The sequence below is a fragment of the Centrocercus urophasianus genome, unplaced genomic scaffold (genome assembly GCF_019232065.1).
Source record: "Centrocercus urophasianus isolate 14NV4802_14NV808 unplaced genomic scaffold, USGS_Curo_1.0 seq_12, whole genome shotgun sequence".
Lineage (NCBI taxonomy): Eukaryota > Metazoa > Chordata > Aves > Galliformes > Phasianidae > Centrocercus > Centrocercus urophasianus.
This window is the reverse complement of record NW_024884364.1, coordinates 46,887,916-46,960,004: the sequence shown is the minus strand read 5'-3', so window position 1 is coordinate 46,960,004 and position 72,089 is coordinate 46,887,916. Positions and strand designations below refer to the sequence as shown.

General features: G+C 38.4%; 1 protein-coding gene across 1 annotated transcript; it reads left to right on the top strand.

Annotated features, from left to right (window-relative positions):
- Positions 1–31,676: 31,676 nt before the first annotated feature.
- EGFL6 (EGF like domain multiple 6) lies at positions 31,677–71,139 on the top strand. The gene is made up of 12 exons (XM_042809712.1): positions 31,677–31,744; positions 37,597–37,709; positions 39,838–39,930; positions 42,877–42,996; positions 46,729–46,848; positions 49,694–49,828; positions 51,528–51,650; positions 57,978–58,307; positions 65,818–65,898; positions 67,846–67,932; positions 69,587–69,852; positions 71,044–71,139. Exons 1-12 carry the CDS (start codon positions 31,677–31,679, stop codon positions 71,137–71,139), a joined length of 1,632 nt encoding a protein of 543 aa, XP_042665646.1.
- The last annotated feature ends 950 nt before the right edge of the window (positions 71,140–72,089 follow it).

Here is a 72,089-nt window from a genome sequence, read left to right as displayed (position 1 = left end):
TTCTCTTTCATTCTCATTTCATATTAAATTTCTGGCTGAAGATAAAGCTGAATATTTGGTTCAAGCAGCAAAGCCACCTGATGTCTACTTGCAGAAAACAAAAACAATTGACAAGTCAAGGACTAGATTTTTTTATGTATTCATTTAACATAGTTATTCAAAATAGTATTACATAATGTTTTATAAGAGTAATACCTCACTAATCTGAGAATGGCTTTGTCCTAAACAGACTGCTAACTATCACTGCCATTGTACTCTAAACACTTTTAAGAACTATTACACAACCCTTTCCTTCCTCATATCCTACCAATAATAACATTCTGTATCATTGACAGAAAATAAATCTAATTTTTTATATCTTATTTGATATTGCACCTATACTGCCAGTGGGCATCTGCATACAATCTACAGCTTTCAAGTGGCTCCCTCAGTTTAAGTACAAAGGCATATATACATGCACAGAAAAAAAAAAAGGCCTTGTGGATGTTTGTTCCTAGTTACGAAAGAATACATCATAAATACACATATAATGTAAGGAAAAATGATCCAAAATTCATTATAAGTTAATACATTCAGTATACGGAAGAACAGGAAACCGGAGCTTAAATTGACACGACTCTGACACTGCTCTGACAAATGCTGTTGCATTTCCCTGCACAGCAAATCCTTCAGCTGTAAAGTTGAGAATACACTCAGAAAGATTATTCAAGAGCCTTTTTTAAAAAAGGTAACATGAATACCAACATGAGAGGATGAGTTGGGTAGCTGCCATAGTTTAATAAATTAAATAGCTATCGCCACCTACTGGCTGTTTTGCAATATAAATATTTTAAAAATTGATTTCAAGCATAGGGAATCAAATACATGTTTTATCCATACAAAAATTATGTACACTACTAACAGAATAATTCACTGGTTCAATCTTTTTCAGTGAGGACATTATACTTACAGTTTTCACAGCTTTACAAGGTATGTCAACAAAGCAGTATTGTATATTCACAAATTTCATATTTGGATAAAATTTAACTATTAATAAATGTAACTATTGTTCAGTCTGTACCTGCTTCTTTTTATACATATACAGGATGTCAGATGTAGGAACCTATTTTTGATGTAAAGCGCAATGGCTTCTGATCACTGCATGGGTGTAGGTGTTGGAAATATTACCATATTTAAGCAAGGCTATGGCCATGAACTAAGTGAAGAATACAATAAATATATTGTATCGTTTGCACTGTTAACAATCAATGGAATTAACTGCACTCGATGCCTTTCTAATTCTCCAACATCTAAGCAGCACTGAAGAATGACATCATATTCTGAAGAAAATCATTCCATTTTAGGAGCATAGTTAACCACATTTGCAATAGAATTTTTTGAGATAAACAAAGCAAAATGAGCAAGATGTGTTTCAAGGAGTTTTGGTAAATGATAAGGAGAGGATGCTGTTAATTCTGGTCCAGACCATGCTGTGCTAGTGAAAACAAAAGAACAATGGAGAATGAAGAAAATCACATTCAGTCACAGCAGCACAAAATTTTTATCTCCTGCTTTGTCAGCTGATCTTTACTACAAAATCTAATGCACATTATTCTACCAATTCAACTCATAGAGCACACCTTCTAAGCAAATTATGTGAATTAGTTATTAAAAATTATTAATGTGGTTTGCCTAAATTTGTACTGAAACAGGTCAGAGTTCTTAGATAACTGGCTGTATAGGTAATGACAGCAGCCTTTGTCTTCTAAATGATGATGGTTTGCTTTGGGAAACAGGTTTCTTACCTCAATTTAACCAGAACCACAAGAAGATTTTTGCAAACACCCTCAATTAGAGTCAGTTACACAGCATGGATGTTCTCATTCAGTTGTGAAGTAATTTTGCCTTTTGGCTTACTATGCAACGAAATGAAATCACTCTACTCCAGAAAGAGATTATCCACAGGAGAGTTTAAGATGGAGTAATTTAGGTGTATTGACTTTATGTGTTCAACCCATTTCCTTACTTTTGTGGATTGTTCCTGTGCAGACCAGCCCGCTTAAGTTTCACATATGGATATGACAAGCACAGTGTAGTCAAGAAAATTTACTCATTCAGCAGAAACTCATATTAGATAAATGTCCTGTAAAACTTAGCAGCAACACTCAACATTTCAAGTGGGACACATACCAGTAAGTAATCTCAAACAAACAGCTATTCCCCTTTCAGAAACAGAAAGCTATCCTGCCCTTCCCTCCCATCACCAGGATTTATTTTGAAGATTCCTACTGAAAACAGAAATTGCTGTATTAAGAGTGCACTAAAGCCATTCTGCAGAGAATGCTTGGAAAACAAGCAGGTGATGTCAGCTTATTTTAGAAATCATCTATAAAAATGTAAAAGCTATCATGATTCCCTAAACAACATTTGGTATTCAACCCTCCCCTGTGAGAAACTACAGCATAGTGAAATACTGCAATACAAAATTACTGTGGCACCACATTTTGTCTCTTTATCAAATAAAGATTACTTTCAGGAACTCATTTGGCCATAGCTCTGGTACAGCATTTAGCTATGCAAAAAAACGCTATACATTTAGCTATGCAAACAAATGTAGCAGCATCCAAAATGCTACTTCCATGATACCAATATAACTATACTACAGGTTCACCACAATCTGGCTATAACATCTTTTTGTTTTATTCTTTTCTTGTGCCCTCCTGCCCTCTGATAACTTTTCAGGGCTATGAAAGTTACGTTCTATAAGCAAGTGAAGTTGAGGTTTTTTGGCAGCTTGAGGAGGTTTAACTCGATACACAGCATGTCAGAACACAGCACTGAATATATGAAGGATGTGGTCTTTTGTTTCAGTACAACCACACTGCTTAGAAAGGTGGGTGGGGGGTAACAGTCATTTATCTCTCTGAACAAATCCGAGAACAACCATGGGATGGCGGTCTCGATTCACACAAGTACAACTTAAACACCAACATGCAGGAAGACTCGCATAGACACAAAGTAAGCACATTCAGCCACATGCTCTTCATGCAAATGCACGGTTCATTTCTTCAAACGTATATTCACATTCTCTGTGCTCTTCAAATTCTAATTTGTATATTGCTTTCTATTTTCGCTTGTTAAGTTCTCCTTCGGGCACCAATTTAAAATACAGGTTAGAACAGGTGCAGTCATGCATATCTTATCAGATAGAGAAACTGAGCTGTAATATTAGCAGTAGGCTAAAGGAAGAGAACAGTTAGAATCTTGGTGATATCACTATGATTGCCCTATAGTTCCCAGTACATAAATCCAGTTGTGATGAGTTTAATAAATCATGAGCCAAACAATCTTCAAGTGTGTCACAGACAGCCCAGAGTCTCTATGCAAAGGTAAGAGGTCAGGCAAATATGAATCACATCAGCAAGATCACGAACAAATAGTAAACAAATAAAGCACAGTTAAAATATCCCAAGTTTCAGGTCTACATTCTAAAACCTTACCAAGTTTCTCAGATTATTATTATTTTTTTTTTTCCAGTTCATTCTGTGAAAGAACAGCAGGCATTAGAACAAGAAAATTAAATAACTGCAACTGCGTGGGGACAGGCCATCAGTCTTTACAGCACTACAGTAGGTCATACAAACTATGAAAAAAACTTCATGATATGCTGCCAAATCATTGACTTGAAGGAACATATCTCAGACTTGCTTGATCAGACCCTGTATCCTAGAGGATATGAAAATGTTTACATTGAGACACACAAAATTAGTTAAGGCTCTAGCAGATTTGAAGTCCAAAGACTTTGGTTATTCTGTATCTTTTCAGTCATTTGGAATTTCCCTCAACTTTCTCTGAAGATTAATGCAAGTCAAAACAAACACTTTCATTAACTTCTGAGACTACACTCAGCCTCAGAATTTCCCCAAAGGGGGATTTCCAACACATAGCACCAGCATAAAAGCTCAGTAAGTTGCAGAACATATTTCTCTAATGGCCACTGGATGCTCTAAACTGCTAACACTGCATTCAGAATTTCAGAACTGCACCTATGAGAAGAGTTCCTACAGAGCAGACACAGCTAATCTTATCAAAGAACTGGTTTTACTCATAGCATCCTGCAGTTAGAGAATAAAAAACATCAGAAAGGCTGATTTTCCCAATCATTCCTTCATGCTTCATTTTTACTAAGCCTCCAGTTTCTTCAACAAGCACTTTTTTTTTTTTTTTTTTCATTATTCACACAAGAAAGTTAAAATACAGGTAAGGAAGTGTGTGAATTTGCAGCTTGTTATCTACCGTATGCTAGAAGTAGCTGTCTGTGCTTTCTAGTGTAACTTACATGATACAGTGCTCTGTAAGAGTTCAAGCAGAGAGATGGTGTAGTGCCTGGCTGCCTGTTAACAACTCAATCTGATGTGCTTTGATATCCACGTGTGACGAAGTCCTAAAACTTGAGCAAAATCAAGAGAAGGGTACTACTGATCTGCTGAGGACAGGAAGGCTCTGTAAAGGAATTGGGATAAGCTAAATCAATGGGCCACATCCAGTTGTATAGCATTCAAGACGACAAAATACCAGGTTCTGCAATCTCAGGAAGCAGTTCAGATTTAGGGCAGAGTGGCTGGAAAGCTGCCTGGCAGAAAAGGGCCTGGGAGTGCTGGTCAACAGTTGGCTGAACATGAGCCAGCACCATGCCCAAATGGCTAATGGCATCCTGATTTGTACCAATGTATCTTCATAAGCAATAAAGTAGTATATGAATTGAACAAATTTTGAGTAAATAAGGAAAACTTCTGTATATTCAAGCACAGGATAATAAAAGCAAACAAATACAATCATTCCCTTTTTATTCCATGAGTTCAACCCACACCATAAAGATAATTTTCAACTAAGCTGGTAACATGTTCATGCCACAGAAAAAAAAAGTTTCATAGTAAGATAATAAAAGGTGCAATTTCCAGTCATTAGATTAAAAACCTGACTAAATTCCATTAATCCACGATGAAAGTTTTCAGTTGCTGTGGGAAAAAAAAAAAAAAAAAAAGCCTCTGCTCTAATCTGGTAACCTAACTATGAAATACACTGCTTTAATATGCCTAAGTCACGTTGCCTCTGGAGACTAGAAAATAAACATTATAATTGCTCTAAATATGAATTGCTCTTTTCTACTTGCCATGTTTAAATTCTAAAAGCTTAATCTTCACATTAAAAGACCCAGTCAAGACATTAAAAAATCCTGCCCCTGAGGCTAAAAAGCCATGCAAGAATCCGTGGAGTACAGTACAAATGATAGTGCGTGTGTATATATATATATATATACACACACACACACTTATATACATATATAGTATGTTTTAATGCTTTATCAGGTGGCCATAGCAGATGCCATAAAAAGCAGAGTAGAGTCAGATATATACAGTAGTATTCAAACAGGACACAGTTGTGATTTGTAGAAAACCCATAGTAGCCTGCTTTAAAATAGATGAATCATGCTAATACTCCAGATTTCAGAGTTCTCAAACAGCTTGATTCAAAGCCTACTGTATACTCACATCATTGTTTTACAGCGTTTATAATAACAGGATCTCGGCAGCACATTCAGAAATCGTGATTTTTGACCTACATAAGGACACGTAAGTACTGCTGACGCTCCTCTTCAAGCAAAGAACTGAAGCAGTGAAGCATCAGATCCATCTTGACTCTCAAACATGCTATTGGTGTCCCATGAAGGATTTTCATTAAAAAAAAAAACAAAACAAAACCAACAGAAAACCAAAAAACTGATGCGAAGTAGGATATTGATACATCAGCAGAAATGCTTCTTGTTTTTTCAAGCATTATCTTCATTCGAGAATTGTGTAAGAAAGATAAAGACCTAAGTGTACACAAAAATAAGTCATACAATCGATTTAAAAAGATTATTTTGTAATACTATTTTATAAGTGGTTTTAAGTTCATCCTCCTTAAGAATACTATCCATAAATATATTCCAAAGCATATTTGATTAGTGAGCAGGATCAAAGTGCATGGAGTGAAAGAGTTTTGCTATGCTTATGAATTAAAAATTCCTCACGAGGACTCAAACTGATTCAGGAATTGAGAGCAGAAGATGAACAGAGACCACCCAATAGCTCCTACCAGTCTCTCCAGTTACTTCTTTGCAGGTCTTTTAATTTGAGTGTAGTTGCTTCTTTAGGAAAGGCCACAGAAAAAACATGGAAGCCACTAGTGTCTTGATGGCTCATGTTAAGCAGGGACTCTGCCCTACGGCCACCTGACAAGATGAGGGCTAAGGGCACCAGAGAAGTCATGAGAAAGGACATCATGCAAGAAGACCTCAGCAGTTTGCACTGAAGCTCCCACAGTTTAGGGAGGAGTGCAGCACCAGGTTTGGCTTAGAACCATAGAATCATTAAAGTCGGAAGAAAACCTCTAAAGGTCATCAAGTACAACCACCAACCCATCACACCATGCCAACTATGTCCCTCAGTGTGGTTCTTTGAACACCCCCAGGGATGGTGACACTACCTCCTCTCTCTGGAGCTTGTAACAATTATTCTGAACACAACAGGATTTTGGTGTTGTGATTTTCGTGATAAATGATCCTAAATCCACCTATGATCCTTGTGATAGAATTTCCACAAGGCATTGATGAATTTCAGAATTTGAAGCAATAGTAGTCTCTTAGCCAGGATTGTATTAACCTGGGAGAAAAAATGAAATGGATTTCCCACGTCCATAGCATGAAGCTCTTCCCACACTTACCTACAACGCTTCCAGAAACACCTTGTCACAACACAAGACCCCTGCACCTACTGCAGAGGCAAAGGGCAAGCAGTGTAAACTACTCCAGCCACTGAGCTGGAAACATGGAGATCAAGAGAGCCTGAGCAACAGGAGTTTTACAGTGAAGGCACGCACAGACCAGGATCTTAGTGAGCCAAGGAGTATAAATACATCTTGTTCAGTGTCAGAAAAAGAGGATAGCTGTATTTGAAGTCATGGTGCCATAGAAGCACAGGAAAAAACAGAACAAATGCCCCTTCCCCTCTTGTATGAGATTGGTTATTCTTTACATCAAGGTGTTGGTCGACACAGTGCTGTTCTACTGTATTCATACAGCAGTGCAGTTGTTGGCAGTTCATTTCAGAAATATTCAGAACTAGATGAGCATCTCCTGAGGTCCTTTTCAGCCCATTTTCTTTGATTCTATGCTGGAGAATATGCACTTTCTGATCCCATTCTTTTTTAACTGACACTCAGAATTTACTTACCCACTTACTGTGCCTACTCAAGGCAACTGTGGGCTAGTGAGCTTGAGAACTCCTGAGAGCTCTCACATTTGTAAAGCCACATGCAGAGCTCTTCACTGGTGGAAAGTCACACGTTCACAGAGACACAAAGGAGTTAATGGTTTCTTTCCATTACATATAATGGGAGCACAGAGAGTTGAGATATAATAAAACTCTATTAACAGCATAGCAGAATGAAGGCTGGGAATTGTTTCAGTGTACTGCAGTGAGGACTGCAAGTTTTGCTATAGTGAAATCCAACAGAGTAAGTTCAGTCTATGCTTTGTGAGATGAGGAATGGAAAGCAAAGCAGGGGAGTCCTTACCCTGCTTACTTCTTCAGCTGATACATTTTTGAGTACTTCGATGTGTATTAGGTTATTCTCCTCTTGGCTGAATTTTTATCCAAGTCTTCTCTGTCCTGCAAGTTTTCTGTGTTAGCTTTTTCGCTTCTTACCATTTTCATGGTTTTCTCTCTCTCTCTCTCTATGGTTCATGCTCCACAATCATCATATGTTCGTGAGTGTTAGAGATTCTTGTCAATGACATGACCATTTCAGAATGTTATTGGAACACGGAGCACAGAGAATCATACATTTGACCCTCCCAAACTGCCTAATTGGGATCTCAAACCACTTTCTACTAATTAAAGAATAAAACCACCACAGATATCAGTAGGAGCAGAGCCAAAATCCATAGCTGAATAGCAAGAGCACAAACTGAACCTTTCACATATGATTCTGAAAATATGGAGATCTGTCATTTTAGCATTTCAGTCTTTGAGGTAACAATGACAGCAAGTATGAACAAAAAAAGATAATTATAAACAAGGTATTTACTATCCTATGCACATACTTTTCTCTTTCTTCACCTCCCAGACCTTTCATATTTCCCCTTCTTCTTCCAAATTTTCTTCACAACCTGTTCTGCTGTTAAAGCAGACTGAAAGAAGGTTGAAGGAGAAGCGAGAAGAGGCTTTATGCCCTTTGTTTCGTATTAATGTCAACTTATTATAAATAACATTTTTACAGGATGTTTGTGATACTTGCCATCTGGGAGGCATAAGTGGGGCAAACATGAGAAAAGGGGAAATATGCAAAGTTGTAAGATTTTTAAGATTTTGCTTCCAGATCAGGCCACTGGTCTGTTACAAATATTAACATAAATTCTTTAGAATCTAATGAACTATCTAAAAGGGAAAAAGTAAATTAAACAAGCAATGGAATGGAAGTGTTCTTTCACAAAGCACCAACACAAACGGATGTAGTAGAAATTAAACTGACAAAAGATGAGAGGCTTTTCTTTGGGGCCCTAAGGGAGTTTAATTAACTGATTTTCCTGAAATGGATTGAAGCATCACTCTGATTTTACTGTCACATATTTGGCTAAAAATCAGGAGTTTCAAAAGACTTCAATGGGGAAAAAAATGTAACATCTGATGATGAAGCAGGCAGACTCACATAAACCACAGGCTCCTTAATGTAAGAAATCCTGAGAACATTCTGAGAGTAGACAAGTGATGGACTGCAAAATAGAGTCTGAAGTAAGTACTGATGAAATGCACCAAAAAGAGATTATCAGAAAAACAGCAATTTCCTTTCCATGTTCTAAGAGCTACTATGTCTGAAAAACGAGCAATAAAGCTCAGAAAATAGGTTACTGGGTTTGCTCTGACCCGCCATGTCTGCTATAGGATTCAGGCCATCAGCTTATCAGCATTCTATGTAAGTGATTGAAATCATTACCAGCACATAGGCACTCTACTCATTTTCATTTATTGCTTTTCAGCCAAGGTCAAAAAAGAATTTCTGATGAAGGTGCAGCATTCCATATGATGTTATAATTCAGAAAGCAGGCTATAGGCATTCCTTCACTTATTGGATATTACTTTCTCACTGAAGTTCTTTTCAAAGCTGAATTTCGGTGTATTACCTTCAATAATATTCTACTTTTTATTACATGTCAGAGCCACCTTCTACGCTCAGAAAAAAATCCTTCATCTTAATAAATTTACCATATATAACCTAAAAGCATGAAGCATTGTCAAATGTACTGTTTTCTAAAAAAAACGTCAGAAATGGAACTGTATGCATTTCTCCTGTTATAATAAGCTTTCTATGGGAATGAGATTTATAAATACTGTACTGTAATTTATAGATCTGGTGAAGTACAAACTCTTTCCAAACCTAAATAAAATGTAAATTTATGCATTGAAGTTCTCAAAGAACATTAGGCTTGTGGTGATTAATTCAAAAACAAGGTATTTCAGAACTATGATGGAACTACTCTAGTTTTAAGGAATACATCTCAAAGAAGTATGGAAATTAATTTTTCTGTTATGAATCAGTTTCAACTAGATCTATAAACAAGAGATGATTCTCCTAATTATAATATTTAGGAATGGTCATCGGCTTGACTTTAGATGATCATTTTCATCCATTTCCATTCAACCTGTTTATGGGGCATTTCTGCTCTCTAGTAGTACATTCAAAGTACACGCCGCATTGGATGCACAAGACAACTACAAAAACAGAAAGCCCCCAACAGCAAAACTTCTGAAAGAATTAAGGTTGCCTCTGTTAGTGTAAGAGCCATATCAGGTAGTTCCCTGCTCCCTCGATTCTCTCTTACATTTCACTTTCCTGTACAGATGTCGCCACACCCTTCAACGTGCCAAACTCTAACTCTGTCATTTCCATAGCCATAATGTAACAGAGGTGGTAAAAGTAAGAGAGACAACAATAGGAACTAGATTTAATCTTATCTAATCAGGTGTGGGGTTTTTTCCTTAAGTCAGTGATAAGCATTGCTCACAAGAACTAATAAATATTCCTACTTTTAATAAATGTAACTCATTCTAATACACAATTTTCAAATAGCTCTATTATTACCACCACAGCTGGTAGAATTTCAGCCCTCTATTTGTAATCAAGTGTTCATGCTGCTTAAAATTTCTAGTTCTCAGACCAATAGAACATAGATACTATGTAAAAGAAGATCCCTGGAGACCTGCAAAATCAGAAAAACACTCAAGGGCAGAAGTAAATGTGCATTTCATACTATTTTCTGTATTCAGCAAAGTAATCACTTTAAGAGAAGAATAAAGAAGAAATACTTTCAGACAGAACCAATATATATTTAGTTTTTGTTTCAGAAAAGCAAAGTAGGTTATAGAAATAATACTCCTATTGGCCTCCTCCTTAAAAAGTGGGGAAAAAAAATAGAGAGAAGATCCAACTCACTCTTATATCACAGGTCACTACAAAGCAACAACTTCTAAGATTAAAAGGATGCACAATCTACTTACAACAAACAAGCCGTTAACTCAGCAGGTGTAAATCAGTGAAGCAGCTCTGACATAGGTGGGTGTTATAATGCATGATTTCTTTCAGGCTGATTCTTTTACACACCTGTAATTTTGTTAAACTGTGAAACTGCACAAAAGCTGAGGAATAAGCTGTGTGTGGTTCTGCTCGTAACTATTCTACATTTTGCAAATTTTGAATTACTGTTCATCACTGAGTGATATGGTAGAAATCACTGAATGGCTTGACTTCTCATCCTCACATTCTACTCAGGAGACAGGTTCTTGGTAACTTGCCCAGAGTTACACCATGCCTTTTCTCGGAGTAGAAACCAAAGACAACTTCTTGCCAATAATTCCCTTAAATAACGGTCAGTTTTTCATTTTCAAGACAATTAAACTGCAGTTTCAAAACCACTTAGCCTTGAGCATTCCTGGACACACTCCTCTGCACCTGGAGCTGGAAGGATGTTTGTTGTTAAAAAATACATTCTTTCCAGGCTTTAAATTTCAGGATGATGTGAATAGTGATAAAAGATCATGTCTGTGAGCAACTAACAACTGCTAACCTTGCATCTGCAAGAGTCGTACTTACAAACATGGATGTGAAGCTGAAAAATGTGCTACACATTCTCATATGTGAAATACTCGATACTCCATTTGCCACTCTCTCAGGAATCCAGCCATGGTTAGGCAACAGTGCAAAGGAAAGAACAGCATAATCACAGATTGCTGCATGAAAATGAAATTACTTGACACTTCTTTCTAGTTTAACTAGTAATGATCTTTCTAGTCACAGGCAGAATTGCCAGGTCCATTTTTATGTTTGCCTTCTCTGCTTTACAGCATCAGTTCTTCTCAGAATATTGACAATCAAGCATCATCAGGATCTCACGATGCCACTGGTGTCCACATTTGTGAACATGACTCTGAACAGATGGACTGCCAAAGTAGCTGACAAAAACAATTAGAGAAGCAGGAGGCACAACGGTTAGGATTCGATAGTTCCTAAATAATGATTTCTGTACCTGCAAGTACAGAATACAGAATAGCTATGAGCTATTCCAGAAGTGCCTAAAGACAAAAAAGAGCAATGTGGAAGAGGCTGGGAGAAGACATGCAATACAGTAAAAATGCGTGCACTTTTCAACTCAGAGCACGAATATCAAAGCCATAGTTTCATCATAAACTTATGCCAAAAATCAACTAAATGCACATAGGAGTCATTCTCTTGATTTAAATGAACTTTGGTAAGGAACAGGCTGCCCAGAGAAGTTGTGGAGTCTCCTCCTTGGAGATCTGCAAGAGTTGCATGGACCTGGGCCTGGGCCCCCCTGCTTTCGGTGTCTATGATGGGGCAGGATTAGGACAATACAAACTCAGAGGTCCCTGCCAACCGCAGCCATGCCATCATTCTGTGAACAATCCTTTAAAAAGTTCAACTCATCAACAGCTCTTCAGGTGTGGTGACAACCTGCAGATGCAAAATTCAAAAAGAAAAGAACCTTTTTCACCTTTGTTTTCACATGGAAGAGTCCCAAATGTGGTTGATCTCAAGGACCACCATAATAAGGATTAATAACAAAATCTCAACTATTTCGTGCTATTAATTAAAACTTTTTTTTTTTATCAAATTTTATGATGATATTTCTTTCCATAAATGTTTTAACTTTCCTAATCCTGACCTTAAAAAACAACGCTAAAATGGAGGTGTATGATAGAAAAACTAATACACCAACATATTGGCTCTTATGACTAGAGCTGCAGCAAAATTTCTGTCTCCTTACAATTTCACATAAAGTGGTATATGTTGTAAAGTGCAGTCCTTTCTAACAGTTGGTCAGATAACAGTAGCTTGAAATGGACACATTCAGCCTTATCTGATTACTTGAATGTCATATCTGAAATCAGACTGCTGCACTTAGACTGTAAACAGGCCTAAAACACAAGTTTCTTGATAATATTCATGTATGCACTAGCTCAGCAAGCCAATGAGGAAGGCTAATAGGAAGAAACTGTTTTGTCCAGAAGGGGTGTATGAGCAATTACAAATCTCACACCAGTAAGGTACCTTCAAAACTAAGATCTATTGTTCAGACAAGCAAGTTAAATATAGCCAGCCATTTCCTAAACTATGCAAAAGATTTTATCAAAGCTTGTTAGGTTTTTTTCTTTATTTTTTTTTTGAAATGCTGAGCTGAATCAAAGAAGCATTTCGCATATCGGGATGGTTCGCAGCTGAAGCATGCTGGCAAGTACAGTGCTGAAAATACATTCTCCATTTTTTAGAGGTACATTTTATGCTGACAGTGGGCAATAATAGCCAGACTTTTTCCAACACATTCTAAACGTCATATTTTCCTCTCTAAAAACGTTGAGTGTTACTGACATCTCTAAGCATTTGATTTGAAATTCAAAGACACGGTTTCTGTATGTAATTTTACACTCTCAGTAGAAATTTATCTTCCGCACCGACTAAGCTTCCAAGCAAACACGGTATTGACTCAGTGCCCAGGAAATATGACGGATTAAGCCACAGCTAAATGCCTTAAGTTAACACAAATCTAATAGGGCCAAACCTGCATCCTACAACATGTGGAGCCACTCCCAAGTAAAACCAAGTAAAAGGTAGCAAATCTTAGTCATTTATCTCCAGAAAAGCTACTACCAGTCTGCTGGCACAATGCAGTAGTACTGGGCTGCTTCTGTGCAAGCTCTTCCGCTCAGTGTAACTGCTGTGTATCATGTGTATAAATTCAATACTTTAAAGGAAGAAGGACCTGTCTGTTATGTTTCTTTTAACAGTGTATTAATTATGCAAGTCTCACTAACATTTCTGGTATACCAAACTAAGACACACACAGGAAAAGTTGCCAAAGTTTCCAAGAACTATAAGAAACATGATTTTATTTTCCAGAACAGAAAAGAAGAAACCTAGATAGTATGGAGACAGAAAAGCTTTGGAAGGAAGGGAAGAAGAAATGTCTAAAACCCTTTCACAAAGTTAGAGAACAGATTATTGCACAGATGAGCAGAGAGAAACACGTTTTGTTTTCCAAGAATAGTCCCACAACAGGAACAACAGTTTATGAGTTCATCTCAGGAGGATAGTCACAGAGCCAGGTCTGAAAACCTTGCGGCAAGGCCAAACTATTCCCTTGCACACATACATCTATTTCCCCCTGAGAAGGCAAACAGCAACATATCAGACTAAGATGTGATCCTTCTCTGTTCTCCAGTCTCACGGTAGTTATTACTGGGTCAACTATAACCAGAACACCCTTTGCTATTTTGTCAGTTTTCTACTTACGTGCCAGACTAGTGCTGAATTCATACTTTACAATGATAATATTTCATTTCCCCTAATTTAAAAGGCTAATGCGAATTAACCCCGATTTGGTGAAGCAAGCGCAGAGAAATACAAATGCAGACACCCTTCACCAGCATAGTATAATATTACAAGTAGTAAGCATTGTACTAATGCACTGAACTAATCTTCATGCATTTCTATATTCCCAACTCAATAATAGTATGAACACACTCCTTCCTGTCCTTGTGCTTAAGCATTACCTTGAGAGCTGTATTTTACCACAGAGACACAGAATTACAGACATTTGCTGTTTTACACCTAGGCTAATGTGTTTGTAATTACCATGAAACACGGTTTCCTTATAGCTGAGGAATACAGCATTCCCCTTTTCCCTCTGTTTAAAGACTTTGTTCACAAGATTTATTGAGAACTCTGGCAAACCCTGATTGCAGCAGAGTTACTCTTCAACAGGGGAGGGAAAGGAAAGAACATAGCCACATGTCCTATTTTACCTATAGGATGGCAGGTTGCTTCACAGTGGCATTCTCCTCAGGCAACTCAGCATGTATAAAACGATTCTGACTACAACTAACAAGTATAACAACTTGGCTCAGATTTGGTGTGAAATGTGTCACTCGATAATACACAGGCACTATGGTCAGACATCCACAATCTGTCCCAGCAAAGAGGAGAATACAGGATCTTTTTTTTTTTTTTTTTTTTTTTTTTTTTTTTTTTTAAATCATCCACAGCAATTTCAGCCATACTTTGGATATGCTGCTGCCATGTATCCTAAAGGAAAGGATATGACTTCAAACCTGAAATACCAACTTATTTGGTTTTGACTGGGGAATATGATTTAAAGAAAACTGACAGCTTTGCAGTCCTCATAACTATTATGTTCAACACATTTTATTGGCAAATATTAAAATAATCTATAAAATCTCTCTTCTCATTCACACAGAAAAAGGAATCTCAAGTTTTGGTGCAACCTCAATTTTTGACGTTTATGGACACAATTCACCATTCACTAACTTTAGTACACACTTACTATAACATACTTCAGATGTTAAAAAGGACAACATTTCTGTTCATAGAATTATTGTATTTTTTTAAATTATAATTTACATTCATAAGGCTACTTTTTTGTTGGAAGCTATCCTCTTAGGCTGTTTTGGAGATACTGTAAGAGCAAATCTTACAATGAATGTATTCTCTCTCCCTTTCTTGAATTGGAACCAACATTATTTTAGCTCTGAGAAAGGAAACAAGAAGAGAGTACACAGTCTATGTAGAATTTAGACAATGAAAGTTTTTAGTGTAACCATGCAATCATCAACTCTTGAACCAAAAAACCAGACTGTTCATTTCTTAAATTATGAACTTCACCACATGTATTATTCCTGCCCTAAGTACAACACAAGCACTATCCTTACATTTCTTTTTCCCCCACACAGAAATTTCTGTTTCCTCCACATAAGGAGGAATTTCCTCATGTGGTTTTACCAGCATTATAACAGAAAAAAATTGGCAGAGCTGGGTTCTAAAACCACAAGAATTCTGAGATTCTGTTCAAGAGCTTTAGCAAGCCTTTTTCTAAAACATACATGAGTCTGAATACCCTTTCATTCAGAGCATATATAAGATCCATTTTCATGATCTTAGGATTTTGATTTGAGAACATAACACAATAGCATACAATCAGCTCTTCTATGGCAGGTAACCCTAGTTTGTAGAAAAGGCTAAAAGGTCTCTGTACCTTGGGAATAGTGTGTTGACCTATAAAATTCAACAGCTTCCAGCCTTTGTTTACTTGGTACAGCCCTATAACTCTCTCAGAGATAATCCACACATAGATAAGCAATAATCTAAGAGCAGGTTTACAAAATTCTACTAGAAGGTGGAGCACATATTCAATATGCAATGTCCTGATGGAAAGATCATCTCATTTTGACAATTTTAATGTTATAATTTTGCTGTTATGAAATGTCTCCAATTTTACTAAAGCAACATTTACTATATAAACTCATTTTGAAAGTGATTGCTCTGTAGTTGTAATAATCCTCTTGGCAGATTTAATGGTAATTTTCAACACTGTTTATTCCTTTTACTGTTAACTTGAGCAGAACATTTTAAAAGAAATGCTTTCAGCTTAGTATCTCTCAAATTTCAAGAGAATTTATTTACAGATAATACTTTAACAAAAAACCTTAAAAAATGCATTTTGAGAGTGACGTGGAAGGTATTAGACAATAATTCCCCCTTTAGCAATAAAGGGAACATAGCCTTCCATCTCTTCTCATTCTCACTCACATCTTAGTGACAGTCTCCAGTGTCTCTCCAAAGTGAAATAATGAGAAAGACGTATCTACTTGGAGTCTATCAAAAACACAAAAGCAAAGTTAATAAATAGATGTCCACCATTTTGCTAGATAAACTAGCATGTTATGACAAAACTAGTATGACAAAATTAAAGCTGTAGTGATAGTTAATTAAGGCCTTATATTTTTCTATAGTGTAAGAATCTTCCATGCTGTTATTAGGGAAACCTTTTAAGTGTAAAACACAGTTTTCCTTGCATTTCTGGTAGTTTTCCCTGCATCTTTTAGTAACAAAGCTGAAAGTCTCAATTCAAAATAGACAAATGCAGATGTTCCTTTGGCTGGCTGCTTTAATATAAACGCCTTCAAGAAGGAAACTTGAAAACAAATCTCTATTGAGTTGAGACCTGAATCTCTATGCAGTTCAACATGGATGGGGAAAAAGGTCAGATATTCACAGAACAACTATAATGGCCCAACAGAGTGACACCGTGGACAAGAATTAGCAGATAAAGATAGAAAATGATTAATGCAAAACTTCTGACAGAGAAACATATGTGAAATTACTCTTCAAAAAAGTGCATTAAAAAATAGAAGCCTCGCACAAGCCTCAAGAGACTATGGCTAGCATTTAGGACATTTTGAAATCTTGCCCCATGAATGCAATCAAATTGGAAAGAGAATATGATTTACCTTCCCTGTTTCTCTGATTTAATGAGCTAACATCTAACTCTAGACTCTGGATTTCTTTATGGCCTAGGAATGAAGAGTGCCAAAGTGCTCTCTTTCTCTGAAGACTACAGATACAGCCAGGCTCTGTATTGGGCACATCATACACCAGCAGACCTTTCTGTAAGTCCACTTACACTTGTGAGATCATATCTGGAGTGCCGCATCCACCTCTGCACACCTCAGTGTGAGAAAGACTAATATATTGGAACAAGTTCAGCTGATCTGGCAGCTGGAGCACATCACACACATGATAAGACAGAGAACTAAGGTTTCTCAGCCTTCATAGGAGGAAATAAAATGAAAGCCTTCTTCATGACTTCCAATTAGCTGACTGGAAGATACAAAGAGTCAGACTTTTTTCTCAGAGGTACATTGGAATAAGACAACAGGCAACAGACAACTTGGATCATGGGAAGTTCCAATAAGATCTAAGGAATATATGTATATTTTTCAGTGACAGTAGTTAAATACTGGAACGTGTCCAGGGAAGTAGAGGGATATTCATCCTTGGAGAGGTTCAAGAACTGGCAGGAAACTGCACTCAATAACCTTATCAAATCAAAGATGGTTTGAGCAGGGGAGTGGAACAGGTAACCTACAGAGATCACTTCCAAACTAGCTTATTTTTATTCAGTCCATGTACCTGTCTAAATACTAACAATGTGCACATGCACACAATTTATATCCTAAGTCTGAAGATGGATGGAGTATGAATTAGTATTATTCTTCCAGAATAATAGCTGAGGATTTTTAACATGACTGCAAATAACAAGTCTCTGAAAATACAGAAAAGTGATGTTCAGCTGCTCCCTAGGATCCCCTTTTAATGTATCTTTTCCTTCCCTCCCTCAGAAGAGGTTACTGCAAATACTTGAAAATAATCATTTATTGTTCACGTAACTAATCAGTAGGGTGCTACAGGAAGACAAATCATTGATACATGTTGACTTGCCTCTCATAAAAAAAATGAGGCAAGGGAAATAATAACCCAGACCTTCCCACCAGTGGAAAAGTCTTCAGTATCTGAAGATTTTGAGTTCTTCCTTTACTGTGCATTTAAGACTCCACACCTGGCTGGATGGTATGGTTTGACTATGCGACTTGGCCTATCAGTTACTGGTAGAACTGACCCTCTTCAGTCTATTTGAACTGACATTCTGCTAGGCTATGGGGAAACCAAAAGATGAGTGATTTCTTTGTTCCAAGTTATTCACTCACATTGATTTTTATATGAGTTTAGTTTAAAGCATTTATGCACTGTTCTATATACTATGCCATCCTTAAGAGAAATAAATTCAAAAATTAAGTCAACTGCTTTTATGCCCTGTGGAGACTTTCCCTAAATTACCAGAACAAAGTTTTTCTGCTGCTCAAGTCACTAATGCATTACTGCTGCAGCAGGAAAAGACCAAAAGCCTTTGCAAATCATGCTGAGAAATTTCTGCTATGACAGATTAGAGGACAAAAGGCACAGTAACATTAAGACATCAAACGAATGCCACTTCCAAACTAATCACTGCATGCTTAAAGAATGCCACTAGTCAGTGTGAAACAGAGACAGAGATTGGTATCATGAGGACCAGAAAGTTTGGGTGAAGTTGTCCACTGAATGCAACAGACAGCTCCCAGCTGTCTTTGATGGGGCTATAAGCAGGACGTGCTGGTGAAAATCCACACATTATCTCATAAGCAAGTTAACACAGAACGCAGAGTACACGTAGTAGATTATGCTGCCATTCGTACACAGAATATCTACAAATATACAATATCTACAAATTTCTAATATTCAGTATTCAGTGAGAATAATCCCCAGGGTGGAATCCAGTCTGCACGTAAGCTATGTACCATCACGAAGAACTGCGCGTTTCCAAAACTATGCCTTCATCTATTTCTTATTTTCTGTAGAAAGACTTACCTTAGCTTGGTGCTGCCAGTTTCACATCAAATTCCAAGATTATGCTAGAAGCAAAATGCTATGGCTGAGTAGTTTATACTGAATTTAAAATTCAACGGTAGAATTTATGTTGCTGGTCTGACTATAGAAGCCTTCACATGCTGCAATTGCCCCAGAAAATGATAACTTCAAGTTGACTTCATTCCTTTCTGCCATCTAGTCCCCACACTGATCACCTGCATCTGCGTTACACTCAGCACAGCTGACACTCCTTAGTTACCAAACTTCCAAACTGAGCAATAAGAGCTCATCATCAGTTTAATTCAGTGGGTTTTGGTTTAATTCTAAACAAATAAAGTACATACAGTTATCAAACAAGAAGAATGGACAGAAGAACATAGGTTTTGTGGTTGGGATAGCTGGGATTTCTCCACTTTGTTCCCTGTCATTTTTTCCCCTCACATGGGTTTACTTTATTAATTAGCAGCACACCTGTAAATAAATTTCAGTTAAATAAGTAGAACCAGCACAAACATGCACACTAAAGTCCTTACAGATGCTGGCATTTATTCAGTATTATAATCCCCTTTCAGAAAAATGAATAGGACACAAAGTCTCCCATAAGCCAGATTTTCCTTATAAATAAGCAGCATATAATATTATCATTTAGCTTAACACCACATACTTTTTACTGACAATAGTATTGGAAATAGAAGACTGCTGTAAAATGTCAGAGAGTTTCTGAAGCCTCAGAATTATACAGGCAAGGAAGGGTTTACCAGCTTCTAGTCCAATTTCCATCATCATATCATATTCTAGTAAAAAATAATCCCTTTCTTCAGTTTGCTGATTTAAATTAATGATAAAGAACTTAAATTCCAATTCATCAAGCAAACAAGATGACTGATATTGCTTTCTGGAAACAAGCCGCTTTCCTTTTCAATCTCCTGTCATTCCCTATCATCAGAATGCTATCAGTGGATTTGTAACTAGACTGTTTCCCAGGGAGTGGTACTAGGCCTCGTCCTGCTCAACACCCTCATCAGTGACCTAAACGAAGATTAAAAAAGCACTCCCAGCAACCTAGCTACCAATACTATCAGGGAGACTGCCAAGGCTCCCACCATTTATGGCATAGGTAATAGACTCAGCTGCTGAACCAGATGTTTTCTATCAGTTCTTTCAGCATCTTGTTTGAGACAGTTGTGTTGCTCTGTAAATAGGGCCTTAATTAGAGGCTCTTTTATTAGGGCTGTTGGGATATTTTGAGTAAGGTCAGTTTGAAGGAGAAAGTGGGGTGTGAAGAGACAGGGTTTTTTTTTTTGTTTGTTTGTTGGTTTTTTTAATGTCTTGCTTTTCCATTTTTATATATTTCCTATAAGAAAGAAGGAGAGAAGGTTTTCAAAATGTGTGTTTATTCAGTAATGTAAAAGGAAGCACTGGGTGGTGCTGTAATCTCTTACAGCTAATAGAACTTTCCTGTCCTTCTTCTTTTCAGATGATCTTAGCTGTGGAATCAGACAAGCAAGCAAGCAAGCAAAAAAAAAGTCTATCTTACACAACTCAATATGTGACACTAGTGCTCTTTCGTGAACCAAGGCAGTATACAAGTGTTTGTAAGCTGATTATGGCTAAATGTAGATTATTAAGTCAGTAAAAATTCAAAGATACATTCAGTTTTCAAGCTTTGATTTTTGTGACTGAGTTTACTATTAAGTTTGTTTCACTTCAAACCATTCTTCTCAAACTTTTTCCTTACCCACAGTTTCATTTTGTAGGCAAATACTAGAATTTCTTCACTTTTTCATTTCAGAAAAAGAATAAAAAGTTACTGTTTCTTGATGTGACAATTGTCAAGAAACAATACTGTAGTGCTAGTATGTTAGTAAAACAAACTATTACCCATTTCATAAGATATACATATAGTATAGTAGAAATAAGTCATTTCAGCTTGCTGCTGCAAAACTGTGCTTCTCCTGATCCTATTCCACACCTGCATTGGAAGAGGCTGTCAAAGCTATACAGGAACACTATGTTCTGCAGCTTGGCTCTCTCACACACTACCAGCATGCAGCAAGATTTTTCTCTCTACTTGCCCCTCAATTATGTTTCCTATCCCATCCCTTTAAATATCATCCACTCTTGTAGTTGATAAATTTTCATGGTATATGATTTAAGCGTATTCTTCATTTTACTGTATCTCTGTAACATTGTACACTATCATGATAATTCCTGCAAGCACATGAATCCCCATTTCCTCTAGCAAAATAAGACCTACCTACTAAACAAAGAAACTCTTCGTTTCTGTATTAGTTCTATATTAGCCTTCTCTGAAAAGTCAAGATATCCTGACACCTATGCTACTCTGAATAAACAAAGGGTTTTCATCATGTTCCTCAAATCCCGTATTCTGAAATTCTATCATAAACATTTATAGGGCTCTTCTACTTACAAAAGTTTTCGATTAATGGAATAGCATAAACCCATAAGTAAGATTGTTTTAATTTTCCTCCATATAGTCAGACTGCTTAGACAGAAAGTGCAATACTGGTGCATAATGCCATAATGCAATGGAAAGCACTGCAGTGATAGTGGAATAACCAAGTCCTAGATAGCAAGTGAGGATACGCTTAATGGAGAAGCTATGACTGCAGAAACAAAGAAATAAATCTGCTTACCCTTGAAAGGCCTCAGGTAAGCAGAGATCTCCAGTGAGATAGTCCTCTCTGTGCTGCCAGCTCTTAGATGAGGTCTGGGAAGGGGTGGAGCCAGGATGCACCTGGTCTCTCCGTCACATTGCTCCCCTGAGCTGGCCCTGCCTTCCCAACAGGTGCTCAATCACTGGTTCAAGCCATGGCTCAGCATTTCTGCTACATGGTGTATGACCACAGCACTGAAAACAGCAAAAAGAACAATTTCATATGTAGAAAAATGGTGCGTGTGTGTGTAGATACACAGAACTAAGTACAAATATTTACTTTTCAAGTTGCATAGATGCCCTTAATAAATACTTCCATTCCCTGCATAATCTCAAACAATCCTGGAGGTTATAGCAATAATGCTAAACAATATTTAGATTACCCCAATGCTATAATCATCATAATATTAAAAATAAAATCATATTTTTACATTTTTGAAACTCCTGTATGCAGTAATAAAGTCTACAATTGTACTTAATCTTATTAATTATTTATTTAAGGATTAAAAATGAAGACACATAAGTTTTTTAATTCTTAAAGACAAAAATCTTATTTAAAAAAAAAAAAAACAACAAAAAAAACCAACAATATCTGCTATATCAGTGTAAGCAGTAAGAAGCTTCCATATAGATAAAATAGCAAAACTTCTAATACATATTTACATCAGAAAATTAACTGTTTGTTTTATAATGGATGAAAAAGTCGTTTTGCTTGACTTCATTTGGCTAAAGGAAACCCACTGTGGTAAGTCACAGAACTCAGAGCAGATCTATGGAAAGGACAGAAGAACGTGCGCATGTTAAAGAATGAGTGGAATTGTTTTGCAAGCACTGTTTCTGCAGATTTTCTTGCACTGTGTACTACTTCAATAAAATGAAGATTCCATGGCCTACATTTAAATAAAGATGTGAAAATCACAATGCGATACATAAAATACCCCTTAATATATAGTTTAATTTTTTCAGTGTTAAAATTGTGCATCATGTGACATTTGAATATGCTATAGGCAGATTCCCCAAATGCATAACATGTGAACACTACTGCCTACAGTAGAATACATTTTTACTCAGAATGATGAGGAGCCAAAATACAACATATGCCCGCAGCTGTTACAGCTATGCTTATTTTAGCATTGCCCCAACATACATTTATAAATTATGCATTTTGACTGCAACTGTGGGTTGAACCAACATCTCTGGACTGTGTAAAGTGGACATAAAGGTTCATATAGTTTCATATAGTTCTCTCTTGCTAGAGAAATGCAGTTTAACCCTAATAAGATGGCTTTGTGTGAGGAGAGTGAAAGCATGCTGTGATAATGGAGTGACCTTCACTGAAGTCAATGAAAAAGCTTCTGGGGTTGGGTACACAACTTTTATCACAGGGTGATGACTCCATCCATTTGCCAATGCCTGAATGCTTTGCTGGAAAAGGACTTCAACATAACTGTAAAGGTAATCTAGAAAGTATCTTACCAGATATGGCAATAATCAAGAATTAAGTTAAATGATTCTGATAATTCTTTTTGTTTTCTTTTGTATAAAGTTAGTAATAGTTTTATTGCAATCCTTTCAACTATTAAACATGCAGCAGTGCAGTTTTAGGATTTCTCTCCATGCTCTGGTTCATGTCTTGCAATGTATTCTATGAAAAATGGAGAGTATTCAGGAGATTGGTTATAATTGAAGGAGAAGTAAAAAATAAATCCCTTAGGAGTGTTATTTAATTACATTCTTCTACAAAATAGATTGAAACCTAGGGTATGGATTTTCCTTGTAAGAAATATTGGTGCTGCTCCAAAAGCAAATCTGAAATCACTGTGCCTGATCAAGAATGGTGATGCTTGAAAAGCACAGTGCCCCATAACACCCCACTGTGGCACTGGTTGTAACTGCTGATACAAGGGCTGTGAGTCTGGTTTTGTTGACAGCACTGCTGAGCCCTGCTGACAGCATCATGCAGATTTCTTCTATATCTAGCCCCCATTCTGTCATTCTGTCTGCATGTATACTTATCCACCTCCACCTGGGGGGGAGGGGGAGGGGGGGAAGTCAGGCAGTGTATGAATCCATTTGTATTGGATTATAGAAGGGCTGGACATTAAATGCTTGCAATGGAGAAGCACTTTAGATTTCAAAATGGAACAATTCCTTCTCAAGAAGAGGGAAATCTGTGGCAAGAACAGAAAAACTGAACACATAGTTGAGAACAGCAGATACCAGTGAGGGACACTATCATAAAACAAAATATACAGCTGTCTGTTCATTCTTACTATCAGCTAGGAGTGTCTACTGTTAATCTGCAATGTCTGCTTTCTTCCAGCCTTTGGAATGGGATCTCCATTTCCTCAAACACAATGGTATCACAGTCCCACTGTTTCTTGTCAAGGGACAAAAATGAAACCAGAGGGGAAGCATCTCAACAGATGAATAAATCAAGTTTTTTTTTCCCGCACTGAATAAAAACTCCAAAGCAGGCTAGTGCTGAAAATGTTTTTGTTTTGTTTTCATTGTGTTCAGGGATAATGATATCATTCTTATTCTGCCCAAAAGAAAGATAATCCTGAAGCTCAAAGTCGAAAGTTTTCTTTGTCCTAGCATTATCACTCATGATCTGGTAGTATTTTAATGAGACACATGACTTCTCCTTGTTAAATTTTGTGTTCACACTACTGTATTTTTTCACATATCAATAAGTTGATGTGGGTTTGGGTTCTCTTCTGCTTTCCCACAAGCGTTAGAGTTAAGCAGCTTTCTGAGATGAAGAGTTTGCCACAATGTATTCTCAGAGCAAACCATGTACAACTCCAGTCTCCCCTATGGGGAGGAGAACCAGTTACTCAAGATGCTTGAGCCTTGCACAGCTGTAATTCCACAAGTATCACAAGAATCACTGTGCTTCTGTGAAATTACTACTCATCAATACAATCTTATTAACTTCTTTTTCCACTGAGGAATTTTTCCTATAACATATATTCCTCAACAGTTCTTGGCCAATGACAAGGAGCAGAGCTTTTCCATCTTCCTGAACTCAGACCACACAAAATTGTAGATCAAATGAAAGAACAGCTATGAAACAGGCAGAATGACTGATTGCTTACAAACTTCACTTAGAATGATACTATCCATTCATAGGAATGAACTGCTTGGTGGTGGCGTGAACAACAAAAGCCTGAACTATTGTAAGTTAAAACAACAGCTATTCTTCTAACTGAAGCACCCAATGTGACTTGAAGCCTGAAGAGTATGTGAATGAGATATTTCAGAATATTGAGCCTCCAGACAAGCAAATAAGTCTCACGGAAAAGCACTGAAAGCTTTTTTGAGAGTTTATGGTGAGAAAATAACAATGCTATTCACAAAAAGGCTGGGAGGTCCTTTTGCTCTGACAGTTGCCATGCAAAGATTAAGCATGGAAACTTCTTAATGAGCACTGTAATTGTTTTCTGTTTAACAGAGTAATCAAAAGCAGATGTTTCCAAACCTCCACCTTGAATGAAGGGAGAAGAAGGATGGGTGAGAAATGCAGTAGGACATGAACGCTGTGGCTTCAGAATCCAATTCTATTTACATTAAGAAAAAGAGAAGCCACAAAATGCAGCAAAAATATTTTGTAGGAAAGAATTAAGGCACACACTTAGCTTTATATGCTACATATTAGCAACAGATAGATGTTAAACAGATGTTTGTTGTAAAAATATCCATACTATATCCCCAGATATATATTTAAGAAATAATTGGCTCACATACATAATTTAAAGTAGAGGGATACATGTCGGAGGAAAAAGTTCCAAGATAGACTGGTTAAGACCAAGGACATAGATGTTTACATACTACAACAGTGTGGAGCAATAAAAGGTCTCTATCTTACCAGTAGAAATAAATAGTTTCCAATTTCAAAAGCCTGGCATTTCAAGCACTGTGGAAAAAAAGAAAAGAAAGAAAAGAAAAGAAAAAAGATAGTAGATCAATGTAAGGTAAATAGCTTTGATTCTGCATTAAGTAATCACTGAACTCTCAGTTATACTTAGATCAGGCTGGGACCAAACCGAGTGATAACAGTATCAAGAGCATTGACACAACGAAGAATGAAAAGTGTGCACTAGTAAATATAAAGCAGCGTCAACAGAATGTTCATGTGAATAGTCATTAATGAAAAACTAAGTTTTATAAAATGTTTTGTTTATAGATTTTTTTTCATTCAACTTAGTTCTGCATTGCTTGTCTTTGTTGGATATTCCCTAAATCTTACTAAGATTTGTATATGGGGAGAAGTCAGAGCATTTATGACAAAGAGGTAAAGGGCACTGACAAATATTGAGGGAATTCAGAAAATTCATGTGAATAGTAAGAACACCTCCTCCAGAACTGTTACTTAACATTTCAGTATCTTATCCTACTGGACTCTAGAGTCCTGAATGATTTCTGTATGGCAATCAGTGCAGTAACAGCAATAAAATTCATGTAAGATTCTTCCTTTCCAAGTACAATTCTCATCAGGAAATGTTCGCATGCATTTTATTTTTTTCTATCTCATAATTTATAGACAATGCAGAAAATGTTGGTTATATTACAGTCAGCTTTAAAAGCATCAGAAAATGGCACCAGAAAGATCCCAAAGTATGTTGTAATTGAAATATTACAGTTGCAGTACTCAGAGGCTGAGAAAAATCTTTGCAGAAGCCCCTAGAAGCCCAGAAAATTAGGAGGTATAATTTCTTTTGTCTTGCTTAGTCTTACCAGAAGGAGAAAGCATGTATCAAACATTGTCTTCTGTTCTGCCTACAAGAAATAGGAACAAAGAACTGAGCACCAGTCTGAGAAATGCAGCAAAATCATCTCGCAGTCATCTTCTGACCAGATGTTTGGGATGGCTTCAGTGATATCAGCAAGGAAAAACAAAACAAAACAAACAAACAAACAAAAAAGGAAAAAATTACAAGCATTTTGTTTGCAGAAGTGGGATATTAATATTGTAAGTATAGTGATCAGAAGCATAAATCATGGTGATTGATCATTAACAATGAAAGCTATATCAAGGTTATGTAGACTGATAAAGGAAGCAACCAAAGCAAGACATCAAGTTACTTGTCACCCAGAAAAACCAACAGTGTACTCTTCATTTTCTGAAAGACAGAGTGGAAATAGACTAAAGGGTTCATTTACAGGCTTTCCAGAACTAAAATACAATTTCCACACACATGGAAATTCACAAAATGGTTCATTTAGGAAAAGAGATCAGTAAGGAGTTCTGGGGTTTGGGGGTTTTTTCTTCATTTGTTTTCTGTTTTTCAGAAATACAATGATAGATAACTTTCTGAGCATAAAAAAATGAAAGTCTAGAGAATAGGAAATAGTTTATAATAGGAGTCACAAAAAGATAAGGGTAGAGAGTCAGGTTAAAAAAACAACTGAGGAGTTCCATTGGAAAGATGTTCTTCAAAAACCAAGTTATTTGTTATATATATCAGTACTGTCCATAGTGCATAATGCAAAGACAGTGTGTCGAGGTCTGCATTTTCTTTAAAGCAAAACTGCACTTTTAAAGTAAATCTCCTGATTGAGTGTAATTAGAATACTTGGGTTCACACAAACCTTGTGAAATAGACTCCATGGGTTTTAGCTGAAATGTTAACATGTACTCCAAAAGCACACCTAATGCAACCAAACCAGTGAATAACTTTTGTACCAGGGAAAAGAAAACACTGACTAGACGTTTCCATGCACATTTTTATTTTTACTGTCTTCCCTTCCTTCTCTTGCAAAATATTTCTCAGCTTTCACTGAATTCTTCTTCGGGTTCTCTTGCATAAGCCATCAAATATGCATCTATGTATATCCTCCAGTTCAGCCACTTCTGCCAAATACCTTTCTAACCCCACTTGGAAATCCATACTGTGGTATGTACATCTAACATGTGAAACCTCTTACTTAAATGTTTAGAAAAGTATACTACTACCCAATTATGTCTTTTCAACAGTACATTGTTATTGTTGTATCAGGCCACCCACCATCTTGAATGCATGATCTTTAATTATTTAAATATAACAAAATGCAAAGCACTTCTTAAACACTAAGCTTTTATGTCAGCCACTATTTTGACCAGAAATAAAGATTCCCTCATAGAAACCAGAATTAACTAAATGCACTGATCCCTTCTTAGGGTTATCTGAGATTCATGGTGACTGTACCAATAGATTCAAATCCTCTGCTTCACAAAAGTCAGCAGGTGTTGCCCCATGAACTACTGTGCTGAATTTAACTATCATACAATCACAAGAAACATTATCAAATATCAGAATAGCACAAACACTCCGCTATTGAGGATATTTTATGATTTCACCCAGAAAAGAAGGTTGAAGTAGTTCCAACTAAATATTACTAGCGGCAGAGATTTGTTTATACTTGTGCTCTACCTATCTATCAGCTTTTCCTCAAACACACCATGTCAGTGAAGCAGCAGTACCAGGTCACATAAATCTCTGGTTTTTTTACTGTTTTCCTAAAGGCCTCAGATCTTAGTTAAACGAGTACAAGAATTTCAGCATTCACATATTAATTTTTATAATCCAGATAGCCTCCAGCAGTACTAATTATTTCTGAGACTTAAACAGGCAAAACAAAAAACCGATTCGCGAATCATTTCATAGCCATGATTCTAATCCATTTCAGAAATTCCATTCATGACTTTTGTGTTTGTAAAGACACGTGAACAAGAAATGAATGGTTTCCTCTTATTCTTCTGTCTATTCAGTTTATTCATTACACTGCACAAGAACTCTGCAATGATTTGATCTGAAGTTACTTGGCAAAACAAATGGAAATAGCAGTAACCTATAAAAATACATAATCAGAATGGCTATTATAGTTTTATATATATATATATATATATATATGTATACACATGTGATCTCTATAGCAAGCTCTGGATCTTCAGCTGAATAGAAGCTGAATGTGGAGGCTGTGCCAGGAGCAAGTGCAAGTGTAGTTGGAGACTTGACATCTTCTGTGGCAAAGATGCTTGTACATTTTTTAATCATTAAGGCAAAAAGAATTGAAATGTGAATAGTATCCATGGCCTATTTCACTCTGTTCCCTCTTTTCAGGAATGGATCATGACCTATGATGAGGACTTCTCATACAGCAAAATGCCACATGACAGTGAATCTTGGGAAAGCTCAGAATCTTGCAGACTGCAAAGGCTAAAGAATACAGACATAGAATCATAAAATCATAGAATCATTAAATGCCTCTAAGTTCATCTAGTCCAATCACCAACCCATCACACACCTAATAATCATGACCCTCAGGGCCACATCTACACATTTCTTGAACACCTCCAGAGACGGTGACTCCACCACCTCCCTGGGCAGCCCGTGCCAATTATATATGAATATCCCAGCAAATAAAAACATTCTTTATGAAATACATTGTTCTATTTTCTTCTGCAATTATTATTCTAAACACAGCTTCAGTTCATCGTTTTATTATCTATCCAAAGTCACTCTTTGTGAAAAAGAAAGATGTTAAGGAGATAATTATAGCTCTTAACAGAATACAAGTAATAATGTACATAACTGAACTTTCTTCTGAGCAGTAAAACTTGCCTTGAGTACCAACAATTCTTGAATGGCAAGTCCAGCATCAAACAACATATTCATATCCATTTGGAATAAATGTGCATAATGAAAACCATGTGTCTTTGAATACAGACGTAAGAATTGGAATGCTGATTTAACTAAAATACAGGAAGGCAAATCTAATGAAGAGAAGTCTGAAGGTACTACAGTGTTTCAGAAAGTCAGCAGAATAGCTGAAGAGTGGATTTTCTGCCCAGCAGCCAGAGGAAGAAATGCCTGGGCCATCCTTTACAGCATATGATCAGCATAGCATACATTATTGTTTGGTTGTTGGGTTTATTGTTTTTGTGTTGGATTGTTTGTTTTTTAATTACAAATATTTTGAATCCCTTCTTTTAGTAGTTCCAGCTTTCTACTGCTCCACTCTCTAAAATGATCTAAATTCCTTCAGGGAGGACATGTATACTTTCAGGAGTCTGAAGAAATCCATGGTAGATGACAGTTTGACACACACTCAAAACCAGTAGTGGATGGGCAATATGGGAAAATGTCATTTTGGATCATTCAAGCACTGGAACAAGTTGCCTAGAGATGTGATTGATACCTTGTCCCTGGAGACTTTCAAAGAGAGGCTGGATCAAGCCCTGGACAGACTAGCTGTGGTGTCCCTGTTCATTGCAGGGGAGTTGGACTAAATGATGACATTTGAAAGTCCCTTTTAAGTCTAAGGATTCTATGATTCTATGATTCTAGAAAGAGGTTCTAGATACTAAAATTCTGGCAAAGAGTTGTTATCCCCTTTCTTGATAATCCCATGGTAAGGATGATAGAAGAAAAAGGTGGCCAAAGACTTGTGCTTAAAAAACTAAATTACACAGAATCAGAATCACAGAATCACCCGGGTTGGAAGGGACCTCAAGGATCATGTAGTTCCAACCCCCCTGCCTAGCAGGGCCACCAAACACACACATTCAGATCAGGTTGCCCAGGATCCTGTCCAACCTGGCCTTAAACACATCCAAGGACGGGGCATCCACAACCTCCCTGGGCAGCCCGTTCCAGGGCCTAACCACTCTCCTTGTATAGAACTTCCCCCTAACATCCACCCTAAATCTTCCCTCCTTCAACTTCGATCCATTTCCCCTAGTCCTGCTGTTGTCAGCCCTTTTTTTGTCAGCTTACAAGTCATACAGTTATTAAAGTTGGAAAAGACCACTAAGATAATCTAGTCCGACCATCCACCCATCACCACCATGCCCTTTAAAACATGTCCCTTGGCACCACATCTACCCTTTAATACTCTCTTTCAGCATTCCAGGTAATCCCTGGGACAGAAGACAGCTGGCAGCACTGACTGTGTCAACCATCCCAGCTTCATCTGCAGAGGAGTGCATGTTGATATCCTCAGAACTGAATAGGATAACCCACGTGACTAGGCTAGAGGAGCTGTTTTGTTTCCCTGCATTTGTCACAATTTCCTGGGTGATACCTGATAAGTCACTCACTCCACAGCTTTACCTCTGCTGAGGTGTTGCTTTCAGAAGGAACAATTATCCAAACCTCAGGATTTGGAAAATTGTTTTTAGTACTTTTGGAAATTGGGACTGGCATCAATACTTCAGAATCATAGAATCTTTAAAGTTGGAAAAGATCTCTAATATCTAGTTCAACCACCAACCCATAACACCATGCCCACTAACCATGTCCCTCAGTGCCACATCTACTCATTTCTTGAAAACCCCATGGATGGTGAGACTACCACGTCTCTGGGCAGCTTGTGCCTCACCACTCTCTCAGGGAATAAAGTTTTCCTAATATCCAAATTGAACCTCCCCTGGTGTAACTTGAGGCCATTCCCTCTCATCCTAACACTGCTACTTGGGAGAAAAGGCTTACCCCCGGCTCACCACAGTCTCCTTTCATGGAGCCTTAGAGAGTGATAAGGGCTCCCCTGAGTCTCCTCTTATCCAGACTGAACAATCTCAGTTTCCTTAGCCACTCGCTATAAGACTTGTGCTGCAGACCCCTCACAACTCTGTCACCCTTCTGTAGACACACTCCAGGTCTTCAATGACACGATATTTTGACACAATATTCTTGACCGTCAGAAAGTGTTTAGCAAGTAGATTAGTGTGAACGCTGCTATCACAAAAAACATCTCCTCCTGCTGAATGCTTTTATAGTACAAGGAAAACATCGAGGGATACTATTAATATGGGGGGGGGGGGAAAAAAAAAAAATCTTTTTTCTCATCTAAACCCCACCCCCCTGCAAATACAAGGATTATCCTAGGGAACACACGGGTTGGAAGGATTTAACCGAAGGCACACGCCCGCAGCTCCGCGCCCGTCCCGGGGCCGCTCCCCGGCCTCCTCCTTCCCCCGGCTCCCCTCGTCCCGCCCGGGGGTCGCCGCCCGCCCCGTCCCGGGCCGTGTGGGCCGCGCCAAAGCGGAGGCGGGCCCGCCCCTCCACGCCAGGTTGATCGGCTCCGGCTCGCCGCCCGCCGCCTTCCCGCTAGCAGAGCCTTCGCCCGCCGCGTCTGCCGCCTCACCGGCCGCGGCCGGGCCATGGTGCCGGCGCCCGGGGGAACCCTGCTCGCCGCCTTCCTCGCCGCAGCGCTGGCCGCCGCGGGCAGGTGAGCGGGGACGGGTGACCGGCCGGCGCGGGGTGCGGGGGCGGAAGGGGCTCGGCGAGGAGCTGGCGACCCCGCGGAGGTCGGATCGGGAGCTCCGGGCACGGTGAAGGCACGGTGACATCAAAGCTGTGTCTCTTCCTTCGGGAGAAGCGATAGCGATAGTTTCAAGACACTCTTGAGGATAGAGACTATGACACCAAGTGTAGAAAGGTGTGAGCTGTTGAAGTCTTTGCTTTGCTTGTGTAAGTAGGTACTTGACAAGGCTGACAGGGCAGGTGTTTGTTGTATCCCGCGGTGACAGGTACGCGCCAGAACTAGAATAGCATTTCGGCATGGAGCTGCGACAGGGGAGGGGCAGCTGGGGGTCAGGGAAAGGGTCTGCACCACAGGGCGGTGGGCGGGGAACGGCCTGCCCAGGGCAGTGGGCACGGCTACCAGTGATGGAGTTAACGCTCTCAGACACAGGGTTTGATTTTGGTTAGTGCCGTGTGGAGCCACGGGTTGGACTCAGTGGTCCTTGTGGGTCCCTTCCAACTCGGGATTTGCTATGGTTCTGTGGTTCGGTGAGAAGGGGTATATAAAACTCTACTCCTGATGAAGCTGTTCCAAACTTTCACCTTGCAGTGTAGATAAACCAAACAAAAACCCACAAATACAACAGCGAATAAGCAGCCAGTAAGAGGAGGATTGACAGCAACTACAGCAGCAGTCTTCAGGATGCTGTGTGGCTTCTTTGCTTAGCATCGAGGTTTATAATCAAGCGGAAATGTGCTGTTCTAGCATCTTTGAGGCCAGCAAGTTGTCCACTCTTCAGGAATTCCAAACCTGCTTCTGTAGAAAGTACGTTTGCTCCTTACGGTGAAAACTCTCAAATGTTCACATTGATTATTTCTCGAGATGTTGTGTATTTGCATTTCAAACATACTGGAATATGTAGAACTGTAAAACAAATGCTGTGTCTTCTGTTGTAAGAAAACATAAGCTTTTCACACTAAGTTGGAAAATCCTACAGGAAACCCTGCGTAAGTTTGCTGCACAGCCTGTTTTGGCCACGGTGGTGCTGTGTGATCACAGAATCACGAAACTGAAAGAGTTGGAAGGGACTTCTGGAGATCATCAAGTCCAGCTCCCTGCTAAAGCTTGTTCCTTACTGTCTATCACGAAGGAAAAAGCATCAGATCTTGCGTATATCCAGAACAGGAAACTTTGCAACTTCTCTGGGCAGATACCTGCATCTTCTACTAAGACCATCATTCCCCTTTTTGTACTGGAAGGAAGGGGAAAGAGAGAGCATTTGAAACATCTTGATAGAAGTCTTGGATGACAGAAGATTCTAATATAAGTGAACAAAGAAATTATATTCACTCTGAATAGCTAGGAAGAAGGAACAGGAAATAGTAGAAATTAGAATCGGTTTGGAAAAAAATGAATTAATTATGCTTATTTCTGTTTCTTAGAAGAGTGCCTTTCACATCTGGAGTATTCACTTTCCTGCTTTGAGCACTGCCTTTAAGGAATGTGGTGATCACATGAAGACTTACAGGAACTTCTGTGAGCCTAAGCTGAGCGTTTGTTATTTTTTTTATACTTTGGGAGGGACTCCCAGAAATGTCATGTGGAGTGCCTGAAACTGCCCAAAGGGATTTCAAAGGTAGCCATTAAAAGATAATAGGGTGCATTTTAGTTTTACTTAAAAAAAGAAACTGTAGGGAAACTTTTTATTCTAGAAGGAAGTCACCCTTCAAAAAAAAAATAATAAAAACAAACAAAACAAGCAAACAAAATGTTCTGTCATCTGGCAGAATGTATGATGTGAACTCATAAGAGAGTTTTTAAGAATTTTTTACAAATTCCTAACTTGTAGGAGAACATCTTTTGGTCCTGAATAAACTTACTGGTCAAAATGTTAGGTTTGATGCTAATTGTTCGCTAGCAGCAATATTCAGAGTCTTTTAGAAGCAAAATTAAAGAAATGGGTAATATCCTGTCTTTAAAGTTAACTGGAAACTGCTAATAATATAACAGACTTTTTTTCCCATCAACAGTGGGCAACTATTGTGTGTGCAAGAGCTGGAAAAAAGTATCCTGTAGAGATCTTATGGAAATAGTACACTAAATCTATTCAGCAGATGTCTTGGAGAGAAAAAAAAAAAAAAAAAAGTAAAAGCTCATAAATGTTCCTCTCCACAGAAAATGTTAGTAAAAGACAAGATTAATAATGGCTGAAAACAAACAACTCTATTTTAGCTCAAACCACAACTGACTGTTATATCAGTGTTTTAAAGACTTGCTCTCTTTTCATCTGCAGCTGTTGCTGCCATATAATTTTGTTCAGATGGAATAGATCCCTCATTAATGCTGGTCAGGAAAACATGACAAGAAACTTTTTCCATTTTTGAGATTTTTACTTCCATTTACTTTAATTGTTATTATTATAATAGCTGCTAATGAGAATTAGAGTCCAACACAGCTATTAGCCCAGTTACTATCATAGAATAATAGAATGTTTTGGATTGGAAGGGACCTTTAAAATCACCTAATTCCAACCCCCTGCTATAGGCAGGGACACCTCCCACTAGACCAGGTTGCTCAAAGCCCCATCCAGCCTGGCCTTGAATTCTTCCAGGGAGAGGGCATTCACAACCTCTCTGGGCAACCTGTTCCAGTGTCTCACCACAATATTGAGGATATTAGTCCCAGTGTATCAACTAATCCAGATCAACTGACGTTAGAATCACAGAATCATGGAATGGCTGGTGTTAGAAGGGACCACCAAAGGTTATCTGGTACAACTCCCTGCAGTGCAGAAGGAGCTAGCTCTCTCTAGAGCTGGATCACGGTGCTCAGAGCCCCATCCAGCCTGACCTTGAATGTCTCCAGGGACCAGACATCCACCACCTCTCTGGGAAACCTGTTTCTTCACAACCCTATTTGCTAGTGAAGACTGAAGCAAAAAAGTTACTGAGTACCTCAGCCTTTTCCTTGTCTGCTGTTACTAGATCAGAGTTGCTGTTTGCATCCTGATCTGTGGAGCAAATAAACTTTCTGAACCACAGAATCATAGGTTGGAAAAAATCTCCAAGATCATGAAGTCCAACCCAACTCAGCCTCACAAACCATGTCCCTCAGTGCCGCATCTACATGTTTCTTGAGCACCTCCAGGCACACAATGCTCAATGCTTGGAAGGAAGCTGTCAGATCCTGTCTAAGCTTTTGGAATGTTCAACTGAAGCCAAGTTCTTCTTATCTCCTCTGAAGTTTTCATTCTTTGTAGCTTTTATCACCATGCACACCATATGTAACTCACATTTCTTGGACATGAATGTAAAGAAGTATACATAATATAACCTGATAAAGCAGCAGTTAAACTTTTCTATCGCTACTGGAATGTCATCTGATATACCTAAGATTCCCATCTCTCTTCTTAGAGCTGTGCTAGTGGCTCACAGTGATATTCTGCTAGACAAAATGGCCAGCTCCTTTTCTGTCACCTCAACTAGTGAGGCCCTAACTGTAAAAGTTCTTATAATCCATCTTGAATGTACTTTACTAGATGCCATCTTACTAGTGTCAGCAAAGTCACAGTCCCATAATACCAGTTTGCTGCAGTTTTGGCCTTCTGTATGGCCAAATTGTCCCAGTGCTGTACATTACTGAGTCTGAGGACAGAATACTTCAGCAGAGATGTGGAGACTGATTTTGCCAGATGATCTGTACAATTTGTCTTCACTCACATATTTAAACTGCAAGTTATTCAAGGCCAGGCATTGTTCTTACATCAAGTGGACAGTGCCAAGCACAGCTATCTCATTTAGACCTCTCAGTGCTCCTTATGAAATCATACAGAAATATCACTTAGGAAGGGATCGGACATCTCTGGTTTGTATTACTTCTCCCAGCGATGTCTGGAAAACTCAAAGTGATGTTCTCGCTACCAGGATCTATTTCTTTGATTTGTACAAAATGCTGAACTCCTGACAGCAATAGCTGAACTGATGAGTGATATTTTTTTATGGATGGGCTAACTTGGCAAAACTGTTTTTGCTCACAGATTTTTGAGATCTGGGTGATTCAGTTTACCTTTCCCACTGCCAAAGGCTGGCTTTAACTTGGTGCTTTTTGTGGAAGTCGGAGCAAGTCAAAGGCCTTGTCCAGAGCAGTATCTAATAAAGTTCAGCTGCATTTTTTTTATTTGCAGTATTATGGAAGATTTCCCAGTTTTAACAGAAGTTCATACTGAAGTTCTGTGGATATTATATACTTTGTAAAGGCGTTTTTATTTATCTGCTTCTGAACTGAATCATTAAATAAAAAGTTCCTGAGTGAGTCTGTCTTCCTGTGGAAATGAGCATCTTCTGGAAAGTAATAAGATTCAATTTCCTCCATGCTTCAGGCAGTTTAACCTTCCAGAGGAGTAAAAGCACTATCCACTTGAATTCAGAGGTGGCTTGGGAATGAAAGCAGAACACTTTTACTATTACAGATAAAGTTCAGGGGAGCTTTCTAGCCTGTAAGCAGAACATGATAGTTAACTTGCATACTCACAAATGATGTAAGCCAGCAGCGTTTGGACGAATAAAAAGAAAAAGGATTCTTTTACTGTCAGTATATCTAGAGGAGTTGTAGCTTTTACATACACCTTTTCTCCTGCCTCAAAATGGGTTATAGGTAGTCATGTAACCATGGGGCTAATCGTGAAGGCTGTGTGGCTTGAAGTGTGTGTATATGTTCACTATTTTTAATAGTTTGCATTAATGCTGTTTGCAGTAACTCTCCCAATAAGAGTGCAACTCTTACAGATAAGTGCAGGAAGATATGTGTGAAGTTCTGCTGTTAGGTGTTATCACCAGCAATACCATCACTGTGCATTAGATTAAAAAAAAAAATGCAAAAATTCCTGGATTGTTGATTTTTTGTTTACTGTGGGAGATGGTGTTGCTATATATTGCCCTCTCAGCACCCCCAAATCACTTGATGCAAAACCCTCACAGAGAAGGTATTTACTGTGTCAGAAACAGCACTTTGGACTCTGAAGAAAGTACATTTTGAGTTACTGCCTGGAAAAAGCAACAGAGATAGAGGATTTGGGTTAAAGAAGAGAATTTTATAAGGGGGACATGCATGTGGTATGGACAAGTTAAGCATCAGCGACCAGGGAGATAAGAAAACTGGGATCATCACACACCTTGCAGCATAGATTACACCTTAGGCTGCTGCATATTTCCATCAGACTTATAATTTTGACAAGCTAACATTGCAGCACTTGATCTGAAGAGCAATTTTGGGCCACACTGAAGTACTGAATGACTAAAATGGCTGTATGGGCAAGGAGTTGTGTGCAGCCAGAGCACACAGTGCTCTCTGCGTTTCTGTATTCAAGGAGCACATATGCATTGGCTGTGAGCCTGCAGGGCACTGAATTTACGGGGCTGACTGGATGTTTGGGAAGGTGCTTTTCTGTAGAATCAGTAGTTTGTCATCTGGAGCAAAACAGCATCATTGATCCTTCTGATGCAAGCTGGAATAGCCCCGCTGACTTCACTGAGATTAAAAAAGATTCATTCTAGCAGGGGACCTGGGCCTACTTTTTTGCCTTTGCCATGTTTCTCATTAGAAGAGATTTATGTTGTGCAGCTGATTTATTGCAGGTGAGGTGCTCCGTTTGCCCCTTTCTCCAACTGAGTGCAATTTCACCATCTTGTCAAGAAATGCTATTAAATGCTCCAAGGTTTGGTGAGATGAAAATGCCTGACAATGGATAAAACACTAGGGAAATGCACAAAGGACTGTAGGGCAGGATGGACTAAAGTGTATTTGCCTGCTGGAACTCATCTTTATCCTTCCTCATGCAGCTCAAGAGCTCGTGGGCAGCTGGTGACCGTGAGCCAGCCAGGAGTGTGTCGCTATGGTTCTAGGCTGGATTGCTGTTATGGCTGGAAAAAGAACAACAAGGGCCATTGTGAAGGTAATATGAGCACTTTATGCTTGTTTCTTCTCCATGGCTGTGTACTTAGTATTAATAAAGGGGTTTCATGTAGGGCTTCCAGAAGTCAGAGGAGGAAAGCTTGTGTGGGATTGAATGTGTTGATTATTTGGCAGAGTGAAAAAAATGTGTTTGAGATTTTCTCTCCTTAAAAAAGCAGAGCTTTAGGTAAATGGCACCAGGCAGTAACATATAGATTCAAAAATTCTTAAGTCCAGAAGGGACCATCTGTTCTAACCTCCTGCATACTCAGACTGAGAGATTGGAAACATTCAATGCCTCTGCTATTACAGCTGTCAAATAAATGCTAAACATGCAACATCTTCTGGTGCTACATATGGATGCGTGAAATCAATTGATTCCCTTTTTTCTTCAGAAGTACACAGCCTCTGAGAACCAGGAAGCTTAACTTTCTGGAAATATAAATGTTACCTAAGCAGTAGGTGCATCTGATTTGATCTTGGGTAGGCAACCAGTGTTCTGATCCGTGGATTGTTGGCTTAATGGAGAGGCAATGAGTAGACTTTTCTAACCTGTTACAAGTCCCAAGAGGAAGTTAATGTGGACTCTCCTAGCTCTACTTAAGCAAAACACAAAAAAATCTTAAAATACGTGTTGGAGGAATCTCAGATGTTGCATCTTTGCACCAGTTTGACGTTATATATCTAGTGATTTTGAACATAGGCTTAGAATTAGTCACTGCTAAAAATCAACATCCTGATGTTTTAAAGGGAAAGGTGTCCCGAAGTCTCTTCTCTGTATAGTATGTCAGTTGATAAAAAAATGTGACAGATGCACTTATTAATGTTACCGTATTGTTTAATAGCAGCTTAGGTTTGGTGCAATTGAATCAATGGAGGGACAACTCGCAAATGTAACTTTGAGGAGCCAGTGGAGTAAGCTGTTCTGTTTTAAAGCAATAAGTTACTTTCGTACTAGAATCCAGATTTCGTAAGTTTTTAAGGTGATTCTTTGTCAGATTTCTTTGAAAAGCTGTAGTGTACTCCTGCACTGTAAATCAAAACATAATGTTGTTCTCTGATTCAGAGCCAAATATTCAACTGATCCACATTTGTTTTCCAGGGACGATGTCAAAATATGTCTATCCTTCAGACATAGTGCTTCAGTACTTGTGAATGAACCTTTAAATGTAGGGAAGGTGCTTGAATTAAGCAAGATGAATTTTGTGGGTTTGAATTATGAATTGTGAATTTTATCTATACAGCAACTTACATTGTGATTTTACTGTTTCCTATATTTCAGCTAGCAGAGTAATTACAGAAAGTGGCAGGATGCACAACCTGGTGCATACTTGTTTGCTGATTTTTGCTAGAGCTCGTGCTGATTTAAATACATTGGATTGCTTTTCCTAAAGAACACTCATTTTGATCATTACATTGACTTTAGAAAGTCTAGCCTTAAGCCTTACAAAAACCAGCATTTAATTTCTGGCTGATCATGAGGCTGAGAAAATTTTTGCTCTTTAACACATCCAGAGTAAGCCCAGCCCTCTCATACAAACTTGATGAAATTGTGAATATTGGTATGTGTGGTAAGGACAGGTGTTTGATCATTTGACAGATGTGCTCTGGATATTCCTCTGTGGGATAGACATGTTCTCAGATGTAAGTGAGGAGATCCCAGAGCCACTCTAGCATCAATTGACTGATTTTCTGGCTGCAGGAGACTGCTCCTGCCTCTTGCCTGCTCCAGCAGCCAAATGGAGCAAATGGAGCTCCTGGCTAGCTGCTTCCCACAGGTGACTTCCCAAAATAGGAAATGGGAAAAGAGCAGAGTATGTACAAAGTATGAAAATGTGCATCAGAAGTATGGCAGAAAGGAGCATTGGAGAGGGTGCTAAAAGGAGCCCCTTCTTTTCCAGGTATTTACGAACTGAGAAAATTCACTCAGGCAAGCTGTGCCAGCATCCCTGTTCTCCAACTGAAATAAAGCATTGATCGGAAGCTATGATGTCCAAACTAGAGGGAGAGGTCTGGAGGATGCTGAATTTCCATTATAAATGTCTGGACAATTAAGCAGAGGAGGAGTTCTCAAGTAGAATATTTCTAATTTTTTCTTTTTCTCTCCTTTCTCTGCCTGATCCCCTCAGCTATCTGTGGACATGGCTGCAAGTATGGCGAATGCATGGGACCAAACAAATGCAAATGTTTCCCTGGATTTACAGGAAAAACCTGTAATCAAGGTTTGTGCACATGGGGATTTTACTCCGGAAAACAGACTGATAATTTTCTGTCCTCTTTTTTTTTTTTTTAAAATACGGATTGTCACTTTCTGAACTTTTAAAATGAGACCTTTTCTTATTTATATAGCAGAGTTTAGACTAGTTTGAGGCTCTTACCTCAAGAGGGGTGCTGGAGATGCAAGCTCTAAGCCTCCTTCAGCAAACAGGAGTTTGAACCTTCAGGCTGGTAATAAGGGCAAACTGTCTCAGAGGACTAAGGCATCGAGAGATGATACAGAAAACAAGAAGAACTGAAAGTCAAATCCAGAAGCCATGCTATTTTCTTAACTAACTTCCTCAGAAAAAACGTGCAATTATATGCTAGATGTGTTATTTCTCAGTCAAATTTCAGATGCCATATTGGTGACAACTCTGCTGCTTTGTTGTTACTGTTGGAATATTTGAAACCCGTGATTGTGATCAGATGAAAAGAGTGAGTCACTGTGGATGGAGAGGCCATTCTACTGCGCTGCTGATGAGTGAAGCATGGCATAAAGACCAGAAACAGATGGGGTCTATGCATGCTGCCTTCCTAAGCACCTGCAGGTGCTTAAAATCTAACCTAAATTACCCTCTTTTAATTTTAAGGTATTCCCCTTGTCCTGTCACTATCAGAACATGTAAAAAGTCAGCCCCCTTCCTGTTTATAAGCTCTCCTCAAGTACTGGAAGGCCACAGTGAGGTCTCCCCAGAGCCTTCTCTTCTCCAGGCTGAACAAGCCCATCTCACTCAACCTTTCTTCATAGGAGAGGTGCTCCAGCTTTCTGAGCATCTTCATGGCCCTCTTCTGGGCTTGTTCCAAAAGCTTTTCATCTTTTCTGTTTTGGGGGCCCCAGATGTAGACAGAGTTCTGCAGATGGGTTCTCACAATGGCAGAGCAGAGGGGTACGATCCCCTCCTGCTCCCTGCTGCCACCTCTCTTTTGTTGCAGTCCAGGACAGTGTTGGCCTTCCAGGCTGCAAGAGCGCACTGCTGGCTCATGTCCTGCTTTTCACCTATCAGTACCCCCAAGTCCTTCTCTGCAAGGCTACTCTCACTGAGTTCTTGTCCCAGTCTGTATTTCTGTGGGGGTTGCCACAACCCAGCTACAACACCTTGCACTTGGTCATCTTAAACTTCATTAGATTACTGTGTGCATATTTCTCAGGCGTGTTCAGGTCCCTCTGGATGGCTTCCCCTCCCTTCTATTGCATCAACTGCACTTGCAGTACTACTTCACTTGCAGTAGGTTCAGAGACTGAAACTTTGTGGAAGTAATGTATACACCTACACGTGCAAATTGCCTGTTATTTCCCTGGACTGTCCTATCTTCATGGCCAGGAAATTTTTAGGAAAGTGGAGGCTAGAAATGCCTCAGAGCTGTTTCACTTGTTGCAAACCTCAGAGGTGTTTGTGTCCCAGTAGCCAGGAATACTCAGAGACACTCAGTGTACAGGCAAATGTAGCCTTGGTCTGTCCTTACAGTGCAGTGTCCCATTGAACAAGTTCATTATGAACTAACTTAAATAAGAGATAGGGACCTCTATTAGTCTGCCTCTGAGTCTGAGCTAAAATTACCTTATCTCAGTTTCTCTTTTAGGGCTGTGCACACTACCTCTACTTTACTGTGCACTGTGCAACACAGGTGCAGCTAAGCACTTTTGAAAATGTGTGGTTGAAGTGGAATAACTTCTATTCCCTTCTGGTTTTTTTGTTATGAGGTCTTGGTTTGTTAGTGGAACTAAAGTAACATCAGAAGTCCAATGTGATTTCCAAGCTGATAGATTGTTGTTTTTCAAACAGACCCTATGTTTAAAAAACAGTACACTGCTCTTTTTCTCCCCTGATCTAAGCTGTAACAAATAGTTCTGTGCATATATAGGTATCACAAAGTTTATGAGTGGTCTGGAGTTCATTTTCTCTGATCTGTAGGGTGCATATATGTGAGAACAGCTGCTTCTCCTATTAGATCTGGAGCTGCACAGTCTCAGTGCTTGGAGAATAGCATCTCTATTGAAGTTACACGGTTGGTCATTTGTGCTGTTAAGTGCCTGCTGAATAAGCTGTATATGCTGATGTGTTCTGCTATAAGTTCTGTCTGGTTGCAAACCATGTGTCAAAATATTAGAGACAAATGTGTCAGTTCACAGAAATCACAAGTACAGATGTTGTTCCTTTGTTCTAGGACCAGTGGCACTGACAGCACGTAAATTGAACTTGGTGGGATTCTGGTTTTCTCCCTGTGAAAGATAACAATGGGAGTTTGAAATCAACTTAGCTTCTTGCAGAATCTTTTAAATTGCAGATTGTGAAAAGCTGTCGGGATGCTTTTGTTCTCTGGATTTTGAGAAACTGAGATTTCTTGTACTTTTATTCTTAACATAATGTGATTCTTTTTATGTACTGAGTTTCGTCTTGACTATACATCCCTGCCCCGAAAACCTTGGTGCCGACACATGCACTCAGGGGAAAAAAAAGGAAATCTTTGTTTCTTTGTTTCACTTTATCTGAAGCTGATTTGCAGTTCTTAGTCTAATGTTTTAGCTCTTCTAGTACAGAGGTCATCTGGAGAGCAAAAATCTCCAGCTAGAATCAGAGAAGCCTGGCAGAATAACTCCCAGAAAACATAGCAACTGCCTTTCTCCTGACCGTTTCACCTCTTTCTAATGGGCTGCCAGATGTGGCCAGAGTTGCATTAGTTTTTCAGGTGTAGAAGTTTATGCGCAGAAGTCTATATGTGATAGTTTTCCAAGCATTCTTCCAGGCAGATGGTTTGCTACATTCTCATTTTGCAAGGGGCTGGCTCATTCTCAATCTAGGCTCTTTTACTGTGGGGAATTAAAGGCATTAAGCAATATTATAAGCCTATACACATTAATATAAACTTATACATACTCAACACTCACTTGATTTCAATGTCTTCTGCAGATCTGAATGAATGTGGACTGAAACCACGTCCCTGTGAACACAGATGCATGAATACACATGGCAGCTACAAGTGCTATTGTCTGAACGGGTACATGCTCATGCCAGATGGCACATGTGCAAGTAAGTAACAGAGCAGACAGGATAGGCACACCAAGATCACCTAATCACATTGGACTCCAGCAAAATTTCATTTTGTGATAAAAGGATTTTGCTCATTTAGGATGGGATTTTTGCCTCAGCAATTTTGATAATGTAAGCAGCTGACAGAGGCTTTCAGTTTGACCAAGTAAATTAGGTCGTAACTGTATTTCTGGGATCCAGAGGAATTTTTGTCCTTTTAGAAGTAAAAATATTTGATAGTGCTAGCTCAAATGAAAGTCATTACATAAGCTTGGTTCACAGCCTTGCTGTTTCATCTATTGAATGAATGAATGAAGCAATCCAAACAGTGCATCAATACTGAGTATAGTTTACTGTGCTGAACTTCATGCTGTTACTCTTTGTTTTAAATTTCTGCATGCCCTGAATAATTTATTTTCTATGAGTGCTGATATGCTTCCCACAGTTGCTGCTGGCTTCTTGCTAACATTTGTCTGCTGTGCTAAGTCTTATCTGAACTGAATTTCTGCCTATTGTCTTTGTGGCTGAACAAGTATTCTGCATTGTCAGCTAGCCTAATTTTCAGACTTCTTATTTTTCAGTGATACTGTTTTGTTTCTGAACAATACTTTCTTTTTCCACCTTAGCAAAACCACTCCATACAGGTAGTTTTGCTTTGAATTTCACAAAACTCAAGGTAGCACAGGGGCCTTTTTAGAGTCTGTTGGACTGAAGCAGATACATCAGTGAGACAAGAAAGCAAGTTGATCTCAGCAACTGAATAACCTGTTTTAGAGATCTGTCCTCAACCAATGAACCTTACTGCATCAGGTGTTGCACAGTCATTCCTGTGGATAAGAGAGACAACCCTAAACTCTGAAAAGATTTAATCTCCAAACTTTGTAGACAGCTATTCACCAGACAGAGTGTCCGTCTGGTGAATTTGCTGTCAATCTTGAGATAATTAGAAAAATATGCAGCCTTGGTGAAAGCAGGACTGCAGGGTCCTGCAGGTCTGGGGCAGACAGAAAAGTAAGATCTCCTGGTTTCTGTCTTTGTTATGGCAGGAAGACTGAAACTGCAGCAGAATGTGTCTGGGGCCAGAGCTTTTGGAGGCTTCCCCTTCCCTGCAGTGATTGGTGCATCTTACCAGCAGACAGCTGCTGTGGATTCTTTGAGATCTCTAAGAAATGGATATATATATTTCTTCTGTTTCTTCCAAGATAATCTGTGTATTTGCTGGCATCATATAGTGAGCTGTTTTCAGCAAGGTCACTGTATTATGGACAGCTGAACTTCAGAAGCTGGAAGTACTGTCAAAAGCAACCTATCCTTTGAGCCCACTTCCCTTTGAACCCAGAGGGTACTTGATCTTATTTTGTGCCATCCATTTCTCAGTTTCACTACTCTGAGCATGAATGCTCTGTACAGCTGCTTGACTGAACCAAGTCAGAAAACTAGATCCAGATTGTAACTAGACATTTTTGCTGAATTAGTTTTAAGTCTTAGTTCTGGATGGGTTTCATGATTTAGGAAGCCATGTTTGTACCAAATTTGTACAGAAATCAGAGATACGCTGTCTCTTACTTAAGCCAGTACAAAACACTGAATTTCTCACCAACGGTGTCCAGTTCAGAGTATATATGAAAAAACTGCCTGAACAGCTGTGAGCCCAGAAGCTTGTATTTCATTTTGGCACATAAACATTATTTTCCAAACAGAACAGTGGAACCTGACAAATACTGATACAGAACGAAACTAAATTTCAGGGGAAAAAAGTGATTTTTCAGTGGACAAGAAGTCTTCATGACTTAAGGAGACAAACATAATTGAGGAGACAAAGACCTGTGTGTTCATCCATCCTGAGCTTCTTTAATTTAATCCATCTTCCACTTCCAAAGAGATTTTGTATTTTTTTTAAAGCAGAAACTATGAATATGAAATGAAATAATAAACTGTTTATTCAACTAGAAGTTATTCTTGCTTAACTCTACTTGACTCCCATCTCACTTGATGTGAACTTAAGATTTTACTCTTATGAAATGCTGGTTTAACTCACTACTCAACTAGCTAACTTACTTTTTATTATTATATTATTAATAATTTTTATTATGATTTTATTTACTATAATTTTATTCAGGCAAACATTTTGAGCAAATGTTGTTCCTTTTAAATCAAAGTCTCCATGATGTTAATCTCCTTAACAGAAGTACACTTAGTCTGAGCATTCAGGCTGATGGGGGAACCATACCAAGTACTGTGGAACCAGATGTAGAAGGGTATCAGAAGTGTTTGGGTTTTGACTACAGGGAGCCACTTCCTCATGCAGAGAGTAGGTTAGTGCCTAACACAAAATCATCTGAATTCTACAGGAATTACTGTGCTAAATCATAGCAGTAATTTGTCTAAGCTAATACTCTTGTCTTAACTTGGCAAACAATAGGACCTTCAAACAAAAGAGGAAGAAATCAGAATGACCAATTAAAGAAGGATACTTAGTAAGTTTCTTTATTGTCACTTAGGAGGTAGATAACTGTGACAAAAGTATATCCATGTTTTTTAATCTTACCTACTGCTACTATCTTCATCAATACTAAAATAAAACCCTTTTTCAAATATTGTCAATTTTATCTCTTACGCACAGAGCCTAAGCAAACCAGCTTAAGAAAAATAATTTAGCATCAATTTAGTGTATGCATTCTATTAATACTATATGGCAGTAGCTATAGGTTCACCTGCACACATCAGTGGCTTTTCTATGCACTTCATTGCACACATTTTGAACCTTCTTGTGCTTCCACCAATGAACAAGTTGCATTTTAAAATAAAATTATCTTTTTCCACTTAAGTGATGCGCCAGTCTGGCAGTTGGTTTTGTCTCAGATTACTTCGCAACTACTCCAGATCTCCCAGTTAGAAAGAACCTATATAAAGCTGTGTTTCCCTGAATGCAGTAAAAGTGATGTAGTAGAAAAAAATACCTTAGCATACACCTCCAACTCTTCTAGTAAACACTTCCAAATGCTGCTTGTCTTCCTGGCATCGTAGTACTAATGCATGCAGGATATTTTCAGGATTTTAGACTTAACTTCTTATATACCTACTACATTTAGTCTGCTTTTCTAGCCTCTCATAACGCGCTCTCAGACGAGATCTAAACACATTTTTCTGTTTAAAGGCTGATCAAAATAATTTCCAGTAATTCACACTTCTAGCCAATCCTGGACAAACAAGACTTATGTACTGACTAGTGCCTCTTTAGATTCAAGTATCTGTTCTGTAAAGGATCAAAATAAATTGCACTTTCAAAGTCCATCAGGCTAAGTAATTTTTAAGTAATTTTAGGAATCAAGGTCTGTATAAAAGCATGTTAAATGTTAAGAAATGAAAACATTTCTCTACTGTACTGCATGATAAAAAGCTGAAGTGATGGAAAATTTAAAAAGCCTTTTTTCTAGTTTGAGCAGTTTTGTCTGTATTTAAAAGATAATAGCAAATCAGAACGGATAATGGAGAAAAAATGAGGAATTTGAGCAGACAGGAAAACAACAAAATGAAGGGGAGAGGGGACAAAAGATCTATCTCATGAATTGTATTATTAATATGTTAATGTATAGACAATTTGACTAATAATGAATGAGATTTTGTTGTCCTAATTATTTTTCTACACTCATTCAGATCTAAATTAATAATGAAGTATGTGTTACCAGCCTAGATTTTTGCTCTTTTTGTTATTTTAAAAACTGTTTTCAGGCTCTAGGACCTGTGCCATTGCGAATTGCCAGTATGGTTGTGAGGAAGTCAAAGAGGAGGTACACTGTCTTTGTCCATCAGCTGGCCTCCGTTTGGGACCAAGTGGGAGGACATGCATTGGTATGGTTAGAGAGCTCACTCTCAGCTTCTTTTCTATAGGATCCCCAAAAACTCGAGTTTGGAGAATGAGTAATAAGTATTTATCCCTCCTCACTAGCTTTTCTAATGCTTCTTGTTATTTACAGTGATGCAAAATGTGCATGCTTTTTAAATAATAATTCTTATAATATAATTCTTTGGACTAGTTCCTTCCACAATAAAGAATCAAGTGTTTTGACATATACTGTAGTCATTAAGAGATTTTCTGTTTCTCTGAAATTGCTACATACAATATAGGATGTATATGTCCCAGTGACATAATGCGTTATAGGATTTGGGAGTCACGTTTGGTTGTTTTTTCCTGTATTGTGATGACCCACAATAGGAACTTCTGTATTTTTCTACAGAAAACTCGACATCATTTTACGTAGGGATTTCCTGTGATAAGGTAGCATTGCTTCGTAACACTTGGTACTGTTTAGTGACAACAGTTTTACACTGCTATCTGAAAAGGCAGGACTACAGTTTTGCAATCCGGTGCTGAAATGGTACCCATTTTAATATTGAAACTAAGCTAGCATCAAAACATCAGTGGGCATGAAATGAACCCTCCAAAGCACAGACCAGCCCAAGATGGAGAAGAAGAGGCAGTGAAGTGCATGTCAGGGAGCAGCAGTAGCAGGCTTGTTCCCTGAAGGGGATAAGCTGAGAGCCACAGGTGACCGCACCACTAGCAGTGTTATGTCTGCACTGACCAGTGTCCTCTCCCACAGCATTTGATCACAGTGGCTGACCAGTGCTTATAACAGGGCAAGTGACAAGGTCAGGTGATAAATCAGGTCCAGTGTCTGTCCAAGGGGTCTGGTCAACAGGAGGAATACAAGATGGGAAATAAAGCTTTAATGTACATCCAAGGAGTCCATCCAGGATCTGCAGCAAAACTACCAACAGAGTAGTCCTGAGGTCCATGCAGGGACAGGACTGGAAATGGACGTGATTGCAGCACATTTGGGCAGGAATTCAAGGCCCAGGAGCTGAAATGGGTCCTCAGTCCATGGTTGGGTGGAAATCTATGATGAGGTTGGTTCAAGTGTGCGAGACCTCTCAGTATGTGCAGGAGCAGCACAGAAGCATTTCCAAAGCTGGAATATTGCTGTTGTTGGTCATCACAAACAAACCTGAAAGGCTATGGAAGCATTTATTTTTCAGATTGTATGCTCTCTGCTAAATTGTTTTAAATTTAATAGAAAATTGAAAATTGTAGCTGGGAAATGTTTCATTTTCTAGAGTTGCCCAAAATATAAACAAGTTTTTGCAATGAGTTCTAGTCAGTACCATGTCTTTAACAATGTACCTGATTTCACATTGCAGTATGGTATTTCTCTAACAATGTATTGGTAATCTCCAATGGTATCTCTTACTGTATTGGTAATATATAATTGGTAAAAAATATATAAAATTGGTAAAAATATTTTAAATGTTGAGGAGTTTGACGTGTCAGATATAGAAATGAATTTCAGCTCTAATGGCCAAAACAATATTATGCTTAACATTTCAAACAAATTAATGCATCATCCAAGAGGCAGTGCTGCATACAAGGACAGTTACTATATGAATTATTCTCCTTAATGTACAGCTATAGTATCAAGTCAAGTATGAATGTCATATAGCGTGAGGCTGTTTTTTCATTTTTAGGAATTACAGAGTAAGCCCATATGGATATTTTGCTTAATTTCTAAACTGTGAACACTCCAACATGAGAACATTATTTCTCTCTTTTAAGTGAAATGAATTTGTAATTGGAAATATTCAGCTTTGAAGAATCAGCAAGGCTCTCTGACTAACAGCAAGCAAGTTAATTTTTGTTTGAATTGTTTAAGAGCTACTTGAAGGTGAACACTGTTGAAATATGTTATTAAATAGAATCAAGAAGTGGTTCTCTTCCTGAATTATTCAGGCAGTTATTTTTATTTTCTTGTATTGAGTCTATTTGCATTTACCTTGCTTACCCAAATGGATTTGGAAGATCACTGGTACATATTGATAGAATGTAAAACACACAAAAAGGTGTATCCAGTGGTTAGAAATAGCATGCCCCTTCTGGCTATACAACTTGTGTTTGCTCACTCTTTTCTATCACGTGTCCTCTATCTCTAAAATGAGAGAGCGACTTCCTGCTGTATAGCATACTGGATGTGAAAAAGATTCTAAGATACTCTTAATACTTGAGTATTAGTTACAGAAATGTTATAAATAGGTAAATGTTTGAAGATCCATGGCTATTTGTCTTAGCTGAATCCTCCTAAGAAGCTGCATTATTCATGAATTAAATTGATAACATTTAATTACAGTGACTATTTAACAGTGTTCATTTCCTCCCATACCAAGTTGCCTTATTAGTCCAGAACATCTGCCACTGTTACCTCCTGCTGGGCAGACACTTGCAGTCTGCAGTCTCTGCCATGACTTGGCCCAGCAAGGGACGGTGCGAAGATTCAGCTGAAAGAGCTGCTGCCCCCACTCCTTGCTGCTCTGTTTCCTGTTTCTGAGGCCCTCTCTTAAACTATTCCCTGATGTTTCAGGAGTCCCTCCCTCTCCTATTTTGTGACCTTATGGGAAATCGTTGACCTCAGTGGAGAGCCCGTACAGTCAGTATGGCTTTTGCTTGTCAAGTCTCAAAATCTTCCATTAAGTTAGTGGACGTTTTACTGTTTCATTCATATTTAGACATGCAAAAGCCATTCCCAAGTGTATTCATTATAGGACTTATTTATTGAATGCTGTGTGATAGCCAAGACCAAACATGATCCCGCTTGACCGTTTTAATTTCTTTTGGATCTGACCAGCATCCCTATTCCTGCTCTAGATATTGATGAATGCTCCACTGGCAGAGCTGTCTGCTCTTTCAATCGCAGATGTGTCAACACATTTGGAAGCTACTACTGCAAGTGCCAGCTTGGTTATGAACTGAAATACATCAGTGGCCATTATGACTGTGTAGGTAAGACTTAGCCCATGTAATTTATTTCTCCATTTTTATCTTTTTTTCATTCCCACATAATGCAACTTTCCATCATTGTCTGAAGTACATTGGCCTTGTCTAGAGATGCTACCTTAGAAATGTCACTAAGAATATTTTTTATGACTTTTGGAGCTTTTGTTCTCGGTTTTCTCTGTGGCCTTATTAAAAACTTGATCACTGGTACTTGGAAATTACATTGCCTCCTTGTACCAAGTCATCTTTAAACTTTTGCAAATGATGTACAAAAGGGTGTTGTACGTTAACAACAGTTGATGAACTCCAAGAAAGCGCTAGTTTTGGTATAACTGTAGTCAAAGAGCTTGTTCTTTTGACTTTCAACCTTTGATGACTAAACAGTCTCACAATCTTTTTCTATTTTATTTTCTGTGTGTAGTTAATGAGCAGTGTGAATCAAGACAGTTCACAACAGTAGAAATAGTTGTTTGGATGGATAGTACAGAACCTAAAAAAAAAATAAAAATGTATAAAATAGTAGGTCTTAATTACTTTTCAGGTCTTTTTTGCATGTCGGCGTTTCTCACAAACAGAAATAGAGGAAAAGTTGTTATCTTGATCTACCCAATTAAACAAACATCAAAAGACATTTATTTCTGTTTCAGACCATTAGCTAATGGTGAAAGAATGGCAAAGGGTAAGGTTCTGCACTGGGCACTGCAGTTCACTAACTGAGAGCCAGCAAGAGTTAGCACAACAACACATCCAAAAGCAAATTCGTGTTTTCTGATTTATTTTTTTTTGCTTGAGATTGGCACTTTAGGGTGGGAGGGAGATCTCAAAGCAGGTTTTGGATACTGGGTATTGGAATTAGAGCTTTGTATTGTAAGTAGCTCCAGTGTTAAAGAGGAAAAAGTGCTTAATTTTTTATACAGTATGTGTGTATGGGGGAAAGATTGAGAGGTCTCAGTTGTCAGGATTTTATCACTTTATCTGGAAACCTGGATCTTGCTCTCAGAAATTCTGTTTTTTTGAGTCAGTCTTCCTGCTACTTGTGTCCTACTTGACCTGCCTGGAATCTATCAGCTGCTAAAAATGAAACAATCTGGGTAAAATGCTAATGGTTCAAATATTTGTACAATCACTTGACTCCCTCATGTGGGAGAAGTCAGAAACGTGTTTGTGATGTAGCAAAATAGTGATAAAGGAGAACGAAATCTGTTACTCTTTGTGTTTGTACCTTTTGTTGTCAGCTAAACATAGAATTTTCTACTGAAAGTCTAATTGTACCTTTTTCATGCAGCATCATTTGTATGCCTCGAACATTAGAGGTAGAGAGAAGATCTCAAGATCCTGTCCTTTGTTAGTTTCAGTTTCATTTCTAGAGTGAATAAAAGAGTGGGGAAGACTTGGTGAATTATTTTCATTGACATTAAACATTTTGCAATGCCTTTTGTTAGCAGAATACAGTGCACAACCTACAGTTTGAATCCTGTTCTCATTCAGAAGACAGTAGCACTCTTCTGGGATGCTTGGCATAAGCCTATAGCTGTATGGCTAGAGCTGAAACTAAGCATATTCTCTTAACGTTAGTCCTTCTGCCTCCAATGGCCTCTGGACCATCTTAGCACTATTAACTCTAGTGCTTACAGTACAGCTACAAGCAGGTTATCATGAAGCATGATTATCAGCCCAGTTCTAAGGCATTTCTGTCTTTCCCTAGATGTAAATGAATGTGTGACAACCACACACAGGTGTAACCTCCATGCAGAGTGCCTCAACACAGAGGGATCCTTCAAATGCAAATGTAATCAGGGCTACCAAGGAAATGGCTTTGATTGTGCTGGTGAGTACCTCAGGAACAGTACTATCTTCCTTTTCTGCAGTAATTTTTGGTTACGAGGACTTTTCTAGGAAAGACCAAGCTGAAAAGTACTATAATATCCACCAAAGCCAATCTCCACACAAAATCATTTATTTATTATATGTCATTGTGTAGTTAGTTCAAGTATTATTAGCTCAAATGAACTTTGCCTGTGAACTTTGCCTTCCCCATAGTATCACTTGAAATGTCAAGCAGATTTATTTATTTATTTATTTATTTATTTATTTATTATATAATTATCATGAAGAAACAGGGAAAATAGCTTTAAACAATTACTGTTTTTTTTAATTTTTTACAACTAGCCTCTTGGAGGGCTACTAAATTTCTTCCAGAAAAGATTCAAGGCAACTTAGAAAAAAATGAGAGAAAGGAGGAAAGCCATGACTCCTCTGCTAAATTATTTCCACTTATAATTTCCCCTTTGTCTATTGAATATTGAAGACTTTCTTTAAAAATATCATTGTCTGTTTCTAACTGCATGTGACCCTTCAAGAAGAAAGATGGAAAAGGCTGCCCTTTATGTTTAAATAAATCTCTTTACTTACTTACTCTACTTATTTTTACTAGAGTTAGCAGAGATTTTACTCACAGTGTTATTTATTAGAGATGTTTTCCTCAGGAGATATTCAAATTTTTTTAATAAAAGATGTGCAAATAATTTTAAAGCTCTTTTCTATAGAAAATGAAGTCTACACGATATATTTTCTTTCCTCTTTTTTCTTTTCTTTCCTCTTTTTTTTTTTTCCCCCCAAGTAATCCATGATCAGATATGTATTATTATTATCCATGAACTCTGATGTCCTATGAGTCTCTCTATTACTCATGTTCCTACTCTCATCATAATGGTAGTTGAAACCTCCAGTATTGCATCAGTGTTGACACTTGCAGCATTTGGAATACACTTTATCTGCATGAGAGTTTATCAATCCTAATCCTTTCTGCATTTAATTTTAAATACACTCACTGTGTATTGGCATTGGTTTGAAATCAATGGTTCCAACTCCAATGAAAAGTGAAGGGAGCAATAAGCCCAGGGAAGGGGGTTCTATCTGTTATTAGTATCTGAAGTTATTTTAGCACTGTAACTTATTAACTGTATTTTAGCACTGTAACTTATTATTATAACTTAGTTACTTTATCACTGTAAAATTGAAGCATGTTAACATATGTTAAACACAAAGCAAGCAGTTGCCTTAGTAGGGCTAAAACTGTATTTGGGAAAATAAGAAAAACACGAAGTTTAACTCCTAAGTTAATTTTCTGTTAAATTTCTACTTCCAGTGAAAAATGTTGACTTTTGATGAGGAGAACTAAATACACAAAAACTTGGCTGATAATGCAAGTCTTGATTTGGACCTCAGCAATGTTGTTTGGAAGGATTGCCATTCTCAAATTCCAGTTATGTGCCAGTTTGCTTGCTAGACTGCATCCCTTGTGATTTACCACTGCAAGTGACTAGGAAAGAAAGACACAATGAGTCTTGAGAGCTGGGTGAACATCAGGACAAATTGATAATACACATCTTAACGTGGTTCTGTTAAAACAAAGTACATCGTCAATAAGTGTTGATCAAATATATCTCTGGGCAAATATATCTTTGCATTATTCTGGTTTTCCTTTTTAATGAGAAGCTGAAATTTTCAAAGGAAAATTTCATTTTGCCCTAGTTATTCTTTCCTCAAGCAGAAACAATGCAAGAGGAATGCTTGCTTAAATGTGAACAAAGGAAATATTTTGCTTATGGAAAGGCTATCACACAGTTTTTAATGTCTGGCCCTATTTAAAAAAATTGCTGAAGATGGACAGTTTCTTGTTTTCCACTAGCATTTCTATTAAATTGTTCACTCTCTGCAAACTTTCTCATGTCCTATTTCTAATTATTGTATTCCATTTGTCATTTAGAAGAGGAAGAAGCTGTGAACTTAGAACATGCTAAACAGAAAATAAATGTAATGCAGGAGAGGATAGAGGAATAAGACACAGTAATGAGAGCCATTGGCAGAAGGTCAAAAAGCAGGGACCAACTACAAAGAAGAATACAGTAATAGAAAGAAAAAAAATCAGAGGTATATACACGTGAAAAGCAGCAGTGCTAAAAAGAGACTGGATTCTCACGTGGTACTTCCCACACAAATACTGCCTTTCTTTGAGGGAGAAAGCTGACTTTGAATGTTTCAATGGTTGATTTATACTCAAATTGTCAAAAAAAAAAAAAAGCAATGTAACAAAGGGGGGCCAGATGAGTTTTATTTGGGCAAATGTTTATTCAAACAGTGGCAGAAACACCAATTAGATATAGCAGTATACACTGAAATGCAAAGTTTTCTCCATGTTATAAGACATTTGTGGAAAATCTTTGGCTTCTCTGAAGTCAGAGGAGATTTTGCTATTGGATTTGATAGACTGAGAACACTGTCCTCAGAATGTGGGGGATTGAGGCTGTGGCAGTGACTGCAGCTTCTGCAGCCAATTCCAGCTCCCAGCAGATGTGCCTGGGGTTCTGCTGCAGATAAAAGAAGGGCTTCTCAAATATGCCCTCAGTACTGTATATAATTACTCCCATAGGGTTACAATCCCATTTCCACAAGGAACCATCAATTCTTCATAGCAATTGTCTGAAGTATATAATGAACTGGTTACCATGGCAGCAGCATATAACAAATGAAAAACATTTTAATATATAGCTTAGTTTTCAGACTATGAAATGAGAGGAGCTAAGCACATTGTTCATAATGAAACTTCTGTGACAGTATCTCCTCCTGCTACCAAATAACATAATAAGTGAGATGATGTGAGATTCATCTTTGTACAGAAGTTGGGGGTTTATGCAATTTATATATCAATATGCCAACTTAGCAGAAAGATGCTGAGACATAAGCTGCAGTCAATGCTGCTTGTTTGAATATGACCAGAGGTTGTTCCTTTTATCCATCCAGTGTGAAATGTTGGACACTATTTCTGAACTATCTCTAGCACACATTTCATTCAACAATTTATAGAAGTGTAAGTTTTCCAATGCTCCCTAAAACGGTCCCAGCCATTTCCACATTTGGCCTCTATCTTGCTGCAATCTGTTGCTTTGCTCAGGTTCATATGTTTCCTGATTTCCTATTGTGAATTGAAAAACCACATTTCCCTCACCATATGGTTCAATGTGTATTCCAGCTTTTATTTAAGATTAGGGTCCCAGAAGGTTCCATAAGCAATTAAGATTCCTGGGGAAACACGAACCTATCTTTAGTTCACTTTACTTACAGGAAGCTACAGAATAACAGGAAAATGCAGAACTATCTTAAAGCCTCCATCCTTCAGGCATTGCTCTTAAAATGTTGACAGTGGCACTCTTTTTAATGCCCTGCTGCAGACAGAGGTTTCTGTTCTTCATTATGCTTTGCTTTGCTGGATATCTAAATGGCAATACAAAACCACGACAACTCTCTTTGTAAACCATTTGTAAATGGTTGTCTGTATTGCTCATCCCCTCTCCCACTTTTACATACAGAAGCTACAGCTACAAAAAAACTTGAAAGTCAGTCTCAAGGCTTATCACTTACTAGGTTTTCAAATCTGTTGCTAGGTGCAAGGTGAAAGCATTGCAGTGTCTGTGTGGGCAGAGTAAACCATCTCCTGTTGCAGCCCTCCTGCACTCAGAGCCCTATTCAACATCAGTTGCAGTCACAAGGTGTGTGTGAGGAAAACAGATTACTGCCTGACCCTCTCCTGTACCATCCCCAGAGCATTTCCCTTCACACAATACAGCACAGAGGCAGGAGGTTGGCATCTGTTCTCCATATTTTTTCCAGCTCAGCTTTCACTACTTAGTCATTAGACATACCACCTATCTGTGGTCTCGTAGTCCTCCGCAGCAATAGATGTTGGAAGATTTATTTCTAGCCCTCAGCCACCATTTGCCTTTGTTTTTCCACCTCTTACTGTAATTCCTTCTGATTCAAAGAAATGAAATACCTTTGGAAACTGAGATATTTTTCATACAGTCTGTATTTATAGACTGTATAGGAGCAGGAGGTCTTGGTCTGCATGCTTCCCATCAGAAGGTGCATAAAGAGGAGCTGGGATGAAATGCATTACATTTCTTTTCAGTTTCTAAATTCTCTGTGCAGTCACAGAGATGCATAAATGTGCAAATGTCTGAGAAATACCTGTCTATTTATGTAAATATAGTGGCACAAAGGATCTTGAGATACTTGTGCCTCAGCTGTGTTATCTCAGCAACCTGCAAGTGCTGCGGTTTCTGCAGGACAGACAGAGTTTTATGTGTCCTATCCTTAGACTGTTCTGTTCTTACTGCAATTTATGGGTAGACATAAAAAGCCTTAAATCCACACCTCAGGCTGTTCTTTAGCTGAATACAGATTATGATACCCACAATATATCCTGAACTGTGCTTGGTGTCTGGTCCCTCATTGTCCAGGATATAAAATATGAACATGAAGATTTTCTTATTTCCAGCAAACTGGAGTCTGCAAGCATGAGGGGATTATACGCTTTTGTCCCTATATTTTGTCACACCTCTCAGTTGATTTTCTACACTGCTTAGTTTTGCACGTACAAGAAGATTGGTTTTCTGACATCACAGAGATTATTATGTTAAGCTGTAAGAATTTTTCATTTCACTGGGAAGACTTCAAAGTAGGAACTAAAAGCAGGTGTTCAGGTTGCCAAGCAGTTGGGCTGGCGTGAAAACTTCCATAGCATGTTTATCAACAGCCTGCAGCTTCTTGTTACTGATTGTCAAGAGGAAATTTGTTTGGAATGAGTTCTTCCTGATAATTTTCACTGCTGCATTCTGAGGTTAGACTCAGAAAACCACAGCAGTTAAATCGCATATAACCTTGAGAATGTCATCCTCCAGAGTTAAGGCTCGCTTTGTGGAGTGTCATTAACTTGCAAGTATCTGGCAAGCAAGGCTATGAGTTTTATTCAAAGGACAAGAAAAACAAAATTTTCAGTTTTCGTTTATTTCATGTTTTATTGTCAATTATTTGTTTTATGCCTCCAATTGCAATTTCAGAGAATCTCAGAAACTCTGAACAATCCAGTGAATTAACCAAGAGTCAAATTGTACTGGGATACTAAGTAGAAAATGTAGCTGCATTTCCTTTAAATAAAATCTGACCAATTAACTTTTATCAGGATTATATTATCCAGGAATTAATATAAATTCTGGGATTTTTCATCTTTTCCTACTAGGCTGCAGCTTTGTTTCATTAAGTGGTGTTTTCTCTTCTGTTTGTCTTTGCTTATTTGAAAAGAAACATACGGAAAAAAGTATTGGTGAATCATAGAATATCCCAAACTGGAAGAAACCCACAGTGATCATTGAGTTCAACTCCTGGCTCCACACAGGACCACCCAAAAGGAGCCCTTTGCACTGCTTCTGGGTTTCATCACTGCTGGAAAATCAGTTCTGGCTCCCTACATCGATGGAATTGTATCTTCAAATGGGATTCTTTAAAAATAGGCCCTCATTCAAGCATCCCAACATAGTTTGATGATCGTATAGAGAATAATTGGATTTGAAAAGAAACAAAATGTTTTTGTCTTGAGACGCAGTTTATAGAGAAGAAAAGCATAATATGAAAATCATGGCTGCTAAGTAAATTAAAAAATACCCTCTTATCACTAAGTGTTTCGAAGTTTTCTGTCTGAGTGTAGAGGATATTTGACTTCATTATGCTGTATTATGGATTATGTATTATGTATTCTGCTGTATCATGTCTGTGGACAATTTTTAGTAGTCTACCAAACGAGGAGTTATTTTTTTCCTCCAAGCTCTTGTATATAAATATAGACTATAAGGAGCTGTGTAGCCTGTGTTACACAAGAGGCCAAGTGATGTTGTAAGAGAGGGAACTTTTGTGTTTTCATTGTAACTCATCGTAAATTCTTTACTATGAGAGCAGTGAGGTGCTAGTGCAGCTGCCCAGGGAAGCTGCTGTGCCCCATCCCTGGTGGTGCTCAAGGCCAGGTTGGATGAAGCTATGAGCAGCCCAGCCTAATGGATCATGGGAGCTGGAACTAAATGTTCTTTAAAGCTCTTTATCAACCCACACCGTTTGGTGCTTCTACGATTTTGAATCAGAGAGCTGTCTGTACAACAGAGGTAAATGCATACATAGTACAGTACAGAGGTGAACTTAATGTCATGGTAGAGAATTTAGCTGTATGAGTGTCTGGGTATTATCAAGGACAATGTGATGCCATTTATAAACGTGTTTGCTGAATGGTTCATTAGGTGAATATTTACTACTTTCTTCTGGTTTTTAGCTATTCCTGAAAAATCAGTGAAGGAAATTCCAAGAATCCCTGGAACAGCTAAGGACACAATAAAGAAACTTCTTGCACATAAAAACAGCGTGGCAAAGCATAAAGCAATCAAGAATGTGATCCCAGAAGCAGCCATGACGCCAGCTTCTAAAACCCACTTGCCGTCACTGCACTATGAAGGCGGTTTTGATCTTGGTGGGAGTTACATTGGGGGAGAAAAAAGAACTGAAGTCACCATAGAAGAGGAAGTCGATGAGACTGATGAGGAGGAGAAGGAAGATTATGAGAATCAGATTGACCATGAGCAAAGCCTTAGAGGAGATGTCTTCTGTAAGTTTCTCGATTTTTATGCTAGTTTTAATTTAAGTATATATATGAACAAAATAGTCACCAGACATTGTAGCTGCTCTATCCTAATTTACTTGTAGAAACTGAAAATCAAGCTAATAGACCTACTGTAGGATTAGAGCTAGTGATTCTCCCTTTTAGAGGAAACTATCTGCAGTCAATGTTGACAGAAAAGAGTGTGTTATCCTGGGAGGCACTCTTCCAGCTGTTGGAATCATAGAATCACAAGGTTGGAAAGGACCTACACCAGCTTACATATAGCTTTTTCCCATTTTCTTCGCAGAAGCTCCAACAAAACAGGATATTTTGCTGTTTCATTATGGTTAAGACAAGAACTATCTTTGATTTGTGATAGACATACTCATCACTCAAATAGTGTGTATTATTCATACGAAAAACATACACTTTGGTGCCTTTGTGTTTCAAAATATAAAGCATACAATAGATGCCATTGTTTTTTTGTGTCATTCCACCAGAAAGATAATGTTGTGAATCACAGAGGGTTTTTATCTCTTTTGTTTAGATGTGAGAGTTTATCTGAATGGACTCTCTCACTCTTAAAACATTTGATGGTATTTGAGCATGCATCTCAAGTATCTCACTTAATATCTGACACTAGTCATTTATCAGGAAGATTGACTAATTTTCTCAGTTGGATTTCATATGTTTCCTTTTAATTGCTATCTTGTATAATATTCTCTTTATGATAGAAGGAAAATACTTTATTACCACAAAGCCGGCCAAAATTTGGTGCAGGAATACAGGTGAAATATGAATCCTTGGAGATACTCATAATTTGATAGATGGGCCTCAGATAATCTCCTGATCAGCAGGTCAGCCTATATAATTCTATGATTTTTTCTGTTCTTTCAACATAGCATTTCAATGTAGTACCAAAAATAGTGCTATCCAGTGTGATTAGACCTGCATCCTAATCGCCAGGCTGTACTCAACTCCATGTTTTGTGAAAGGTTTCTGGCTGATGGTGCCATGACTCCAAATCTGATGATCCTATACCCGGGGCTCCACTCTTGCTCTGGCCAGCCACACCAGATACGCCCTACCTCTTTACCCAGCCTTCCACTCTTGATAAGCTTATGCAGCTTTCTGTCCAGCTTCTAAGGATCTCTTCATAAATAATTTCCCTGAAAAAGGTAGCAGGGGCAGAAGATGAAGTCAAGTTGGGGCTGACTGGATGGCAAGCTACCCTTGAACCAGGCTCATCCATACTGGTACTGCCAAATACATGTGAGAGTCTCAGACAAAAGAATTAGATGATTTACCTCCATTGTCTCACAAGAAGCAATAAAGCCCAGGTCTTAACTAAATTAACTAAATATGAAAAAGTAACATTGTTATAAGTTACTGATACTTTTATTCAGAACTTGGTGCCATAAAGGACTGTAGGTTATTTCATTTCCTGAGGCAATGCAGTCTGATGAAAATATCATAAAGTCAGCCCTCGGATCTCTTTCTGCCTTTCTGTGATAGATGGATTGGTGGGCAGAGGAAAGTAACTCAGATGTAACATGCTTGGAAAGTCCAGGAAATATTGCCAGATATTGAAAACCTGAGTATGGTTGGATATTTTTTGTAAGTATTTTTGGAATACTCACTGCCACACTGTGTGGAATGGATTCAATTCCAAGTTGTCAATGTCACTAAAGGCACATCAGGAAAATCCTTTGTCCACAGCAAAATCGAAATCAAAATAATGCACAAGAGAATTCTGTCATGGTGTTTGGTGGGGTTCCTTCTAGAGGTTTTTTTCAACCAAGCCAGGATATTTGAAACAGTTTTTTCTATGAAATAGTGGTTACAATTGACAGTGGTGGCTTTACTGTTATTGCTTGAAAATACTGACCATTGTGATTTATCTGATTTTGTTCCTCTATTCTTTTGTTCTAGTCATATTTGGCTGGAATTTGACATTAGAGATATAAGGGATTTGTTTGCTGAAGATGCCGGTGAGATGTTATTCTGCCAGGGAGCTCTGGAAGGAGATCGATGTGCTTCTTTATATGGGGACACTACTGTGTCCTAGAAGTAGTTTCATTAAGTATATGAACTTTGTTTTACTTATGACTTTCTGTTTTGATCCCAACCACGCGCATGACTTAACGTGTTGTTCCATTTACATTTTTCTTTCAAGTTGGGCTGTGCTTATTAACTGTTTCCTTCCCTTTTAAATTTCCTTGAGCCTCTTGATCCTCATTACTGTACTAACGTGTGGATTCATCCACTTAACTGGTCGAACATTTGGCTTTGAAACGACTTTCATTGTTAATGTTGTTGAATGATCTCTGGAGTATGAGAGTATCTCACATTTACAGCTGGTAATTTTACACATCCTTTTTTCTTCCTCCTCTGCTGATGTCTATTCAGCAGCAATTCCCTTAATACCACATTAAGTTCCTCTGTGTAGTCCCCAGAAGTACTCATTCTGCATCTGCTTTTGTGTTATTAGTATCTGTATTGTTCGTCTTCCAGGAAAAGGAGTCAATTAGGAAAAATTGATAGGTCACATTTTTCAGAGATCCTAATTATTATTTTTAAATGTACGCACTATTCTATCACAGGACCTTTACTACATCTGCAACATATGGGCAGCTGCAGAAAACTGCTGAAGGGAAAAAAGAATTAATATGTGAAGATCTAAATTGTTAAAAGAGGCCACGTAAAATAGGTTGTTTATGAAAACTACTCATCACAGTTTGTTTTTTTTTTTAATGCAGTAGTTAAAGATAGCAAAAATAAAGCCCTAACATTGAAGAAATGTCAAAATTATTGTTAGTTGTGAAAACTTACTTTTTCTTCTTCTTATACTTTGTGATACATTCTTTAATGGATTTTAATTGGTGTTTTCCATGAGGTCTTTGCCTTGTTCAATGTGAAGGAAGTATCTGTTGCAGTGCAAGGGGTGGTTCAATATACATAGCTGTGTGTTATTGATCAGAGCAGTTGCAGATGTGCAGAAAAAGAGGCAGGAACTGCAGGGAAGGGGGGAAAAAAATTGTCATTTCAGGTTCTGAGTTGTGTTTGTTCCTTTCCTTATTTTCTGTGTGATATGGGATCCTAAGGTCTGATTTCCAGAAATGATAAACACCCTCAACTACAGCTATTGACTCAGTAGGGACTGTTTTTATACAGTGATATGAAATGCAATGGGCATTGAAATGTCAAGACCCAGGTATCATTCTGGATATGCACACCATGATGTGTGAGCAAAACAACTACTGGAGTCACTAAAAGTCACATGAAAATTAGTACATTAATATTTGTAAAGCCCAAACGTAATCTAGCCAGCTGTGTTAACTACCAAGCTCCTTCTTTTGACAGCACCAACAATGGTAAGGTTTTGGCTTCAGCAGTGATGTAAGTGGGCTGCTTTCCTTATGCATTCTTGACTCTTAATTCTGAACAAGAGAACTCTCCATTAATCAAGATGTTTGCTTTTAATATCATTCTTTTCTGATAATTAGACCATTGTGTGAGCAAATAATGCTCAGGCTGCAGCTCAGTCCAAAGCTATAGATAAAAGGGCTCCAAAGATGTCGGGCATCTGGCAGATGTAATTCTTTCAGGGGAGGATGGGTAGCAGAAATGTAGCATGTTCCTTTCAGTCTGACAGTGATCTACGGTGTGTACAGGAAACCACTCTACATTTTACTATCTCTTATATGCTGATAGATTTCTTTTACAGTGCTCACTCTAGTTTTGGGAGTGGAAGTGGTTTTGGAGTTGTTTTTTAGAGTTTTTGTTTGTTTGTTCACAGTTTTCATTGAGCTCTGCCCATCAGAGAGCAGTGTCAGATTGACAGCAAAAACCTTTTTTCTGAGAGATCCTACATGCTGCAGTTTTAGACACTGTGGGATTGTATGTGTGAGAATTACTGACAGTGAGTTGCTTCTCCCAGATCTAATGCTATTTCTGTACGTAGAATAATTAGAGTACTTAGGCAAAAACAAGCATAGGCATTTTCCAGGGATTGGAAAATCTGAACAGTCATAACAAGAAACAAAAATACACCACAGTCCCCACAGTTAACTCCTTAAGATGTGTGGGTGCCAGTATTCTGCTATTTATCTGTTCCTCCAATACTGTTGTCTCAGGAAGAGCTCATTCTGAAGCTGCTGGTGATTTGTAAGAAATACAGACCCACTAACAGAAATGCAAAAAGAAATTAAAGCTTTAAGGATAGCACTTGATTACTGCAGACAAATAGAAAATAACGTTCAAGTATAAACCAAACAGTATTTTTTCAGACAAAATGCTATTTCCAGGAGTTTAAAATGCAGTTTATGTAATTTTAAATGCAGTAGCTGGCAAAGCAGAAAGGTGAAATCAAGTGCACATAAAGGAAAATCTATCAGGGTTTTTAGTAAGGTCCTTTACCACACGATTCACTTACCAATGGTGTTCTACTTCTGAGGCATTTTACAGGCATGCCTGTAAAATGGTACTCCACAGATCTATTCTACTTATTGGGTTTGTGGGTTTTTTGTTTTTTTTTTTTTTAACTTTGAGTCTTTTAGTATTGTATCTTTTTCAGATGCTCCTGCAGACTTCCTGTTGCGTTTGCGATCTCTTTATCCCTTATTTAACTTGTAGACTGACTTGAGAATCTATATAAATGATACTTTGCAGGTGGACCTGTGCTCACTCCAAGCAATCTGAGTGCAAGCCAGCTCCAAACAAGAAGCCGTGTAGTCCAAGTTGGTGAACTGGTGAATTGGTTGTGTTTGGTTACGTAGGTACCTCGGAAGACTAGGGTATTAGTTCTCTTTGTCACTAATTTCTGCCTATAAGGTAAGCACATCTTACCTCATAAGACTACACTGATGGCACCAGCCCTTAAGAATGTGTAGTACCCTGAAGCAAAGAATTTTATATATAACTGCAGATAATATAACAGCTAGTGCTGCAGATACGTAGGTTTGTAGATGCCAATACTGCAGAAATAAGGGGTGAACTCTGATGTACCAGAAGTGGGCCTTATGTGAGCTTTTGTTGGAGACTGTATTCTCAGGGATCAAGATATTAAGACTTTTGAGGAAGGCCTGTATTTCTGCAAGCACCACTGGATAGCAGAAGAGATGAAAAGAACAAGCCTGACTCCTGCCTAATACTTAGGAGGGGACAGACTCTGGGTTCTGGTTATGTCCAGTGATGGAGTGATGGCTCTGTCAAACATAGGCACCTTCCAAGAAATAAGGGCTCTTGGAAGCCTTTCTGTAAGCTGAAGCATAGAGTTTCTCATGATTCACTAGTGATATCTTCCAGTAAGTGGAGAACCTGGCTGTAACGTCTGACACTGAAAGCAAAAAATAGATTTGGATACAAAATTTGACCTTTTTATGTATATGATGGTTATTCACTGGAAGCATTTGCAGCATAGTTACACCTGCATGTGTATCCCTCAAGTATAATTCAGTAACTCTGTAAATAAATCTTCCTGGCAGCTGCTATCTTCTATTAAATTTCTCCACACTTTCCAGAACTTTTGACATTTTAATAGCTTTCTTCATTTTGGCAAGGGTTTTCGTAGCCTGAGCCTCTTTCACAAAATACGAGGCCAAGTTTATGGCATGATATTAAATGTAACGACTAAACCCTATGTGCCTGTTCCTAAAAGTATACATGTAGACATAGATTAATTTGGAGAAAGATATATTAGTCTTTGCCTTAAGTAAGAATATTATCTAGGTGATGTAAGCAGTGTTCTGGGTGAGGAGGAAAAAACTGCAAGGGCAACAAGAGGGAACAAGCTCCTGGCAGTTCATCAGAAAGCTTGTAAGATCGCAGGAGTCTCCTTTCTTGGCTCAGCTGGCCCCTTTGGAGCAGCCTCCAGGGTCTCTTCCTTGCTGCGTGTTTTGTCTGGTGTACATAAAGAACAATTTTTTGGCAGTTTTGAAGGAGAAGAAAAGTTAAGAAATGGCATATTCTTTATGGTACGAGGAGACTGGTTTGCAGTGGGTTGTAAACATGTTCTTAATATTGATCATGTACTTACAAATTCAAGCATGTTGGAGTATTTTGATGAGAATCTGTAGGTAAGTGGAACTCGTGGAACAAACTGGATTCTGAACTCAGAAAAAAAACAAGAAGCATACATATGAAGTTCATGACTTTTAAAATACTTGGCATCTGCAACTTCCTAAGGCATGACTAATGCGGCACTGAGTAGGGAAATGTAATTTTGATTTCCATAGCTCCTATCACCTGGCGCTGCTGAGGAAACCTGAGCTTTTCTTGGTGCTTCTGTCCACGTGGTGTGTCTGAAAAGTGAACTTCCTTGTGCTGGGCTTTTGTAAGCACTTTTTGTAAGCAGTAATCCAAAGGATCCTCCCTCTCTCCTCTAAAATGGGGCATTTTAGCTCTTCCTTTTTCATAGGTATATATGTATATATTGAAGGTATCTGCATATGCATTTGCAAAGGATAGAGCCCTCTGCCAGTGAAAGCATCTCTGGCCATCACCTTGTTTGTGATTAGTTAATTACACAGACACCACACAAAGAATTTGAGACCATTGGTTTTTCTAGTGTGCACTTCACTAGTTGTCACTTAGAGTAATACAAAAGAAGCTTAACCACAGAACTTCAAAAGTACTTAGTCTGCCGGCTGACAGTCCATGGAAAATAAGAGTTTGTCAGACCTAAGACATTTTGCCTTTCTCTCTCAGGCTGTTGCTAAAAAATAGCACTTTTTGCATAAGCCAATACTTCTTTAGGCCAATACTGTAGAGAATGCACCTGACATTTATTGCTGACTCACTGACTCTTCCGGTTTGGCACAGGACAAGTCAACTATTTTTTACAAAAGAGCTTTCTACAGAGTTTCTGCCAAGCCTGATGATTGAATTGTCAGGCTGTGCTTGCTAGCTGTGGCAAGGAGGGTGAGGAAGAGCAGAGCGATTGCCATGCCTTTCCTTCCCAACAGGAAGATGAGCTGATGAAGTCTGCGTGTGCCTACATGAGCTGATGAGGCCTGCATATGCCTTAGAAGAAAGTACAGCTTCAGAAAAATAATCTCCTGGAGCTCTCACTACAGCAGTTTATGGGCCTCTGATTCCCCAGATTTATGGCTTTTACAAAACCTCACACATTATCCATGTTTTGAGTTTCCTGTTTGCTGCCAAGTGTTCACATCATTGCCTTCATCATCTCTTGCAGTTGAAGTACTTCAACTGGTAGCTGAAATTTTGTAAGCAAGAGAACAGATTGTCGTGGTGAAGAAAGAGCACATGCAAAGTTCTTTGATTTTGTGGACCTTGCAGCTGAATTACCTACATCTTAGAAGGCACTGTGCTGAGGGAATTCACAATTATTCAGAGTTAGTCTCTAGCCAGGGTTAGGAAAGTAAATTTGATGGAAATTTGAAAAACACATACATTGAATTACTTAAATGAATGATTGTAATTGGTATAGAGAAATAAAGTTCTGCTTTCTGTTCTTGTTATGATTTGGCCCTTGACAAGTTGTTTTCACCAGTTCCCCAGGGTAAAGAAGCAGCTGCCTTTGGCCCTCTCCTGGCACAAAGAAAAGTTGCGATGAAAAGACAAGAGCATGAAGGTAGATTCTTTTTATTCTGTAATATTTATTTTATCTCATATTGTGTGTTTTATTGAGAACCTGTATCAGCCTTAGCTGAAGCAGTTAGAGGTCTTTGACATACAACAGAAGTTTAGTGAGATGGCATATGGCCAAATCATTTCGCCAGTTCGAATGTGAGAACCTTCGTTTTGTGTTTTGTGTTCTTTTTTGTGTTCTTTTCAAAACATATGTTAGCTAACATATGTTAGCTCTTTCCCCACATGGAAATTTAATTTGCAAGTGAATTTCACATATTTTTTTCAGGAAAAAATGAGCTCATATTGGTCATCTCTAAAATTAAACCATTTTAGAGAAATGTTGTATAGCGTGCAACCATATCCCAGTGCCCTTCAGCCATTTTTATTGGGTCTTGTCCTGATTTCAGTTTCCCTTGAAAATAACTGAATAAATATTTATCCTTTAACAACCTGTCTATAAATTCATGATAGCTCCCAGTTCATCAGTAAATTCTGTGGGTATCAAAGTAAGATGATTCTTTTTTTTTTTTTAACATTAAAATTGTTGCAAAATCAGTTGCCAGCATACAAGGCTCAAAACTGGTCAATTTATGCATACAAGTTAAACTTTGGCCATGACCTAGGAAACCACTTCATACATTTCCACACAGAAAACTGCACTGCCTTCTGGTAACTATGACAAACCGCAGCGTATCTCAGGTCAAAGCAGAGTGTGTGAGCAGGTCAGGGGGCACTTTCACCCTCTCTGCTGGTGGGAAACAAGTTTCTCTGTGATGCAACTTGATTTTAAGTTGTGCGGCCTTTATGAGATGGGCAAAGATAGCAAGAAGCTGAAAAATGGCTTCGGAGAATCATGAGAGCCAAGGAAAAAAGCAGAATCCTAGAGGGGAAACGGTGAGCTAATGCACTTATAGGACAGCAGCGTTCTTCTGTGGAGTTAACAGCTAAGTGAGCAGGGCATGAAACGTTGGGATTCACTGTATCTGAGATTCATTTTAGGACAAGGTTGGTTTCAATTGAAAGCAATGGGGAAGTGCTTCCTAGACTTCAAAAAAAATGCAAATGTGATGGCTGACATTCTGTGTGAGATGATGTTTTTTCTTCTCCAATTCAGAGAGCAGTAGGTTTGGAAACAAGACTTGGATTTATATAAAAACGCTCTTTAAATGCTGTATACCACACTTCTCTGTCTCATGATAAAATCCACGCGAAGAACCAAAAGGAATTATTCTTTCTAAGGAAATTCAGATGGCTGACATATGAATCTGATTTGTCATGCTAACATTGCTTGGTTCTTCTTTTTTTTGCTTATGCATAATTGTATTTACATTTTCATTTACACAGCCATGAAGGCTGTGGTATGCTCTGGATGACGCTTTTTTTTGCAGTGTGCTCTAAAGGTCGACATATTTGGGTTGCTCCCAGCTCCATATAGTATGAGTATTCAGTGTGAGGCAACAGATTCCTCTCATGGGAAGCCAGCTTCTTTTTTTTAATGGCAAGAAGGAAAGCTTGAGCATCTCAGCTGATGCAGCTACAGCAGTGTAGTTGCACATGTGGAGAAGAGCAGAGCTTGAAAATTTGCAGTCCCCAAACCATTTATGATGTTCAAATTAAAAACCAGCATCTCAAACTGCACCTGGAAACCAGCAGGCATGCAGGAGGCAGAAGTCATAGCATATAAAATCATGTGCACATGGGAGACTGGCAGTGAAAAGACACAATAGGTTTTGCTGTGAGCTAAGGAAAGAGTTGCTAAATAAATTGGGATGTTTTGCTTCTTTTGGAAATTAATCTAGGTCAACGCTGTCTGAATTGAAATTGGGGATAGTTTTAGCACGATCTGTACACTTACAAGTAGGTGAATAAAGAGCAAATTGTTTGTATCAGTACTTAAGATGCAACGCTTCTCTTATCTGTGTGTTTCTATTGCCAATTTGTTTCCTAGTTGACTGCAGTTTCAGTCGAGGAGTCTGCGACTGGAAACAAGATACTAATGATGACTTTGACTGGAATCCTGCTGATCGAGACAGAGGTATTTATTTCAATACCTATCCCCTTGCTCAGCTGTGATGTCTTATCCTCTCCAAAAAAAGGGGAAAGTGAAGAAGAAAATAGGATCAAGAATTAATTAAGGCAGCAGAGAAGGCTGAGAGTGGAAGTTGCTTTTCCAGTGGCAATTGCTAGTTAGCAGTATATTTCAGTACAAATGAATCAAAAGGTGAGCAGAAGGATTTGAATGTAATTGTTAAGAATTGCAAGTTGCAAAACAATTGAAACCTTATTAGTTACATATTGTGTCTCTCCAAGGCTGGTAGGATATTTAAGCACATCTACCATTTAGATGGGTGCAGGAATGGTGTCGCTCACATGGTTTAGACATAGCACTGTGATAACTGTGCCTGGCCTTCTCCAATGGAGTGGTGATGTCATCTACTCCTGCTTGGCCTTTGACACAGTCCCTGACAACACTCCTACCAGTCAATTGGAGGGATATAAGTTTGATAGATGGGCTGTTAGATGGCCGAAGAATTGGCTGTATGCCTGTGTCTGAAGAGTTGCAGACAGCACTTCAGTGTCCAAATGGAAACTGTACCAAGTTGTTCAGCCTGGAGAAGGCTGTGGGGAGATTTCATGGCAGCCTTTCAGTCCTTAGAAGGGGGACTGCAAAAAAGATGAGGAGGCCTTCTTATCAGGGAGTATAGTGATAGGACAAGACACAGTGAATTTAAACTGAAATGTTTAGATTGGATCTAAGCAAGACATTTTTCATGATGAGTTGGTGAGGCACTGGCACAGGCTGCCCAGAGAAGCTGTGGATGCCCCATCCACAGCTGATGTAGTCAAAGATGTCTTTCCCACGGTATGGAGGTTGGAACGAGAGGATCTTCAATGGTCTCTTCCAAGCCAAACCATTCTGTGATTCTATGATCTTCCTTTGTGAGGAAACATTGCAGAAAATGTTCCAGTAGACCCAGTGGATAATGTAGAGCACTTGTTCCAGTCCCGACATGCACATTCTCTCTCTCTTCTTTCAGAGTCTTTCCATCTCAGTCTTTCTTTGCTAATCCTTCCTCTCCTGCTCCTTGTATTTCCTTTTCCCAGTACCTTTCTCTTTCCTGCGGCTTTCAGGAAGCCCTTACCATGGCCTTACTTCATGTTCACAACCACAGGTCTGCTAATTACGTCTATTTATGGACTCACTTCTTTTATTGCTTCATCCCTTTGTGTGTCATCTCTCATTTTGTTGTTCCTCCAGGATTTAAGGAATAAACTGCTGGTTCCTTTATCATCACTGGTATCCTTTGTCATCACTGCAGAGGAAATTGCAGAGCGTATTGAGCTAGATCAAGTGCTGGAAATGGTCTGACCAGAGGGGCACAGCACCATGTTTCAGGCTATTGCATTTGAGATGATTTTGCCTTTCAAATGTACAGAAAATTGCAATGCAAGGAAGAATGACTGTGATTGCCAGTGAAATATGAACTCATTTCCTTTCTGAAGGGATCTGACTTCCAATAGAGAAAGCTTATTCCTTGAACATTAGACTTCCTGCTGCTTTTCTCCAGTCTGATTTTAAATTATTCAAGTAACAGAGCTTCTCCTTATTTTCTTGGCAAAATTGCTTTCAATTTACTAACAAGTAGTACAGGTCCATTCAAGTTTCATTTTCCATTTTTTGTTACAAGGTGATGGATACTACATGGCTGTTCCAGCCTTTGTGGGTCACAAGAAGGATATGGGCCGCTTAAAACTTCTCCTGACTGACCTCAAACCAACGAGCACCTACTGCTTGATTTTCAGTTATCGGCTCGCTGGCGAAAGAGTGGGAAAACTTCGAGTGTTCATGGCCAACCAAAGAACTGCTCCTGTCTGGGAGCAGGACAAGGGAAAAGATGAAAGGTGGCGAACTGGAAAAGTGGAAATATGGCAGGGTACTGAAACAACTAACAGTGTAAGTCTAATGCAGTGTGTAACCTAACTGCTATAGCCAACACAAGAGGTTTTTTCCTAATCCTCCAGTGTTCCACCAGCTCTTTTACAGGCATCGTATGCTTGCAACTGAAAGGCTGTTTGGAAATGGAAGAGTATAGATTTTAGAAGGCTGAGAAGTTGTATGATTGTAATTTCATAACTGAATGACTCCAGTTTGCTAGGACACTGATGCCAAATAATCCCATCATTTTGTAAAAACTTCGTCAGATCTCTAATTATCACAAACTACCAGAATCTCTGTTTATTATTTCATGCAACAGAAGGCATAAATGTGTGCTTGGAAAAATGAAAATCATCTCTGTTTCATAGAAGATGATGCTCTGAAGCCATACTCACACAGATTATTAGTGCAAAAAGAGACCTCATTTATAATCAAGGTTGGGCAGTCACCGTAGGTACAGGGTATGTTTGCCAGCAGAGAACACTGTGCCCTGATACTTCTCTGAAAACTGCCTCAGTAGAGACTTCAGCAAGTTTCTTCTTGAAATTCTAGAGCCTGATTTTCATTTATATGACTGAATATTTTCAATGCAGGGCAAAGGGTTATGTTTACCATTGAGTACTGGAAGCATAAAGGAAATTGAAGTCCTTTTTGAAGTTTTTTGCACTGACAGAAAGACATGGAGGAAGTCTTACGTAAATAAGAGTCAGTCTATAAAATAAAACCCCAGACACTCTATTGATAAAAATGAATTTACTGTGTGTGTGACTGCAATTATAATGGATAGCCTACTATATATACAGATTGAAATAGATGTATTTACCAGCTATATAACCTAATACTAAGGGTCCAAATAGGTGGAAAATGAACAATTGTAATGTCTCCAAAAAAAGAGGGCACTAACGTCTCATAAAGTAATAATGCCACATTATTATAATGGGATTTCACTCCATTTGCATTTTCTTTGTACGGTGAAAATAAGCAATCTTATTAAATGAATCCATTTGGTATTGTAAATCTGTACAGAGGATTATCAGTCCAGTTAAATAATATATAAACATTCTAAAAGCTGCAGGGATTTGAGTCATTAAGTCTTTCATGAATTACAATTAAACATTCCTCAGATATAGCATTAAAACTGTTTAAGAGTCACTAAATGGTTGGATAAACTACATTTTCACTGTTAATGCATCTCTTTTCTTGTGACAGATCACCTTTGAATCAGAACGTGGGAAGGGCAAAACTGGAGAAATTGGAGTGGACAATGTTCTATTAGTTCCTGGTCTATGCCCAGAAGACACCTGAGAATGGATATTTTGAGTATTCTGGATTTAGCCCTATTTTCAACTCTTGCCTTGCTAGTAGTGTATTTTTAATCTTTTCATTATAAAAAAAAGGAAAACGTAAATTAAAAACCTGTACCTTGAACTTAGTGCAGCAATGCAAACGGCAACTGACAGGTGCAAGATGCAGAGCACACTTTTTATGAATTAGATTCTAATACGTGCTTTGAATATAGCACTACTATATTTTAACACTCAAGGTTAGGGCTTCTGAGGCATTAAAATATGTGTCTAGCTTTTTTAAAAATTCTGTATGCTTTCATTCCTTAAAGCTCTTTTCAAGGCTGTTCTTAAGTTGTCTGTTGCATTTCTACTTCACAAGAACACAAAGCAGTGTTGAAGAGGATGCTACTACTTCTGGTGATGTGATTTTAACTTCTTACTTAATGTGTAGATAGTAAATTTATTAAAAAACAATTAGAAGAATGAGGAGGTTTTTTTCCTGTCTTCATGGAGCTAAATTTTAAGTGGAGTCACATCTTTGAGGAATATTTTAATTGCTGATACAATATGCAAAATATCCTCTTTGTCATCAGTGTCTTTAAGTCACACAAATCACTGTTTAGGAATGATCCACTTTTTTTTCATAGGCATTTAATATGCATCACATAGAGATGATATTACCAAGTGGTAATGAAAAAAGTAAAGAAATTTTCACACTCTGTACTGACCTTCAGGAGCAGACAAGTTCCTGCTGGGTCACAGCCCTTCTTTACTGCGCAGAGCCTTGAAACAACCATGTTCATTTTCCAGTAGACAGGACGGTTTAGTGGCCTCACAGTAAGGCTCATTCTTACATGACACAATGGAGAAATATAAATCTTTTTTGCAAGTCCCTTCATGTTCTTCAGACTTCAGCAAAATGGTTGGAGGCTGCCCGCCTCCCCAGGAATGGAGAAGGAAGCAGACTCT

Coding starts and splice junctions, on each gene's coding strand:
- EGFL6 (XM_042809712.1), top strand. CDS start 31,677: ATGGTGCCGGCGCCCGGGGGAACCCTGCTCGCCGCCTTCCTCGCCGCA. Junction 39,931..42,876: donor AGGAAAAACCTGTAATCAAG/GTTTGTGCACAT, acceptor TGTCTTCTGCAG/ATCTGAATGAATGTGGACTG. Junction 49,829..51,527: donor TGGCCATTATGACTGTGTAG/GTAAGACTTAGC, acceptor GTCTTTCCCTAG/ATGTAAATGAATGTGTGACA.